We start from the raw sequence: 72089 nt of genomic DNA on the forward strand, positions 1-72089 counted from the left end.
GTCACCCAGTGTCTCTTACCCAGTCCTCTTGCCAGACTCTGACTGCTCTTCTGTGAACAACCTGCCCATTTCCTCCTACTCCTGAGACTTTGCTTATGCGTTGTGTCCCCCTGGACGGCGCCCCCTCGAGGCCCCTCATCCATCCTCTGTGAAGAATGGATCCTCCTCAGAGAGCCTGGGTGGCTCAGTCACTTAAGCGTCCGCCTCTTGATTTTGGCTCAGGTCATGATCTCACGGTTCGGTTTGTGAGTTCGAGCCCTGCGTCGGGCTCTCCACTGACAGCATGGAGGCTGCTTGGGATTCTCTCTCTCTCTCTCTCTGCCCATCTCTGCTCACATACTTGCTCTCTCTCAAAATAAATAGACTTAAAAAATATTAAAAAAAAAAAGAGTGGATCCTCCCCATGTTCCTATACCTCGCTCGAGTGCTGCCAGAGTTAACAGTTCACCCCATTTTCTTCGCGGCCCAGATGCTTTTACACATGTCACACCCCTGCACCAGATTGTCAACTCACTGGAGAAGGGAACAGCCTCATCCATCTCTCCATCCCCTGGCACACAGTAGGCCCCAACAAACATTGGTTGAACCAATGGTTGCTTTGGAAAAGAGATTCCTCTTTTCCTGTGGTCCTAAAGCTGGATCTGCTCTTTCAAAGTGGCTGGCTTAGTATGTCCACTCATATAGAAAGAAGAGAGAGAAATCGGATTTAAGGAGATGGTTAGGAGTTCTGTGCGGTGATTGATATGTTTGATTAAAGGAGGACAGATTGGTTGGGTCTGGTGAGTGGAATAGAAGAAAGGGGTAGAGTGAAGCAACGTTTTGGAGGAAGAAGCAGGAGAGTTGGGGTTCGTGGCTAGACTGGTCACCAGACCGACAGAGGCAGGGCGGGGGGTGAATCTAAGATGTTGCTAAGCTTTCGCACTTCGGTGGCTGGAGGGAGCTTGGAGGGGGTTTGACGTCATGACATCTTCTGATTGTTTGTCTCCACAGAAGGGCTCTTGACTCGGTTTGCACCAGCGGGCTCAAGCAGGTGTCGTGTATTTTCAGACAAAGAAGGAAATCAAGACACACGTAGTTAAAGGTCATTTCCCAAGCACACATGATTAAACTCGGTGAATTTTTCAAAAAGGATTGAGAAATTAGATGAATAGGCTCAGGAGAGGGAAAGGATCCTATTGAACAATCGCTGGGTACTGCAGAGTGTAGTAGGCACCCCTTTTGTTTTCTCTCGCTTAGATCTTGATGTAGATATTATTAACCCATTTTACAGATACAAAAGCTGTGATGAAGGGGCTCTCCAAGCCCCTTGACTGTAGCACCTCACTGTCATTTTACCTTGCCATTAGGGTTATATCTCTACACTTTTTTAAACCAGATTTTGCTTTGAAAATTGTTTCTTCCAACTTCGTTGCAGTCATACATATGTATATACATGGGTGCATACACACACGCGCGCACACACACACACACACACACACACACACACACACATATATATATACTCCATAGCAGGATTGGCTTTGTGACACCTTACAGGTGTTTGCTTGTTTGGGAACTATGTCCATATTATTCATCACATCAGCACTACAAGCCACCCCACCCTCCCCAAGGTCGGTCAAAGGCTGTAATGAGGCTGAGCAGCATTAGAAGAATTCTCCTCTGCTCTAGTGATCCGAGCTCTGAGGTGCTGCCAGCGTGGGCAGGGCTGTGGACACATGGATGCTCACGCATCCGGTGAGGATGCAGGGCCTGGAGCTCTTTCCAGATGAGCTGAAATGCTTAGTCTTCAGCCTAAGCTGCTGCGCCTTTGGAGCCCGAGGTAGCAGCAGATACAAGTTGATCTGCCTCCTGACAGCTCCCTCCCGGAAGGCCTGCCTGTCTTCCTGGCATCAGTGGAGGGGGTGGTAACCAAGTGCTCCACGGATGGACACCCAAGACCTACCACAGCACATTTCACGTGTCATTGAAGAAGGATGGAAAAAGACAGTAGCCAGACATAACTCGGTTCAGTAAGTTTTGGGGCCCTATTCAGGTATAGGAGGAGAGGGGACAGCCAAGGGGTCAGGCCAACGCCCTGCCTTCATTTCAAAGGAGAGAATGTGACAGAATACGAGATCAGTCTCATTCATTCATTCATTCATTCATTCATCCATCCCACGTGTGTTATTTACTATTTATTGAGTATCTACTATATGCCAAGTCAGCCACAGCATGGAGCCCTGAAGTCATAATGATGAGCTTAGATACTGTCCCCAATCTCTTAGCACTTTCAGTATCTTGGAGGAGTCAGTTCAACCAGCAGTGACATTTGGGACATCTGGTTTGAAGAGGTCAGGGGAGGCTTCCCTAGTGAGAAGCAGACTGGAGGAAGGACTATATAAGCAGGTCCCATGGTGGACTGAGTTGTGTCACCCCCAAGTTCATAGGTGAAGCCCTAACCCCGCCATGTGGCTGTATTTGGAGACATGGCCTTTAAGGAGGTAATTAAGGCTAAATGAGGTCATAAGGGTGGAGCCCTAATCCACTGTGACTGGTGTCCTTATAAGAGGAAGAGACGGCAGGGGTGCCTGTGCACGGAGGAAGGGCCACGTGAGGGTGTAGCAAGAAGGCAACTGTCTGCAGACCAAGGGGAGAGGCCACAGGAGAAACCAACCTGCTGATACCTTGACCTTGACTTCCAGCCTCCAGAACTGTGAGATAGTAAACTTCTGTTTCAGCCACCCAGTTAGTGGTATCTTATTATGGTTGCCCTAGCAAAGTAACACGCTGGTGTACAGAGGGAGGGAGGGAGGGAGAGAGAGAGAGAGAGAGAGAGAGAGAGTTGGCTAAAGGTATTTTGCCTACAACAACCCTGACTGTAAGCTCCCTGAGGGCAGATACTAAATCTGTTCCCTAGCATCTGACACACTGCCTGAAGCCTGGTGCGTATTTTGTAAATATTTGTTTAATGAGCAATTGCATGAGTGAAAAGGTCGAGGAAGGAGAATGGCGAGATGGGACAGCCCACGGAAACAGTGGGGATTTTATCCTGTAGGCACTGAGAAATCACTCCAGGCTTCAGAACTGGGGATTGGGTGAAAGGGGTACTTGGGAAGGTTTTAGGATAAACTGGGGCAGATCAGAAGGAGTGTGGGTAGCAGTGTAGCTGAGAGAGCCTGGGATCAAAGAGACTGGTTAGGAGGCCACAGGAGTAATGTAGGCACTCGGTGATATGCTTCTACTCTGGGGCTGGGACACAGGGAAGGGGAAATTGAGCACAGATACAGGGGGTCAGAACTGGAGGAATAGAATTTGGCCAGCAACTAGATATGGTTCCCTCCTGTCCTAGGTGTATGGATCCCGAGGCTTTAGAGCCTCCCTTCTGTGTCTGGTAGGACGGTATCTAGTAGCCCAGTGGCTCTTTGGATCATGACTCTCTAATGCATCCTGGATGCCCTGTGATCTCCTGCACTGTCGTAAGTGAGGCACGAACAAGTGACCTGACCTGTCCAAGGTCACACACCAGGTAAAGGCGAAGATCTCTTGTCCTTTTCTCCTCCAGTTTAGGGTCACTTTCCAGGGAATAACACTGCCTTCTTCAGTCAGCAGAAATGACTGCTGACGTTTAATTTTTCATTGGGAAAGAAGACTTGGCATTTTGGGGGCTCAATTTTAAAGATGCTGGTAAAGTTATTTTTTGGGCCTTTCGGTGCTAGATGTTGAATGATAACCCAGGAACCTCATAGGTGGCCATTCCCATTTATCTGCAAGATTCATGTAGCCAACTCTCCAGCTGGTACCCTTATGTAGGTACCTGGGGTTGGCATATCTGTGAAAGCCCTTTTACGGATCTGATCTCTTTAAACTTCACTTTTTACCATTGGTCTGTACCGTGTCACATTCATGCCTTTCTTAAACTTTCGAAAGTGTGGTTTTAAACGGGAGGGGACGAGTGGCAGTGTCACCTAGGTTGTTTGGTATTTGTTAACAACACAACCTTGGGACCTTATTACCTTGGCTAATGTATTTATCCTTTCAGCCTGTGCCGCTTCACCTTGAAAATTAGGGTGATAATAATAAAACCTTTGGTGAGGATTATGAGATATAATACACTTGAAGTATTTAGCGCAGCACTTAGCACACATTTAAGTATTAAATGATAGCTCTTAGAATTCTCCTTATATGTTTCTCTTTGCTCATTTGGCAAAACCCTTTAAGTGGCGCATTTGGAGAATAAGTTGGGGGGGTGGGGGAGATTGGGTGACTGCTGCTAGTTCATTCGAGTTTACTTTTCTGGCTGACTGAAGGTCACATAGCATTCCTTCTAGTTCAAACTTTTGTTACTACACATCTTCCTAAAGGAAAGTCTGCTGTTTTGCTTTAGAGTACAAGCAGTGAAAACATCAAAATCTTCCTTTGTGTAGCAATCCTGTAGGAACTACCTTGGCCTCATCATTCCACACATTAAATTACAGTTTACAGGAATCTGGCGTATTTGAGTTAGGCTAAACCTTTTGTGTGATTCCAAGACACCCCCCCGCGCCCGTAAATTGCATCTTTTCCTTGAATATATTTTATGAATTTCATTCTTTCCACTTTGTGGCATCCTTTAAAACCTCAGTGACAGGAAAGATAAAAATCTGGTTACGTAGAGGTGAGTTCCAATTAATCAAGGTTTTCCCAATCCTGTCCTCTGTTACTTTGCTCCTAAAGCTTAGATCAGACTTTTCCATGCCTGCAGTGTGAATCAAAATAATGACATCTCTGACTCCCATCCTCAGGGCATTAATTTTTAATCTTCCTTCTCTTTGGGATAATTAGAGAGGGACGTGGGGGTTGGGAAGAGAATGGGACGAGATGCGGTTGGCAGAGCAAGAGTGGATGTTTGTATAATGCAGCCTGTTCCAAGGAGAGGCGGGAGCGACGGAAGCTGTGTGTGCACTTTCCCAGGTGGCGTGGGGAGGAGGGGGGGAAGCAGAGGCAAGGATTAGGATGGGGGCAGGTGGCTGGTGGGGCCAGAGCAAGGTGGTGCCACAGGGTCATTTGGGGGAATGAGCCCGGGCTGTGTAACTGGATGCATTGGAGGGGGAGGTCGAGAAATATGTTGGGGTGTATGTGGGGATTTCTCCCTTGGCTAAGCTGAGGAATGCAGACAAGGTTACTCAAAGCCTTGTCCATTTCCTACGTCCATGCTCCCTTGCACCTTTGGGATCACAGTGGCACTTCAGGGACGGGAGTCGCCATCTCAGTTACAACTGGCAGGGTCCTACGTCTTTCATCTTTTGTGAGGGTTTCACAGAAGTACCAATCTGGACGTCCGGGAACATAGTGCCTTTATGTTCAGAAACTAGGCGTTTGCTAGTTTCTTAGGTAGGGGAGTGAGGTTCCTCTGGTATCCCCCATGCCCACTGACGGGTGGGTTTTTTAGAGGCTACCTTGGAGCATATGAATCTAAGTTTAAGTTAAAAGATTTCTATTTTTCCACTGATATAATTAAAAACGCAAGCAGCAAAAATGCTTAAGGACATGGGAGAATCTTCATGAGGGTAAAAGGTACAACAAAGAATTACAGTTCGTACATCGCATGCGTCTCACTTGTATAAACCTGAATTTAATCAATTGCATGAAGTCTTTCTTCTTCCCCAGCCACTCAGTTTCATCTCCATATTCCTAACACATGCTACATTGTTTGGCACGAGGTAGGCGGTCAGTAAATAGTTGTTGAATGAATGAATGAACAAATGAATGAGAGCCAACCTTCTGAATGGGTTGGAGGGCAGGTAAAGAGAGAAAGTTAGGGCCGTCCTCTGATTCTCTATTGGACTCGGTGACATAGAGCATGTTAGAAAGGAGAAGGTTTTCCTTATCTTTGGTTTTGTGATTGGAGAGTGTCTGGAAGGAGTGCTTAGAGGTAAATGTCCTGTAATTGTATGTTTTTATGTGTATGGGGTGTCTTAACTGGGAAGACCTAGTTTTATTATTGTGAATCTATTATCCACCCCCCGAAGCTGCCCCCGGCAGAGATGTGTCTTTTTTCCTTTGATTTTCCATGGGTCCATGGTGATGGGTGACCTGGAAGTTCACTTCATTGGTGTCTGCATGAGTTGATCATTTAGAGGTGAGATGAGAGGCAAGGATGCCCTCAAAAGGGGATGTCTTGAATACGTCAGTGCAAAATATGCCCTTACATATTGCGGCACGATGGGACAAATTCTGAGAGCAAGTAACGAGGGGTTAAGGAGGGAGACAGTGTCCTGTTGAAGCCCATGGAATGTTCTCAAATGGAGACTGATGAAACAGTCATTGATTAGAAATACTTGAGCCTACCTGGGCCTTTTTTGTCCAGAAGAGAGGGCATAGAGCAGTAGGTTTATGGTGTTATTCCTCAGGTGATTCTTACAGAGCAATGGGAGGATGTTAAAGAGGCACAGCTCCGTGCGAGAGGCGCTGATTACGGTTGGTCCTTTGAATGTCAGCCAGGGCCGTTTGATCCTAGTATGACCCAATGACCTCTCTGATCAAAGTGCCATCACTAGACTGCATATTCCTTGTTGTGAATTAGATGATTATTCTACAAATAGTCATTTCCCCCCCACCTACACCCTTGTGAGAGGAAGGTACTTTCCTGCCCCACTGATGTTCGACGTAGCCGGTGACCTGCTTGACTAGTGGAGCGTGGATGGCAGCTCAGTGGGCCAGATCCAAGTATAGGCCTTGAGAGACATAGCGTGTTTCCACCTGCCCTTCTGGGAGCTTCTGACTTCCATTGTGAAAAGAACATGTCCCAGTTAGCTGCTGCCATTCCATTCTGGGGCTCTGAAACACATGAACAGACCTGAGGCAGAGTTGCCCTAGGAAACATGCTTATTTGTGGACACCACTGAGACTTTCTTTTTCGTTGTTTGTTATGCAGCAAAAGCTGACTAATACACCCTGGAATCACATAGACCTTTACTGGGCACAAAGTGTGTCATCATGTGTGATGGTTAATAGTTACCCCACTTGCCAGAAAACAATAATACAATTGACAGGGGCATCTGGGTGGCTCAGTCAGTTAAGCGTCTGATTTCGGCTCAGGTCATGATCTCACAGTTCATGAGTTGGAGCTCCGTGTTGGGCTCTGTGCTGATAGCTCGGAGCCTGGATCCTCTTCAGATTCTGTGTCTCTCTCTCTCTCTCTGCCCCTTCCCTGCTCTGTCTCTGTCTCTCAAAAATAAATAAACAACAGAAATATTTCTTCCTTAAGAAGAAATAATACAATTGACAAAAAGTCATTAGATGCAAGGTTTGTTAAAATTTGGTTCCCGAGCATTTGCATCAGAATGACCTGAAACAGCAGCTCAGATCCATACCCACCAAATTAGAATATCTGGGGTTAGGGCTAAGGAAGCTGCATTTTAAAAAAATGCATTCTAGTGATTCTAATGTACACTGAAGTTTGAGAAGTTTGCTTTCACAAATGGATTAAAACCTGTGACCACCCCCATCAACACCAACATCAGAGTCTGTAGGAATGGGTTGGAGGAAAAGGATTTTTATGTAATTGCATAGGTTTCACTCAAGTTCCCTTAGGCAAAAAAAAGAAATTTATTGTTTGTTGGTAGAAAGGACACATGTGCTTAGGAACCCAGAGAAATGTCAAGAACCAGTCTTCAAGGAAGGGCAGGGAATAAGGCAGCTCCAGGTCCTGGCCATTCATTCCTCCTTCCGGTCATGTCACTTTTCTGCCTCTCTTGGCACATCCATTCTTTTCTCTTCTTCCTGACCCCTTTCCTCCATTGCTCTCCATAGTTTCTCTCTCTTCCCTCTTAACTTCAAGGCTGACCCTGATCACCTCTACCCATCATCACCACCTATCTCTCTCAATATCATTTTCCACTGAGAACTTCCCTCTGTGTTTTTTAGTTCAGAGTCATGAGATAATCTGATGAACCCATCTCAACTTGTCCAGCTTAGAAGCAAACCCAGAGAAGTAGATTAGCCTCTAGAATGGCTACTCACGAGTTCTGTGTCTGTTCCTGGGCCAATCAACTATGGCTTTGGTGAGGCAGGGTCACATGGTACACAGCCTTTGAGGGTAGAGTTCTCCAGGAGGAGGCAAGCACGGACAGGCAGTGGGTCACATCTCTGAGCTATTGGATACAATCTGACAGAAAGAGGAGGCTGAAGAGGAGAAGGCACTCTCTGGGGTGGGTGGTCAGGGGAGTGATGTAATCATCTGTTGAATGTTTGTCTTTCTCACTGGATTGTCTCTGCCTTCACAAAGCACACGGCCCAACAGAGCAGCCAGGCGTTAAATGAATAGTGAAACAAATATCTACGTAGGTCCTAAAATTGACAAATGGGATATACCAGGGAAGATAGAGCTTTCCACAGTGGAAAACGGGAAGCTGGATGGTACAGTGGGAAGAACTTGTGGCAATTAGGAAAATGGCGATTAGAACAACCTGGGTTTTAATCCCTGCCTCAGAAAGTACTGACTTTTTGATCCTGGGCCAGTTTCTCAACATCTCTGAGCCTCACTACCTTGTCTATAAAAAGTGGATACTAATAGTTTCTACCTTGTAGGGTTATATTAAATGAGATAATGTGTATAAAATACTTAGCATAGCACCTGCTACATTGCATTGGTGCTGACCAAAAGTGAATTCTCCTTCATCTGTCTCTGAGCTCATGCTAAGCCATGAGAAATTGCACTTTGTTGTTGAGGTCAGTGGGTCTGCTCTGGGACCACCATTCCTGGTCTACAGAAGTCTGAAGAAAAGCCACACTTTGAGAGCTCTTGGGTTCCAATCCCAGCCTGTCACTTGGAGTAATGGCTATGACTGCATGAGTCCTGCCTTTCCCTGGCCCTCCGTTCCTGCTGGACTGGTGTGAGATTCTTTGACTCCGTAGTCCAATGTTTTGCTGATATTTGGTATGTGGGTCACTTTGGGGGATCCTTCTGTCTGTAAGGCAAGGCAAAGATCCCAGCTGTAATGTGACTCCCTCCCTGGCCGCCTTCCACAATACTGAGGCTATTACACCAAGCCCAGGGAAGCAACTCATTCTGCTGATTGAGATCAAGGGTGCTTAAAAATGGGAGTGCTGGATGCATGCTCTCTCTTTTCTCATGGCCATCAATCACTGGCAGGACCAGGGTAGGACTGTAAAGAGGGAAACAGCAAATAAGCAGTTTGCATTACTAGAACAACATGAAGCGCTTTGGCTACAGTAATTGAGAAAAATCTAATTTCTGCCCATGTCCCTGGAGTATCTTCCCATTTGGATTCCTATGGAGTCTCCAAATCTTATTATCAACACAACTGAGGAGGCAGAAGGGATTCACCCCCTGGAGTCGAGTTGTGAGGAGAATCCCGGGGCCCGCAGAATGGTGCCCGACGATAGGTCACGGATCTCAGCTAGATTAAGGAGGATGAGGTATAGATGACGGAGACATGACTGAGGGCAATGCAAATGGGAGGGTGAGGGAGGGCTGGAGAGGCCATTGCTGAGGCATTGGGGTGCAAGGTGCTTTCAGGACACTATTACCTTGAATCCTCACTTCGTCAACATGTGAGAGGTGATGCCTGTGCCCATTTTACAGATAGGGAAATAAAGGCTCAGAGAAGTTAGGGAACTTTCCCATGGTTCAACAGCGGCAAGTGGCAGACCTGGGTGTTGAAGCCAGCTCTGTCTGCATGACTTCAAAGCCTCTGCCCCTTTCCAACAAATACCAGTCATAATCGGACATTAATAGACCACTGACCCGATTTCTGTCATATTATTACCCCATATCTGCCTTTAAATTGACGCACTTAAAAAACATTTAGCCTCGTCACAAGGATAATATTGGTGAAATCCTGGATTTGATGGGCTGCTTATTTTTCCTTTCTAATATACATTAAAATAAAATCATGGCCATGACATTTTTTAAAAGTTCACTAATGCTCTTAAAATACTGTTGTATACCACCAGGGATATGCAGACCTCAGTTCGGGAAACACTACCCTGTACATAAATAGCAATGTAACAACAATGACACCTCCTAATTGTTGAACACTCAGCATGTACCAAACACTGTGTAAAACCTCCGAGTGGGATAGAACACAGCCTTTGTAGTCAGACCTGGGGTTGAAACTCAAACTTGCCACTTCCTTGAAGTGGCCTAGTTAACTTTAGCAACCTGGTTAACTTCTCTGTGCCTCAGTTTCTTCATCTGTAAAATGGGGACAATAACAACCTTCTAAGGCTCTTTTGAAAACTAAACAAGTTAATAACACTCAGAAAAGTGCATTGCACTTATTAAATGCTATGGAAGTATTAGCCATCATTCATTCATTCATTCATTCATTCATCCGGACATTCGACAATTAATGTTTGAGCATGTTCTGTGTACCAGAGACCATTCTCTGGTTTAATCTTCTCAACAGTCTGAATGATGTGAGTATTATTATTGCTGTCAGCCACATTTACAGATGAGAACACTTAGATGGGGCAATTTCCCCCAGCCAATATGATGAAGCAGAAATTCAAACCCAGGTGCATCTGTGATCTGTTTCTACCCACAGAACACTTCTTTTTTATTAAAAAAATTTTTTTTAATGTTTACTTATTTTTGAGAGAGAGACAGAGAGCGAGTGGGAGAGGAGCAGAGAGAGGGCGAGACACGGAATCTGAAGGAGGCTCCAGGTCCTGAGCTGTCAGCACAGAGCCTGATGTGGGGCTTGAACTCACAGACTGTGAGATCATGACCTGAGCCAAAGTCAGATGCTCAACTGACTGAGCCACCCAGGCGCCCCATACCCACAGAACACTTCTGACACCAAATGTGGTGTTTGTTTTTTGACATCAGGTTTCACACACCACCCCCCCCCCCACCAATTCTCTGACACCAGCTGGGTGCCCTACAATTCAATTGAATTCTGACACCATCTACCTGGAGTTAGCGTCAGACCTTGCAAATTTAGGGCTCCATCCCGTAAGACTGCCCCGCTTCAGATGCTGTTTGCAAGTGAAGACCACTCATACTTCTGAGCACCCAGCTATAAACTGTAGGTTCCCATGACCCTCCCCATGGGTTCAGTAATTTGCTGGAATAGCTTGAAAAATTCAGGAAGACAGTTTACTATTATTGGTTTATTATAAAGGATACAACAGCCAGACAGAAGGGATGCATAAGGCAAGGTATGTGAAAGGGGGGTGGACCCTCCCATCACCTCAATGTGTTCGCCAGATCTGAAGCTCCCCAACCCCTGTTGTTTAGGGGTTTTTATGGAGGTTCTGTGAAATAGGCATAGTTGACTAAATCACTGACTGTTGGGGATGAACACAATCTCCAGCCCCCTCTCTCCTTCCTGGAGGTTGGAGGGGCAGGGAGCTCAAAGTTCCAACCCTCTAATCACAGGGTTGGTTTCTCTGGCAACCAGTCCCATCCTAAAGCTACCTAGGCCTCCCCACGCCGAGTCATCTCATTAGCATCTCATTAGCTGATACCCACATTTACCAAAGGACAAGACACTTCTCTCACGCCTGTCAGGAAATTCCAAGGGTTTTTGAAGCTCTGCACCAGGAGCCCCAAATACGCATTTCTTAGTATATCACAGTATCATAGAAATGATAGCTTTTTAAAAAAAAAATTTACTCTGCCATCACTACCCTACTTCCTGAAAGAGGGCTGCCTACCAACTTATTTCTCAGACGCATGGCCAGACTTCGTCTTCTTGGGCCAACTGAACCTCCTTGCCTAGTTTCCTGCGAGCAACCAGTGGTACCCTGTGTGTCTCTAACAGCTTTGATTCTAGTGGTGTGTGAGTGGGTCTTCAGCTCCTGTTAGCCTGTGGTGACCACGCATCTTTGTGTCCCCCACAGTGTGCACCCAGAGCCCTAGAGCTCCTGCACGTAGTGGGCGGTCAACATGTGTTGACACGGGACTACGGGCCCAGGGACCTGGAACAGACAGATGCTTCCATGGCAGTAACTACACAGCGTTCGTACACAAACATCTTGCTTTCCGAGGTACAGATGTTAAGGATCTGTTTTCCATTGTAGAAAACAGTGGTTTGCTTTACAGATGCCATCGTAGAGTTCTCTGAGAACTTCAGGAAATTGTGATCTCTTACTGCTTTTCGTGAATTTGTTTAATATGCAAAGCGAGGTTTACCCACACAACAATATTTCGACTTTTTGCCACCTGTCATAGGAAGATCTCTGGGCAAAATTTTATCATGAAGCACACCCGAGCTTCCTTCCTTTTGAGGGCAAGAAATTCACCTTTCTCCCACTTTTGGAAAGAATGAACTAGAAATGATCCTACCTGAGGCACCTTTTCAGGTGTGTTTAGAGTGCAGGTTCCATGGATATGGGAGACATAGGATGTAGAGACATAGCTTGTGTCCGAGCCTTCTTGGACAGGACTGGCTTTGCTCGTGGAAATAGAGGTGCTGTCTGTCCACTTTTACCTTTTCCTGCCCTTTTTCTCCAACCAGCCACCCATGGCCACTCTCCCAACATTCACCTTATGTTTCTGGCCACTTGAAACTCTCCCTACATCTCTTCTCTCTTGCTCTTTCCTCTCTGACTCTATTCAACTCTCTCCCCTTTTCCTACCTGATACATTATTCATTGAATCACATGTGGGTTAAGAGCATGAGCTGTGGAGTCAATGAAAACCCAGGCTCTGCGGCCTTCGCAAAGTGACTTCACGTCTCTGCCTTAGCTTCCTTCTTTGTTCAGGGGGAAAAACAATAGCTGCTGTATCCTGGCCTTGTTGTGAGGATCAAATGAGATAACACAGATATTTAGCAGGTGCCCAGTAGACGGAAACTATTCGGGAAATGCTGACCAGGAGCAGGGATAGTGGGAATAACGGTAGTTGTGTTCCCAATTAGAGCGTAAGATGCTGGAGAGCAGAGGTTGAGTCTCGTATTTGTTTTTACCCTCCGGAGTTGATCATAGGCTAACCTTAGAGCAGCACTCCATGAATACCCGATGGATTTAAAGAAGTTGTAAATTTCATGCTTTCCCTTAATGTCTTCCCAATTAGAATTGTATTTAAATGAATTTAGTGTTGGGCTGGTACTTAGACCTGTCTTACAGTGATTAAATCAAGGGTTTAGTCATAAGTGTTTATCTTCTGAGAGTAAAACGCACCTGACCAAACCTGCTTCCGCTCTTGGCCGGCTAATGCAGCGTGTAAGCCCAAAGGGAGAGCCACCCTTGTTCTCTTAGTGTGAAGTGAAGCGGGTCTTAGTCTCGAGGCAGCCAGAGAAGACTTAGGAGCAGCTCTGAGAATGGGGACGTCCTGTGGGAGATGTCAGGAACCAAAATTATCTCTCCTTTCAGCAGCCACTGAAAGGATCCCCACCTGGCCCCTTCCCCCGGGAGCTGACCTCTCCCCTGTGCCGGCATGATGGGCCCAGAAGGGGCGAGAAGGGAGCAGCCATCAGCGGTCGGGTTACCAGTGGGCATGACGTCAGGAGACTCTGGCTGCTCAGAGCCCAGTGCTGGCCTCACGGAGAGGCAGCAGCTGCACTGAGGACTGAGCACGCTCCGTGGTGCCCTTCTAGGTCTGAAGCTCTGGGTGGTCAGGGGAAGGGAGGGCTGTAAACGGCCTCCCCTCACTTGTGGGGGAGCCGAGGCTGCTCCTTCTGCTCAGTTCTCCTAGCAAGGCTGCCTTTCTGCCACTTTCCCTGTGGGGCCGGTTTGCAGAGGCGAGCTAGGAGTCCCTGCGCCGGCAAGAACGTGGGTACTGAGTCGAGGAAAGGCTTCAGGTCCCAGGTCTGCTGATGGCGGATGGGAGGCAGAAGGATGTTCTGGGGAGAGGTGGAGACCCCCGTATGAATCCAGCCCTTAGGATGGGACCATATGCAACCTGCTTCTCGTCTCTGAGCCTGTGCCCTCATCTGTAAAATGGGGAGAATAACAACTTTTCAGAGAACATTGAGACTGTCCAGTGCATAGTAAGAGCTCTGTACACGGCAGATTGTATTAAACTTACATCAGCTATGCACTTTTTGTTTGGGGCACTATCTACAGCAGGTTTCTTACATCTGGTTGCATCCTGCCTTTGATAGTTGGCTCTTTAAATCTAGAGCTGTCATTGTGCACACAAGGACACTGAGGCCCAGGATTGTCACGCCCAGCGTGGCCCAGGACCATCAATCCTTGTCACACAGCACCGTTTGTAATTTCCTGACCCGTCGGGATCTTCTCACAGCCTCTGAGCATTTGCACATGCTTTTCCCTCTGTCGAGCACAACCACCTGCTGACTGTGCTAGACTGTCCTCCTTGAAAATTCAGATCAGGAGTCACCTCTGGGAAGCCTTCCCTGACCACCTTCTCCCTGGCTGGCTTGGGGACCCCTCCTCTGTGCTTCCAGGACCCCTGGAGATGACCTCTATGGTGGGCTTCTCACACTTCATTGTGGACGGCTGTTTCCCTGTCTGAATCCCTGCCTAGCGATGAGCTTTTCAAGGATTTAGGCCAAGTCTTACTTGTTCTTGTATTTCTGGCTTCATGTCTGGCACATTGTAGATTCTCTAAGAACTATTCAGACAGTGAATGAATTAGTGAATGAACAAATAGCAAGGATATAGGGTATTGATTATGATGGCAGCTTTTTTAGAAAGGCTTCCCCAGGTGCTGTTAAGCAAGATGGCAGACCTTCAGCCCATCTGCCCTTGGACACTTCTCTGCCTCCCTCTGGGCTGGCCTCCCACCGAGTAACCCATACTGCCTGAGCTCTGTGCCTACCCCTGCTGGCTCTAAGGACTGGAAGCCCTGATATTTAGGAAAGCCTGATACTTAGGGTCTGTGTTTAAGACAGCCCCTGCAGCTTTCTCGTGGCTTTGTCCTTGGCTAACATCCTTACAGGGGCTGATTTCCCAGAAGATGCAGTAATGGAGACATCACTATATTCCACTCCAGAGCTTAGCATAAATAACCCTGACGAGCATTCATTCATTCACTCATGCATTCATTCAATGCATTTCTCCTTCCATTAGGACACATAATCACAAAGTGACTGTACATAACTTTATCACTCACATGACTCTGGTGTCACTCAGGGTAGGCAATTAGATTTTTCCCAAAGGCCAGATTTAGGGGTCAGGAGGGCAGGCTGATGGAGCTTTGACAAGTACCCTGATGTCAGCTTTAAAATATGCAGTAGAATCCTGAAGACTATGCCCCTCCCAGAATACACACGTCCCCCACACCCAGTAGCAGGTTTGGAGATACAACTGCTCTCTTCCCTTCCCCGGGGCAGGGAATAACAGGCCAGACCCGGAGTCCCTGCAGGATTTGAAACCCTAAGAATGGCAGCCATGATAATTTACTCTCAGAGACACAAACAAGCAAGCTTCCTCCTTCCAAGGCAAGCCTCCTTGTTCATCTCTGAAAACTGGCGGGACACCGAATGGGGCCAGGCTCCCCCCGTGTACTTCAGCAGGACTGTAAGGACCTGGACCAGGGGCGTGTGTGATCTTGGAAGAGTCGTTTTACTGCTGTGAGCCTCAGTTTTCTTACCTATAGGATGAGGCTGGTCATTCCAGTTATTTCCCCCCTCATAAGATGGTGCAGAGGATTAAATAAGGTCATGTTGGTGAAAGTGAAAAGGATACTAGCAGCGAATGTTCCTTGGGTGCTTACTACATCCCAGGCACTGTTACAGTTTCCATTTTATACATGAAGGACCTGAGACTTGGGGAGGTGAAGCGCTGTGTTCCAAGTCCCACAGCAAATGAATATTAGTGCGTGGATTCGTTGTCTGTCTTACCCTGGACCCTGATCTTTTCATTGCTCTGCCGTGTACTGTTACTGTTTCATATTTGAGCTGTGTGACATTGGGGCCGTCACTTCCCTCTCTGGTCTTCAGGGGGTACCCTCTGAAAATGAGAGACTTGGCCCGGATTAGAACTAAGGGCCCTTGGGGCGCCTGGGTGGCGCAGTCGGTTAAGCGTCCGACTTCAGCCAGGTCACGATCTCGCGGTCCGTGAGTTCGAGCCCCGCGTCAGGCTCTGGGCTGATGGCTCAGAGCCTGGAGCCTGCTTCCGATTCTGTGTCTCCCTCTCTCTCTGCCCCTCCCCCGTTCATGCTCTGTCTCTCTCTGTCCCAAAAATAAATAAACATTGAAAAAAAAAATTAAAAAAAAAAAAAGAACTAAGGGCCCTTGTAGCTTGAGAGTCCTGCTTTCATTTTAACAAAGGATGCGGACACACACTGCCCTACAACCCTTGCTTCTTCCGGGTCTGGTCTTCTGAACATGGAAGAACTTGACCACGTGTAGCCTCTGGCCAAGAAAGTGTGGTAGAGGCTCAAGGCAGATTGCAACGCACATCTAAATAGCAGAGCTGAGTCTGCCTAAGTGGGAAATGGATGTTGTAATACAAAGGCAGTTAGCTGGGTCCTTGGAGGTTTCAGCAGGATGTAATTATGGTTCTTTAAAAAAAGGCTCGCATATGTTTTTGAGCAAACTTAACAGATGCCCGGATGTCATGTCTGTATTCTTCAGGGAGTCTAGGATGACTAATTTAATACAGCAAGTTTGCATAGCACATTGGAACGGCCCATTGCAAATCAATTCCTAGGGTGCAACTTAATGAAAGCTTTCATTGATGATTCAGATTAATAATCTAAAAACCTTTATAAAATGACCACGACTTCATTTCTGCCTGGTCTACTCTGTGTTTGATAAACTCGATGGGTAATCCTCTCCGTAGTTCTAGTTTAATGTGATGCCTTTTTCCATAGCCACGCCTATTTACAGGGATTGAGGGTTTTAATGCCGTGTGGCTCATTTCTGGTGCAACATCCTTTGCAAACTTTTGGGACTTCCTCAGAGATTTTCTTTGAGCCGTGCCCGAGGGAGATCTTCTGGATGGTTCACTACCATTTTATTGTAGAATTAAATGCACATCGATTCTAAAGAATCAATGCCCAGTTAAGGCAGTTTGGAGGCCATTTCCATACCCCAGCGTACTTTATCTGGAAAAGTCTTTTGGAAACCTGTGTCCCCCCGAGGCTGTTGAGAATATTGAGCAGCTGCATGAGGAAATCGAAAGATAACAAGCCTCGTTTCCTTCGGTGGGCACCTTGACATCTTTTTCCTTGTTGGAGCTCTCACCAGTCTGATACGTTTCCAACTGAATTTTTTGCATCGAGTGATTCTTGTTCCCAAGACCAGGTTGTAGCCTTCTGGGTTCACTGCTCCGTACTGGTGGCCTTGGAGCCAAGAAGTTTTCCCCGTAATAATAATAAACAGTTGAAAACAGTTGAAGATAGAAGCCTTGCACGTGTCCAGTTGGGGCAGAATGTCAGCCTTTCAGTTGCCTCCCACTACTCATAACCCTCCATAATTTCATTGCTATCGATTTCCCCTCCTCCCTGACACGCTCTCTCATTGGCCTGTTGCCCATATCCTGTAATTGTGCCAGTAACCCTCCTGACCTTTCCTTTGCTGAGCCTGATTAATAATGTACTCGACACATTTCCCTGTTGCATCAAATACCAATTTGGCCTGAATGGGCGAAAGAATGGCTAATGAGGAAATGGTTAAGTCTTCTTATTGGACAAGTCTTTTCATTGAGCTGGTCTTGGGAGATGGGGGCGGGAAGAGAGGAAGCTGCATGATAACATTTTGTTCAGCAAGTTTTTCTCCAACTCTGCAGCAGAGTCTGATTCTAATTACCCAGATGCCGCTTTTGTACAGGAGAGAGTATGTCATGTGATATCAGGGGACTCTGAGCCGTAAAGGCCTCGTGTGACACCGCTTTGTGGCAGGTGCTTGTCTGCCTTTCAAATGTTTCTGCTAAATATTTTGGGCCGAAAGGAGAGTAATTGCAACATGGAGTAGAATATATATTTAGGAAGGGAGGGGGAGAACTGTCCTCTCTTTCCTCTGAAACTTTCTTTGTGTCCTGAAACGACCCAGGAGTGTGCTAAGTCAGAGGATGGAGTTGGGTAACCAGAGGGGAGAACGTGGCACCCGCACTTGCTGACTCTCCGTCCTACACGGATACATCATTTGCAGTTGCTTCAAAGGCCGGGTTTGCTGACGGTTAGTGTGAAGGGGACATGTGCCAGGAGATGTGGCTTCCAAGCTGTGTAACAGCAGCCAGCTGGGCTCTCCACCTCTGAGTTTTGGGTGGATTCCACAGGTCCCTGGCAAGAGGCATTGCCTTGAGATACCTGTAGCCCCAGAGAGTGTCAAAGGTGGAGGTTCTTTGAGTCCATATAGTCCGGGTCCCCATTGTACAGATGGGAAAACCGGGGGGGGGGTCTTGGCACGCTTTCCTGAATTGCAGAAAAGTGGAAATTACTGCATTAGTCAAGTTTTATTGAGCACGTATTATGTACTCTCCTGTATTATTCTGTACTAAGAATTCTAGATGCATTATTTCATTTAGCCTTCAGAAAAATCCCAGCAGGCACTGTTCATCATCTCCATTTTACTGCTGGGACAACGCGGTTTTGAGACAGTAACTTTCAGAGGAGCCGGCACTCGGATCCTCACCACCTGACGCCAGTCTTCATTCTGAATCACCATGTTCTTACCTCCTTTTGACTGAGCCTAGTTTAACTGCCCCTCATTTTACAGGTAAGAAGAACACCTGTAACTCCAACAAGAAAAACACTTGCCCAAGGCCACTCACAGAGGAAAATACTGTTATTGCTATTGAAAGTAGTGGACATTTATTGAGCACTTACTGTGCACCAGAGATTGTGCTGTGTGCTTTACATTTTTTTCTTTCATTTTCCCCACAATCCTAGAAGAAGACAGGTGCCGTTAGGTGAGGTAATTAAGGTCTGGAGGGGTTAAGAGTAACTTGTCCGGTGGTTGATAGGATTCCAGTGGAAACTCCAAAATTTGGCTAACCTCATTCTAGTTTGTGAGGCCTGGCATCTCAGAATCTTACACACACCCATTTCCGTATCTCATTTAATCCTCATGGTGACCGCAGGCAAGGACTCAGGAAACCTAGGTATAATCTTAGCTTTGCTACTAAATGCATCACGTGCTCTCATGCAAGCCACTTCCCCCACTGTGGGTCTCAGTTTCCTTATTCGTGGAAGAGGGGTAGCTCCCTTATTTATGCCCTACGGGCTTGTGAGACAGCGCATGTGCATGTGCTTCCCCAGCTAAGAAGTGCTCAATGGGGATTATTTTGGTTCTTTCCATCAGGTCCCTTTATCCTTTGAGGTCTGGCAGCTTTCTCCGCAGCTCCATCCATTCAGATCACCACTGGAGGGCCCACATTTGTTGTGAGTTAGATGACAGCTGGGTTTGTTATTTTCTTCGGATGGAGCGTGGCCTGGATCTTAAATGGCTGTCAGCGAGACCTCTTTTCTAGCTGCTCAGAGGGACGACAGAGCTGGGCTGGCAGTGCTCCCTCCGGATGTGTGGGGTTGACCGCAGAAGAGAGCAATGGGACCTCCAGCACCAAGTCCCTGTGTCTTTGTGCCTGAAGGATAGTGCACAAAAAATAATGGCCCCGCACCGAGACAGGATGAACCCTGCTTCAGGATCCTGCTCTACTTCCACGAGCTGGGGGAAGAAGGACCGGGCCCTCAGGGTTTTTGGTAATGAGTAATGCTGAGAAATGGCGGTAGAAACCAGGTTTCAGGGCCTCCCGGCGGCATCAGTGATGTATTGTAAACATTTCACAACGTTTGGCCATTTGGGCCCTTGGGGTTTCTAGAAAAAATTCATTTTAACCTTAACCAGGCTTATTGTGTTCTTTTTTTTTTCTTTTTTTTTTTTAATCGGGATGAGGAATATTGTTTCTTTCTCTAGTCTACACTGATTTCTTCCTTCTCTGAAGTCCTGCACTACCTAATTCTCTCTGAAACCTAGGGGAGGCAGGTAACATCGTTGAGAGCCCTCTCTTTGCTGGGCAGTATGCTAAAACTTTTACATACATTATCCTGCATTGTTCCCACAAAACCAGATCACTCTCTTCTTGTAACGTTCACATTCTCTTGCTTTTTCTCCCATACGTACGGTTTCACTTTTTCAGTCTCTTTCGTTGGTTCCTTCTCTGAACCTCAGGTGCCCCTAGCTCAATCCTTAGTCCTTTTTCTTCTCTAGGACTTCGTCGCTGAGCTCGTCCAGCCCTTTGGCTTTATCATGCATCTTTGTGCTGAGAATGTCTAAGTTGAGGTCTCCAGACTCTAGCGTGCTCCTGTGCCCCAGACTCCCATGCCCCACTTAGAAGTCTGCAAGAAAGCTTGGCTTCTGCTTGTCTCTTCAGCCTCTTCCTCTCTCCGTGAGGCACAGTGGCCTTTGTGCTGCTCCTTGAACCTGTCCGTGTGTTTCTCCCTTAAGGTCTTTGCATCTGCTCTTCCCTGTGCCTGGAAATGGTTCCTCTGGTGTCTGCCTGGCCGCCTCGCCCTTCCCCCAGGGCACCTCCTCTGAAAGATGTGCTTTGATCACATCATCTAAACAAGCCTCTCCTGAATCCCACCTCCTGCTCTGTGCCCTTCTCCTGCCCTTGTTTTGGTCACAGCCCTTATCCTACCTGCACTGGCGTTGCATGCTTATTTGTTTGCTATTGGTCCCTCCCCCTCTGGGATGTAAAATCCACAAAGGCAAACACATTGTCATATTCGCCTCCTGAGCACCAGCACCTGGAATGTCGCGACATGTGGCCGGGGACTGATGAATGTTTGCTAGATGTTGAATGAAAGAATAATGTGAGAGATAGGTACCATTTTCCCAGTTTTATAGGTGAGGAAGTAGAGGCTGAAAGATAGAAGATTCCCTGTACCAGACTTTTTTCCCCCTCAGAAAAGGTGTAATAGTTTTAATTGAGATGACCTACATGAAAACACTGCATTGAGTTATTTTGATAATAATTTTTTTTCAATTTTTAGATGTTTATTTATTTTGAGAGGAAGAGACAGAGCGTGAAGGGGAGAGGGACAGAGAGTGGGAGACACAGAATTGGAAGCAGGCTCCAGGCTCTGAGCTGTCTGTACAGAGCCTGATGTGGGGCTCGAGCTCACGAACCATGAGATCATGACCGGGGCTGAAGTCAGATGCCTAACTGAATGAGCCACCAGGCTCTCATCGCAAAGATCTTTCTTTGCTGTCCAGACAGCAAAACTCAGTATGTGCATTGCATAACAATTACAGTAATGGATTAGGACCATAATTTACCTCATGTATGACCAGTCTGTTTTTTCCTCTGAAACACATGCTTTTCTGACTTCACAAATAATCTTGTTGTCTTGTTATTTACTATGTGGACAGTAATTGGCACCCATAATTCTTTGTCACTTCCAGCAGATGACCATTTATCTAGGAATCTAAATACCCGACGCATTCAAAGAGAATTTTTCTTAAAAGGTTTAAAAAGTAAGTATCCATTTAAAAAACTCCTCACATGTTTCCGATTCTGTGTCTCCCTCTCTCTCTGCCCCTCCCCCGTTCATGCTCTGTCTCTCTCTGTCCCAAAAATAAATAAACGTTGAAAAAAAAAATTAAAAAAAAAAAAAAAAAGGGGAGCCTGGGTGGCGCAGTCAGTTAAGCGTCCGACTTCAGCCAGGTCACGATCTCGCGGTCCGTGAGTTCGAGCCCCGCGTCAGGCTCTGGGCTGATGGCTCGGAGCCTGGAGCCTGTTTCCGATTCTGTGTCTCCCTCTCTCTCTGCCCCTCCCCCGTTCATGCTGTGTCTCTCTCTGTCCCAAAAATAAATAAACATTGAAAAAAAAAATTAAAAAAAAAAAATAAAAAACTCCTCATCCTGGGGTGCCTGGGTGGCTCAGCCCGTTGAGCGTCCGACTTCGGCTCGGGTCATGATCTCGAGGTCCGTGAGTTTGAGCCCTGCGTCGGGCTCTGTGCTGACAGCTCAGAGCCTGGAGCCTGTTTCGGATTCTGTGTCTCCCTCTCTCTCTGCTCCTCCCCTGCTCACATTCTCTCTCTCTCTCTCAAAAATAAATAAACATTAAATAAATAAATAAATAAATAAATAAATAAAACACTCATCACCGTCCTCTCTGAAAAATTATTTGCCATAATGCCTGGTGCAGGATAATGGGGTGACCTAGGGTCAACTGAATGGTCGCGGGGCCCCATGGTCTAGTCTCTGGTTGCACATAGTTGGGGGGGGTGCTCAGTCACTCCTGTGCTTCAGCAGAAGCCAGTTGTTTTGAACTTTTGTGTTGCAATTATGCAAGTGTATTTTATGTATCCATTCTCAATCTGCACAATGGGAGGAAACAGCAAGAGAATCCCACCTGAAGCTTCTGAGCCAGGTCAACAACTTTTTTTCTTTTTCCTTTCCTTTCCTTTCCTTTCCTTTCCTTTCCTTTCCTTTCCTTTCCTTTCCTTTTCTTTCTCCTCCCTTTCCTTCTTTCCTTCCTTCCTTCCTTCCTTCCATCCATCCTTCTTTCCTTCCTTCCTTCCTTCCTCTTTCCTTTTAATTTTGAGAAGGCTACACTATGGAAATATCCTAAATCCAGGACGTTCAGAATCTGGATATTCAGGGTATATAGTCTTTCGTCCACTTGGTTCCCTAACTGTGCATCCCACCTGGCCGTTGGGCGTCCTTGATCTCACTCAATTGCCCTGCAAGGCTTTTTCTTCTCTTTGGATTTGATGCCTGTCCCAGTCTATCTAGACCTTGCTCCACCTCCCTTCTGACTGGCTGTTCTCTGGAGGCACACAAAGACGGACTTTGATTGTATCTGTTCCTCCTGGCTGGATGCTGCCTGAATCACCCAAGCCTTTGGATCAGGACGAGGACCCTGATGTGAGCCTCTCTGGCCACATTGAAAGCTCCTCCTCGACAATGACAATTCCACGTTTTAGCCCAAGCCTGGCTTCTTGGAGCCACTCGGTAAAGATCCATTTGTCCAACTTCTTGGCCGGTGGCAGCTAGTTGTTGCTGTCCACGATCCCCTCTACACATCTGGGTAGATTCTTCACGACATTATGGCAGACGATGCCTGCAGGAGCACTGTTTCCTCGCTGCAGCTGCTCAAAATCAGACATGTCAGAATCCATCCTGGAGGAGGGTGGGCACAGACCAGAGGCCATGCATCGAGAAAGCTGGCGGTGCGTTGCTGTTTGCTTTCCTTCCACTGCAGCAAAATTCTTCGGGGTTGTTCTTTTCCTAGTGCTCGCATTTCAATAGCTACTCCCTCTGCTCCCCTCCAATCTCAGCTCTTGCTGTGCATCAGTCTGAATTTACTGTTCTCCCAGCCTTGCCTTCCTATTAAATGAGATATTAGAAGTTTCCATCAACCGGTGCTGTTCTGGGGGTACAGTTGGCAGTCTCTGTGCACGACCTGTCGGATGCTGTGGCGTGACTGGATCTGCATTAATCTACACAATTACACGAAAGCCCCGTGCCTTCATCTGTGTGGGCGTTCAGGTCCTGTCATCCTTACCTAGTAAAACACTAAGATCCCCTGGAAGGTCTCAACAAAAGAATCCGGTGTTATTATCTCTGGGCATTCCCGTAGCTCCTTATTTTTTAATCTGCAAGTGCTGATGGTGGGTGCGTGTGTGCTTACGAATATTTTATCAGCCTTTCCCCAGAAGATTCATTTTTATTAAAAACACAAATATCACTGTAACTATCTTGACAGGGGAGTTGAAGGGGATTCCAGGAGAGACTAGGCCAAAGGACTGAAGGTCTCTAGGCTTGACCTGTTGCTTAAGCAGATGGCTACAGTACAGCCACAGACTTTTCTTACAGGAAGCCTTAGTTCTCATTCAGATAGGGTGCGATGCTAAAAGCTTGGTGTTTTGAAGCCAGGCATATCATGGAGGAAAAGGGCAAGTTTGTGGAGATGATTTTAAGAAAAATCACGTTTTCCACTTTCTGTAGTCATTTACTGCTCCAAATGTTTCCGAGTTGTGCATTTCTGGTTATGTGAGCCAACACGTTTCCTTGTTTAAGCTAGGTTAAAATGGATTTTCTTTTGCTTGCTGTCTTGGGCGTCCTAATTGGCAAATGCAGGTGACATGTATGCAACACTCAGGAGTTTACAAAGCACCTTCATATTTATGATCACATTCAGATCTCGTGACAACCCTAGGTTGGGTACATTCAGATTCCCCTAGCACAGAAGAGGAGCCTGAGGTTCTGAGGGGTGGGAGACTCATCCAGAGCCATATTGCCCACAAGTGGTGGAGCTGCACTTGAACCCAGGTCCTTTCGTTTCTGCTTCAAATTCTTTCTATAATCTCACACTGTCCTACAAAGAAAGAGGTTGTTCGATTGCCCATCCATGTGCCTGCCTGGCATCCATCCATCCATCCATCCATCCACCATCCATCCATCCATCCATCATCCATCCATCACGCATCATCCATCACCCATCCATCCATCTATCCATCCATCATCCATCCCAAACCATTCATTAAGCACCCATTGTATACCTGATACTGTCTGGAACTCCAGTTTGGCAGGGAAGACAGTGAGTGAATGGAAGGATAATTATAGTCAAGTATGACAGGTGCTCAGGCATTAGCATCAGGGTTCTGGAAAAGCAGAGGAAGGATTCCTGGCCTGGGCTGGTAGTCAGGGAGAGCTAACTCAGTGTATTTAACAAGCATTTATTTCCCGGAGTGGTATGTTTCCTATGCACCGCTTTTCTGCCTTCCCATTGTATCGCTCTTAGTGGAGCTCAGTTGTGAAGAAAGTAGTGGGGTGGAGATAGTTCAGGAAGGAAGAGCATTCCCAGCGAGGGAACTTGGAGTGACAAGGTGGCCCAGAGAAGCCTGTCAACACATGGGATGGAGAAAATCCACCAGCCAAGAATTGGGAGATCTGGTTCTGTGGTCTTGCTTTCTTACCAGTGGTATATAGGAGTTGGATCTTTAAAAAAACTGACACGTGATGTCCCAAGCAGGCAACGAGAACAGGGCGGATAGGAGTGTTGTCAGGGAACTTGGCAGGATAGGCTCATGCCTACACTGGCTCTTCCTCATTTGGCCTGCCTGGAATGCCTTTGCCCATCTTGTCCATCCGCTAACCTCTAACTCACCCCCTGCCCTGTTCTGCCTGTTCCCAGGCAGATACAGAAACCCTTCTCAGTTCCCACGGAGCCCCAGGCTACAGCATGTTCGTCCCACAAACCATGTTTGGATGTTTGCATGCTTGATTCTCCACTAGGCATGGGCTCTATGGAAGAGGGACCATACGTGTTCCCTCTGTGTTCCTAGCATGTAGAATGTGTGAATGAACAATGGGGTGCTATGGGCTTGGTTTGATGCTAGACCTTTGAATTGGAAGAGGTTTCCAAAAACAGTTTGGGTATTCAGAATAAAGTATTTTCATGCCCACCATACAGACAAAACTCTCAAGGCCCAGAGAGGTTAAAGGACTTACTGAAAATGACAAGCCAGGTTTCCTGCTTCCCAGGACAAGGGTTGTCATTCCATTAAGAGTGCCGGGATTTCAACTGCATTTCATTCCTTTGGGAAAATGGAAGAGGCATTTTTTGCTGGTGTAAGCTTTTTGTTTTTAAAATTTTTTTTTAATGTTTATTTTTGACAGAGAGAGAGAGAGACTAGAGCCCGAGTGGGGGAGGGGCAGAGAAAGAGAGAGACACAGGCAGAGAGAGAAAGAGAGAGAGAGACGGAATCTGAAGCAGGCTCCAGGCTCTGAGCTGTCAGCACAGAGCCCGACGCGGGGCTCGAACCCATGGACCGTGAGATCGTGACCTGAGCCGAAGTCGGACGTTCAACTGACTGAGCCACCCAGGCGCCCCTTTGCTGGTGTAAGTTGAAGGAGCCAGGAGCTGGGGTATAACAGCTTGAGGAGAGGAATGATGGGAAGTGTGTGAAGGTTCATTTGGGTAACAGCCTTTTGAATAGATTAAGATGGTGAGGCTGTGGGGGCAGGTGGAAGATCAGAGGAGGCATCATTTGACAAGGCGGAGCTGTCTGGGCCCGGAACAAACAGCCCATCTCTGGGGAGGGAGGGGAGGGTTTCAGAGAGCGTGTGTGTGAGACAAGCTCCATGTGCAGTGAAGTGATGTGTACCACAAACACGTTTCTCCCCCCCGCCTCGGCTGTCACAGACCTGGCCCGTCTGCACATGTCATTTTTATTTCCATTTCCAAGTTGCAGCGGACTCTTTCAGGCCATCGGAAAACAGGGGCTGGGCTTCCTGGGGGTGCCTGCTTCGTTCTCACGTCCGGTCTTCATTGCTTTGGGGTTTTGCTTTGGTCTTTGTTCCTCTACCCCTGAGTTTATTCCTTGGCAACGTGCCTCTGGCTCTGTGGGGCCCCTGGCGTGGCTTCCCAAGCTGCTGCTTGTCAAAACCCAACGAGAGGCACCTTATCAGTTCCCTGGCAGGCGCAGGGTGGTGGCGCCGTGTGCACGCACTGAATCGCTGATAGACGCCACTCGCGGGATCAGCACGCGCCTTTAATGAAGAGCCCCGTCTCGCTATTTGCTATGATAGGGCTGGTCGTGATAAAAGCATCTCGTTCGGATTGACTTTTTAAACGGCAGATGGAGAGCTGGGCGGGGGTGGGCAGGAGGGGTCCCTGGCAGAGGAGACGCTCCCTTTTGTAAAAGCTGACTTCGTCCCTGCCAGAGCCTCAAGGTGCCTGGCTCAGAGCAGGCTGGACACTCCCTTTGATTGTGCATTTCTGCTCCTAAAGAGTAGATGATCAATCCACACACTCCAGGCACTGCTAAGACGGTTCTCCCAGGATGCTGGCCAGACCAGCCTCTGAACTCCTTGAGGGCAGGGCCTTTGTTGTATTTTCCTGGTTTCTCAACCCAGGCCCAGTGCCAGGCACATGTCTCTGTGGATGCCCATGGGCCTGAGTTCAGCCCTGACTTCACCCTTTGTTAGCTGCATGATCTAAGGCAAATTGCTCAACCTCTCTTGAGTTCTTTTCCCAGTGTGTGCAGAGATGGGGGGCAGAGATGTTTCCTGGATAGGCTGCCACCCAAACTGAGTCTTGATGAAGGAGGAGAGGTGGGGCTCCGTGGTGGGCAAGTGAGGTTGGCTGCATAGACTCATGCAGCCAGTAGTGAAAAGGACTGGAAACTTGCAGTGTGGTTCAAGGTCAGGCAGGCTAGTTGGAGGGGGAGCAGGGAGCAAGGGCACTGAAGTCCTGGGAACAGGGTGGAGAAGCCAAGAGGGTTGGAGAGAGACCTATTTAGAGAGTGAGAACAAAGTCTATTACCGGAGAGGAAGACAGGTAGTTGGGATGGGGTGCTACGGAGCCGTGACAGTGATAGGGAAAATTCCTAGTGAGATCTGGACGAAATTTGTACCTCACACTCGACTCACTAGAAAATGTCCATCTTCTTTCTGGTTCCCTGTTACGTCCTGAAGCAGACTTCTGAGTGGCTACTATGGAGGAAAGGGGAGAGATAGGTCAGTGAGAACCACCTTGGACCCCAACACCTGCTGGGCATGGCCTCCTCCACTGCCCTGAGGCCTCTCTCCCCCAGCATCGTTCTGACCTGGCCATGTCCTCCTCCACTGCCCTGAGGCCTCTCTCCCCCAGCATTGCTCTGACCTGGCCATGTCCCCGGGGTGCTGACCTCAGCCCCGTGTGTGCTTCTCAAGGGCTTTTTCTCTGTCTCACTTCAGACTGCCTGAACTTTGCCGGGCCCTCCCCCGAGTCCCACGTATCTTCCTTATGGCTTTGCCTTCTGCATGCAGACCCCTTCACAGGAGCTCTCTGCTCGCCTGCCCGCAGCGCTTTCCCAGGGAGCACTTCCTGCCTCCACCAGCACCAAGAATTGAACAAGCCCTTCCAAATCACCAACAGAACATCTTAAAAGACAGATTTAATTAATATCTTGGGTAGCTACCGTGTCTATAATTATAGACATTTATAATAAAGTTATATAATTAATATCTTATACGATAGTTGCACAAGGGATAAATACTGCCGTGAGGGTTTTTACCTTCCAGACATCCCTTTTGTCTAATCCTCCTCACCCCCTCGTTGTTGTATTACTTGCAATTAACCATGCAAGTGGAATCTTTTTATGCAAACAAATAAAACTAATAAATAATAGAGTACGACTTGTCTTCACTCTGGCAACAATCCACTTGGCCTTAATGAGATTTGAACCAACACAGCGATATTGATATCCATCAAGCTTGTTATAGTGGGATCCTCTCTATATTGGATTTCCTGAGGCTGTTGGTATCCCCTTGCATTAGAGACATTATCCCCGTGGCTCTGCAAGTCTGGAAGACACTAGCTAGGAATTGTGCTGGTTTGGGAAAACCATGGCATGCCTGAACTGTCTCTGGAATTTCCACGTTCTGTCATCTAACGGGCTGCCCCAGGAGCAGAGTGCTTCTGAGCAGGTTGCTGGAGATGTGTATGTGTGTGTGTGTTGGGGGGGGGGGGGTGAGAGGGAAGGGCTTCCATTCCCAGCAATCCTCTGTGATGTCCTCTGTGACAGCAGGCCGTCAGGAAGTGGCAGAGCCTTCAGGTTCATGGCAAAGTATCAGTAGTCAATGTGCTCTGATGTTGTGATGCCGTTGTTGATGTGCCCCGTGTGCCTGACTGCAGAAGCCATTGGAGTAGGCTCTCTACACGTTGTAAATACAGATCTGATCATGTCACTTGCCCGCTCATGATCCTCCATGGGGTCCTCGTCACCTTTGCAAACTGTCCAAGCTCTTTAACTCGACAAAGAGCTCTTTGACTAGGGTGACTAGCTGCCCTACTTTGCCCGAGCTTGAGAGGAGTTCCTGGGATGTGGAACTCTCAGCACTGAAACTAGAAAGTTGGGGCAAACGAGACTGAGTTGGACATCCTATAACCACCACTTAGGCCCACCCATCTGCAACCCCAATCTCCACACCTCTCTATCTACTGGTTCAAACTGGGTTATAATGGTTACCTGCTATTTCCTGCCTCTTTGCCTATACCCTTGCCTGGAAGTCTGCCCTGCTCCCCCGTTTGCCTGATTCTCTTCCTCCTTTAAGACTCAGCTAGGGACGGCCTCATCTGGGAAGCCTTTGCTGACCCCCTGAGCTGGGGAGTTTCTCCCCTCTGTGCTTGTCCCCATTGTTAGAGTCATCGCTCTGTCCCTTCATTATGTATTTTGGCCGAGGCAGGAATATGACCTATTACACTTGATACTCCTGGCACCTAGCACAGCGCCTGGACATAGGCATTCATTAAATATTTAATTAAAAGATTTATTCAGCTAGTTAAATATTTAAGTGAATGGATGAATTAAGTTACAGTCCAGGCATTGGTGAACTTCCGAAACTGTGCACCTGCATTCTACTGATAAGCATGTGGAACAGTTCATGAAAGACAGGGAGGGACAGGGTGACTCAGGGCCCAGGGAAAGTGGGGCTGGAAGTAGGGAGGGGATTATGGGATGAGGGTGGTGGCAGTCTGGGGCTCTAGAGCATGCTGGTGTCCTGGGAGCTGTGGTGGGGGGGGGGTGGGGGGGTGGAGAGAGAGGACAATCTGGGTATAAGTGACCCAAATATAACATCAGGGAAAATGGAAGGTCATTGGTCAGGTGGCTCTTTGGTGCCAAAGAGATATGCTTAAGTAAGATGTCTACCCAAATAGGGGTTGGGGGCCAGAGAGAAAGAGAGAGGTGGGAGATCCAAGAAGATGGCCAGGACAGAGGTTCCTTTCAGAGAGGCCCTGCCTGGGCTTCTAAGGGCGGAGTGGAGCTGTGAAGGCACCAAGCCGAACCTGGTAGAGTCAAGGCTCGGATGGGCAGTGTGTCCGGGGCCAGCCTGCTGGGTGGTGGCCAAGACTAGTCCACAGGCCGTTCCCTGGGCTCATCACCACCTGGCCCCCTGGTGGGCACGCTGCCGGGAAAAGAAGTCCCCCCGGGGCTTCCGAGGGGGCTGGCTTGTGCGCTGGAATTCTGTCTGCAGGATGAATATTTCAGAAAGGCAGCTGGGAAAGGCAGTGCCTTTTTAATCTAAGCTGAATAGGAGCCTGAGGGGGAAGGGCACGGCGTCCTCAGGAGTGGAATAATGTGCTGGCAACACCATGTTCCCCGCGTACAATGGGACGGGAGGCGAATGCGGGAGAGGGCTGTGATTATAGAATTCTTTTCCTCTCTGCCAATACTGAATGAGAGCCTGGAATTGTCGCCAGTGACCTTCGACAGCAGCGCAGGGTGAGGCAGTTGTGCCGACCCTGATGAATTGGAACATGTGGGGGAATCTAGCGGTGCCTGCTGTTCGCGGAGCCGCTCACTCCGACCGGAGGCTGGCTTGCGCTTTACGTAAATGACTTCACCGTGTCACAGCAACAGCCTGGGGGCAAGACATGATCTCTCCCGCCTTACAGAGGAGGAAACTGGGGCCCAAAGAAGTCTAAGAACTTCAAAGCCCCTAGCACGATGCCTGCCACACCATCTCAACGGTAGTAGCTTAGTTTTAGATAAGGTTTGCTCTTTGCCAGCCATTGTGCCAAGTACTTTTATAAGGACAGCACATTGAACCCTTCTAACCACCTGGGACAGAGGTTCCATTATTGGCTCCATTTTCCATATAAGGAAACTGAAGACCGAGAGGTTAAGGACCTTGCCCAAGGCCACACAGCTAGTAAGTAACAGTGCCAGATTTTGAACCTAGGTACTCTGACTCTGAATTGTGAGCGCTCAACCATTTACAATACTATGTTGTATATAGAGAATGCTCCAGGACGCCTGGGTGGCTCAGCCGGCTAAGCGTCTGACTTCAGCTCAGGTCATGATGTCACAGCTAGTGAGTTTGAGCCCCACATCGGGCTCTGGGCTGACAGCTCAGAGCCTGGAGCCTGCTTTGGATTGTGTGTCTCCCTCTCTGTCTCTGCCCCTCCCCCACTAGCACTCTGTGTCTCTCTCTGTCTCAAAAATGAATAAATATTTATACAGAGACTGATCCATAACTGTTAGCTGCTGTTACTCTTATCACCTTCCCCTGCCCCCAAAGCATACAGCTTGTGAGGGCAGAGTTGGAATTGAACGCAGGATGTCTCCTGACTCTAAGATATCTGCGTTGAATGTCTATATGAGGCTGAATGAGGGATTTGTGGACTTTCCTAATTAACTGGGGGTTAGTAAGAAAGCCCCGTTGCTGTCAACACTGTGACAGGCCCTGCTAGAGCTCACTAGTATCTGCGTTTTCTTCCTGGGCTCACAGCCCCATTACATGTCCCTGCTTCCTGTGCAGTGAAATGGGGCCATGCCAATGAATTCTAGCCAACAGAATAGGAGCGAATGGATGTGCACTACACATTTGCCCCCATCCCCAAATAATCTTTGCATCCGTGATCCTCTAGGACTTGAAGGAGGGTCACAGATGGCAGGAGTCTGGGAGCCTGAATGACTACACGGAGCAACCTCCCCCCCCCATCCCGCCCCGCCCCCCTCATTGGACTATAATGCAAGCAAGGGGACATCTTTATTGGGTTAAATCACTGAGATACTGATATTATTATAGCAGTCAGCTTCCCCCACCCCTAATAACGTAGAGCTTTTTAAAAAGCCCTTGAGCAGTGCCTTCATCCATTTCTCCACCACGGTAAACAGAGGCTGTGAAGGGGGGGGGGGGACGGTTGGAAAGAGCACAGGCTTTAGGTCAGACACAAGGGAGTTCCAGGCTTGTGACTCAGCAGCCCTGTGCCTCAACCTCCCGAGCTGCACAGGCCGGCTCTGTGACATCGGGGCGATACCACCCATGCTGGGTTGTTGTGAGGAGTTAGCCATAATATGGCTAAAGCCTCTAGCTCAGGGCCTGACGCTCACTAGCTCTGTAAATGTTAAAGTTTTTTCCCTTTGGTGAGAGAGCAGTTGTCCAGTATGTGTCTGAACCTAAAACGTTTGCATGGCTGTTAACTGAGCAATTCCACTTCCAGGAGTTTATTCTAAGAAAATGATCTTGGATGCTCAAAGATTTCGCTATTGAAATGTTTATCCCAGTGTTGCATTTAAGTGAAAAATTGGAAACAAGCTAAATTTTAAGCAGTAGGAAATTGGTTAAATAAACCGTGGTTCATCTATTCAATTGAGAACCACCCAGCCATTAAAGATAGTGGGATTGAAGGACATGCAATGGTATGAAAAAATACTCACAGTAAAAAAGTAAAAAAAGCAGATTATAAGACAGTATGTATTGCACGGACCCATTTTTTAAAATAAAAATAAAAGCATATAGAAATATATACAGAGGAAAGAGACTAAAGGATTATACCCTAAAATAGTAAAGTGTTTACCTTTGGGGAGTGGGGTTGTGAGTTGTTTTCTTTCCTTTCCTTATCTGTACTTTCTAGATTTTCTATCGTAAATAGGCATTACGTTGGTAAAAGGAAAAAAAAAAAACTAAGTAATAAAAATTCTTTTTTGGCCTCGTCTGCATTTGCCATGACATTGGACATCTGTTATCACTTTGTGTGGATGTTGACTTGGATGGTGTGAAAGGCAAAGACAAATGTGAATTGACACAGGGTGTCTCAGGAAATATCTAGCATGGGGTTGTATTGCTGTCATTGGTGGTTTGGTTGGGTGCTCGTTGTTGGATGTTTAATATTATGGGTATTATTTGCATGGACGCACCTGCTCATGAATCTTTCTACTCCTTCCTGTGCCTGAAAAAGTGCTGCTGCTAAGGCGAACCTTGTCCTTGATCCTACCCCATGTGCCCTGAGACACTCTCCAGGTGCCCAGTGACCATGAGACCCTCTGGACAGACTAATGACCACAAGATGAAAAGTGGAAACTCCCAGCCTTCATATAACAAGGCGTCTGGCATGGAAACATGTGGTGGAGCAGACTTCTCTGGGCTGATAGGCTCACCACCGGCTCTCTTCCCACCTGCCCCCACTCCAAGCTGGGGACTGATGGATGTATAGGACTTTCTTTTAAGCTTGTCCACAACATGCTTTTTCAGGAATAAGTGAACCACAGACTGGGAGAAAGTGTTCACAATGCATACCTCTGGCAAAGGACTCCCTTTTAGACGTCCAGAATATATAAAGATGTCCTACAAACTGACAATAAAAAGACACCTCAACAAAAAAGGGCAAAAACTTGAATAAGCTCTTCAAAAAGGAAGTTACAAGAATGGCTAATAAGCACCTAAAAGGAGTTCCACATTATTAGTGATCAGAAAATGTAATTTAAAGCCGTGATGAAATACCATTTCATACCTATTACAATGGCCAAAATGTAAAAAGTCTGATAATTCTCAAAGTTGGTAAGGATATGGAGAACTGGATATGGATCTCAGTTTAGGGCTGTTTGTAAATTTCTGTCCACGTACATTCTGTTCAAAATCATTTGATTTATGTGATAAGGTACTTTCAGGATAAATATGTTTACTCATGCATTGATCTAACAGTCATGTAGAGTTCATGATAGATAAAACAGAGTTGATGTCTTCAAGGGGCATATAGATAGTTTGCAAAGTGAAGCCTTGTTAAGTCAGCTACCGTATAGCTAGTGTTATTAACTATATTTTCTTGAGTCTCAGATACGCGTATTAGTTTACAACCAATCTCAAAACTAACCTGACAACTGAAGAAAAAAAAAAACACGTGTTTTTGCACCAGAAAATGAGAGTCTCCAGGTGCCTTTGTCTGCATGTCATTCTTTTTCACCCTTGGGCCTGGCTTCCTCAGAAAAGAGACCATTTTCATCCTCTTGCCCTTTGCCTCCAACATTTAAGTTTTTTGAAAAGAAGTGAATGGGAATGCATGGCATTAAAATGATATTGTTTCATCTGTTCTTGCTTTTTCCTCTCTCAGTCTCTTCTTAAATATAGCTGCATTTTGACCTTTCAGTATAAGAAAATTATCCTGGATGCATACAGTCTTAAGCTGTAAGTCAGCATGGCTTTATTTACTTGATTCTGATATGAGAAACTGATATCGCTTTACAATGAGAAGGGCTCTGAGCTCAGGGGAGTGTGCTGCACTGTCTTCTCTATATGATCTTGGGCAAGTCATTTTAATTTTCTGAGCCTTTGTTTTCTCCTGGTTGGAAGGAGTACAGTATTACCTATCTCATGTGGTTGGTTTAATGGATCATGTAAAACAAAAACCTTGCATTGTGATAGGTGCTCAATGAATGCATGTTGAATCTGAATCTCAACAGAGACGCCAGATGTCCCTGAACAGATTCTGTGAGACAACACGAGACAGTGCAGGGCCTGTAGTATGAAGTTCAAGACTGGGACGGCACGCCTTTTAGAGTGACTTCTATCCAAGGATGTTTCTGCAGTTTCCAGTGAGTCATAGGACAGCATTTGGAAATGTGTCCCTAACTTTGACCTTGGTTTGGTAGAGAGGAGTTGTGACTTGGCAAAACTGAAGTGAGTTTTGAAAGAAGCCTCAAACTATTGTCTCCATGATGCAGAAGGGCGGCAGGTGAAGGGTTCAAAAAGGCGATGGCAGAAGCATGGTAGTTAGAAATAATTTTCTGGAAAAGAAGCAGGCTTGTGGGGCATCTGGCTGGCTCAGTCGGTGGAGCACACGACTCTTGATCTCAGGGTTGTGAGTTTGAGCCCCATGTTGGGTATAGGGGTTACTCAAAAGTAAAATCTGAAAAAAAAAAGAATCAGGCATGAAAAGGGCCGGTGGTAAAAATGGGGAGAGGGAGAGGTGAGGGAGGCCACCCATTCAGTGGGAGGACAGGCGGCCTTTGTTTTGCCTGAGGTATAGGCAAGAGGTGGTGGGAGTGGGTTCTCAAGGTTACACAGGTGGTTAATTCAGGATGAGAAACTCACATTTTGTCCCCAAATATCCTTTTTTGTCTCCTTTTGAATTTTTCTTCAGTAACACTTTCTCAGTCTCTCATGTGCTGAGTGGGTGCGCGTGCGCGCGCGCACACACACACACACACACACACACACACACCACCCTGCATATGCATATACAAGTTGGCAAGCCCTATCTGTGGGAAACAAGTTTGGCTCATCAGTTCACATTTCTGACTTAAAATCTTCCTTATCCTGGGGCACCTGGGTGGCTTAGTCAGTGAAGCGTCTGCCTCTTGATTTTGGCCCAGGTCGTGATCTGGCGGTTTGTGAGTTCGAGCCCTGCATCAGGCTCTGCGCTGACAGTGTGGAGCCTGCTTGGGATTCTCTCTCTCATCCCCCTGTCTCTGCCCCTAACCCGCTCACACTCTGTCTCTAAATAAATACATAAATAAATAAACTTTTTTTTTTTAAATTTTTTTTTCAACGTTTTTATTTATTTTTGGGACAGAGAGAGACAGAGCATGAACGGGGGAGGGGCAGAGAGAGAGGGAGACACAGAATCGGAAACAGGCTCCAGGCTCTGAGCCATCAGCCCAGAGCCCGATGCGGGGCTCGAACTCACGGACCGCGAGATCGTGACCTGGCTGAAGTCGGACGCTTAACCGACTGCGCCACCCAGGCGCCCCTCTTTAAATTTTTTAAGTTTATTTATTTATGGGGGCGCCTGGGTGCCCCTCTTTCAATTTTTTAAGTTTATTTATTTATGGGGGCGCCTGGGTGGCGCAGTCGGTTAAGCGTCCGACTTCAGCCAGGTCACGATCTCGCGGTCCGTGAGTTCGAGCCCCGCGTCGGGCTCTGGGCTGATGGCTCAGAGCCTGGAGCCTGTTTCCGATTCTGTGTCTCCCTCTCTCTCTGCCCCTCCCCCGTTCATGCTCTGTCTCTCTCTGTCCCAAAAATAAATAAAAACGTTGAAAAAAAAAATTAAAAAAAAAAATTGAAAGAAAATCTCCCTTATCCTGTTCGATGTGCTTTAAACGTGTGTGACGCAGGCCAGCCTGGTGCCATGGGACATGGAGGCTGCTGAAGGAGGAGCAGCAAAGGGGAAGGTGCTGGCTGAGACCCAGGGTACCGGGAGCTTCCCTGAGCTGAGCTTAAGGATGGGTGAGGGCACCAGGCTGCATAAACAGGGAGGGGCTCAGGGTAGAAAGGCCCTTCACAGCAGGTGCAGCGACCCAGGGCCAAGAAGCGGGGAACATTGGAGAAAGCGCCTGTGGCCGAGGCGGGAGTATGGACTGTGAGGGGGGACGTGGGGCCGAGTAGCTGCTGAGGCTCTCGCATCTCCTCCTCCGTGGGACATGTTCTTTCTCTTCCCAATGTGGCCAACCAAGTGAACCAGAAAAGTATTTTCTTCCTCTGGTGAAGTGCCAGGGGGATTGGGTAGATGGCGGGTGTTGAGTGAGGCTGCCGGGTGGCGGGAAATGCAGGGGCTCTGGCTGTCCAGGGAAGGGTGGACTTCAGGACCCTTGACCCACAGAGTCCTGGAGATGGTGAAGAGAGGGCAGGGAACTTTGTGATGTCAGTGAAGGTGGCTGAGGGCGGTTCAGAGTAACAACCTTGGACAAGTCATGCATTTTCTTTAAATCTTGCTCTTTGCTGTAATTCAACTTGAGTTCAAAGCCTCACCGAAGAGCTCTGTTCTTAGGAGAAAAGCTCAGTGAGAGGAAAAACCTGCTGATGTCAGGCCTCCTCTGATGAACCCCGGGCATTAGGTACCCACTATATTCCTCCCATCTCCCCACTCGTATGTGACCAGTGGCAAGGGCATCGGCCAGGGACTCACTGGAAATGCAGAATCTCAGGCCCCTGCCAGCCTTACTGGATGGGAATCTGCATTTTAGCAAGAGCCTTAGGTGATTTGAATGCACATGACAGGCATGGAAAAAAATAAATAAATGCCGATGATAGAAGGCATGGCCAGCTTTCCAAGAGGTGAGACCTTGAGAAGGCCATGCTAAAAACCTCACACTTTGGAATGGAAGGAAAGGGAGTTAAGGGGTTTTAGAAACAATGTGTAAATCTTTGTTTGGGAATACTTTGTAAAACAGCGGATTATAAATTGCATGTTGGAGTTTCTCCGGATAACGGGACATGTGTGACTCCCCTGGCGAGCGCATCGCTCTTCTCTGACAGACCTTGCAAGAGGATGGCTTTCTCCAGCTGTTCCCAGTCCCAGAAAGACCAGCTTTACATCTGATGTGCCGGGTCTGGCTTCTCCGAGGTCGAGCCTCCCTGGAGACGTTGAAAGTTTCCCCGCTGATCCTCTTTCTCGTTCTGAAGATTTTAACTGCCGGGCATTATAAAACACCCATGTGATACCATATTCCGTCTGAGAATCTGTTTTTTGAAACGCCTTGTAATGGAATCTGTACAGAAAGATTGAGTTGTAGATGAGAGGCGGCTTTGCGGCCGGGAGGAAATCTGAGGGGGAGTGGCCGTGGTGGTGAATTTGGGTGGATTTGGAGAATGGCTGCGATTCTAGCGATGGATCATAAAATAAACATCAACAGTGTCAGCACACTGCGCCCAGCAAAGTCTGTGAGATCTTATTCTGTCATGGACATCAGCCCTAAAATTCGTAATAGCCCTAGTGTATCAAACACCTCACGTCGCAGATTTTACATGCATTATCTACAGCAGCCGCACCACGCAGGTGGCATTCTCTCCATGTAGAGGTGGGGGAGCCAGGGTTCCGAACAATTAAATACCTTGTCTGAAGCCATAGCACTGGCAGGGATGCCGGGATCGGAATCCAGGCCCTTGTAACTCCAGAGCGACGCTCTCTTTGCTCTGCCCTCAGTAGTCCGTTATGAGCCAGATTCATTTTGGGCATAGCATGCCGCAGAACCTACCAGATTTCTTTCTCGACTGGTGGAAGCAAGTCTCATGAACGTGTTCTTCCATGAACAGTGGAGGGTGCCCTGGCCTGTGGCCCATCCCGTCTGGTAACAAGTCAGTCTACCGGCTAGTCAATTCCACCAACATTGGGTAAATAGCTACTGTGCACAGGCAGGGTTCTAGGTCCCAGAGGGAGGTAGGAGTTGTTAAGACAGGGTCTTTAGTCTTATGGGGCTGGGGAAATAAATGCACTCACCACGCACCTGTACACGCTAAGAAGCATATTGACGGCACAGTGTGCTTTTGCAAAGTCTCTTGCATTTCAGAGACTGCCGCAGCCTATCAGAGAGGGCACAGAATTTGGACTCCGGATGTCTGGATTTGAGCCTTGCTCTCCTATCCACTGGACTGGTGATGCTGAACAGGTCCGTTTTCCTCTCTGAGTCTCAGGTTCCTCCTGTGGATCATGAGAAACTAGGAACGGGCATCTCCAAGAGCTGTTATAAGGGTCAAAGGCCATACAATGTATGGGAGGGAGCCAACACAATGCGCGGCACACAGTAGTTGCTTTAAACATGTTTATGGACTTCTGGGTATTTAGTCTTTATTGTTTTCAAAGCTTTGCTGTTCCCAAACGTCTCATCTGTGCTTCTGTGGGATAGATAGGTTGGCCTAAGCCTCTTGAACTTCCCTGAAAGCCTTCAGCCCAGCCCCCAGGCCTAAGCTCTACGCAGTGAGGGAATGGCTGTGTTCCTGTATCACTTCTCACCTGTGAGCTGCTCAGACCAGGAAAACCGAGGCCTAGGGTCTGAGGTAGAACCCCATCTTCTATTCAGTGGCCCAGGCTGCTCTCTGTCCCTGGCCACATGTGATTTTTTTATCCTTTGGCCAGAGTTTTGTAATCACCATTTGTACAAACATTCCAGGAAACAATTGTTTGTACAGGCTCATAAATTTGTAGGACAGTTTACATATGGAGTCTAATTAAATGATAATCTTCTGGGGGCTCAGGGCCCATTGCAGGGTCCTCCCTGTAGCTCTCCCTTTCTCCTGGGCCCAGTTGTGCGGGCCCTGGTGGCCTGAGGCTGTAATGATTCTGTTCTGGCCCTCTTGACGCTTTCCCTCAGCCCCCCGGTGGCCTTTCATGACGGCTGGTCCCTGACCCACAGTTTTCTGCCTCCTGCATCTTCCCAAGCAAGAGCTCACTGTCTCCCCACCTCAGCGTTCATTCGGTCTTTGGTGGAGAACTTCCAGATCTGTCCTGCTCCCTTGCCTGCGAACAATAATCAATGTGAATTCCATCCTTCTGCAAACACTCACTGAGCTCCCACTATGTGCCAGTCCCGGGGATTCTGGGTGAATGTGACAGATAGCCCTACTATCATAAACAAGCAAAACAAAGAAATGCATCATAAAGTTTCAGTTGGGTGGTGGGCAGAAATGAAGCATCGGACCAAATGGTCAGGGAGGGGAGAGACTGGGTTGACGGCCTGTCTCATAACCGAGAACAAATAAATGAGCAACGCCTCTGGTGTGCCTACTCTGAGGAAAGTAAGGGGAGCTGGGCGGTCTGGGGAAAAGGAGGCAGAATGTACAAGAGGCCCTGAGGTGGGAGAAGTGTGGTGGGTTTGAGGAACAGTGACCATTTATCGTGCAGTGAGTAAGTGCCAGGCACTGTGCCTGGTTCTTCATCCATCCTACGAAGAGATGCTAACATTACCTCTTCCAGTGACTCAAGATGTGGGAGCGGCTCCGGTCTCATTCCTCCTCTAAGGATGAAGGTGCTGGGGGGTGGGAGGCTAAGTGGCTTGTCCGCAGGTGTCCCAGACCAAGTGAGTGGTTTCACCAGTTTCTCCCTGGCCTCTGTCCTCTGGTGCTCACTGCCTCCTTTCTGATGGAACTTCGCCTCCTGTCTTCACTACACTTGCCTCCAAGGGGGCTCCCCTCCCACGTCTTACCCATCCGAGCCCCTCCGTGCCATCTCTGGCCCATCCCGTGCCTTGCGCCCAGTGCCTAGTCAGTTCCTTTTCCGTATTTCACCTCTGTCCCTTCCCAGTTGCATTTCACCTGTTCCCAACTCTCTCAGCCTGGCTTCTGCCTGTCCTGTCCATTCACCTTTGCTGGAAGAATTGCCCTTGTCTGTGACTTCCTCACCACCCTCGAGTTAAACCTTCGGTGACTCTGAATGCTCTGAATTTCAAAGGAGATCAGATAGTTTAAACCTTATTAGCGACATTAAGGAGGACCCTTTGAATTTGAGGAGGACACTGGAGCGAACAAGACGTTGACTGTTAATGTGTGTCCTGAAAAGAGTCCTGTGCCTTTAAGTAGCAGAAAGAGTGGACGATGACTTTGAATTTGGGTGTTGCGAATGGCATCACAGTAAGAAAGTAATAGGGATTTTAGCACCTATCCTTGGGGGGTGGGCAGTGAGAGAGGAGCAAGAATGGGTAGAGGAGGAGGATTTTATATGTGCATATAAGCAAACACTGGAGTTCAATCTTTAAAAGAAATTTTTTGATGTTTATTCATCTTTGAGAGAGAAAGAGAGACAGAGTATGAGCGGGGGAGGGGCAGAGAGAGGGAGACACAGAATCCAAAGCAGGCTCCAGACTCTGAGCTGTCAGCACAGAGCCTGACGTGGGGCTCGAACTCATGAACCGTGAGATCACGACTTCAGATGCTCAACCGACTGAGCCATACAGGCGCCCCATGGAGTTCAATCTTAACTAACTGTAACTTAAAAAAAAATCTATGTGTCTAGAATAATGAATGACAAATCCTTAGCACAGTGCTGTGCACATAGATGCTATTAAATGTTACTTTCCCACCCCCACCCCACCCCAGGAGCTCAGCCCACAGCAAATTAACCAGATATCCTGGATATGTGTTTATTTTAAAGTTGTTCTCCTAGAGAAAATAATATTTAAATAAAGCTAAAAAATAAATAATGATTACAAATAATAGCTAAGGAGGGAATACATTAAACTCTTGACCAGAATGCCCAGGGAATGGAGAATCTAGGTTAGTGTTTTCTGAAAAGTGAGAATTAGTCAGATTCTGTTTTAGGCAATGATTTGATGATGAAGAATCAGGCTACGAAGGTACTGTGTAGTCGTTGTGGGTACAAACTTTGCCAGCTGGGTTCAAGTCCTTACAGGTGCCAGTTGCTAGCTGTGTGAAGCAACTTCATCTCTCCAAGCCTCAGTCTTCCCATCTGTAAAACGGGTGTGACAATAATTTGTTGCAGAAATCTTTTGCTCTGTAAAAAAAAAATCCCAACGGTGATTTAAAGCAATGACAACATTTATCTTGCTCACAATCTACGATTTGGGCAGAATTCAGCAAGGACAGTTTTCTTTGCTCCGTTCAGCCTCAACTGGGACAGAAGCTGGAATCATCCAGAGGTTCACTCAGTCAGTGAGTCAGTCAGTCAGTCACTCACTCACTCACTGACTCACTCACATATTGAGTCGTTGGTGCTGATAGTTAGCTAGGGATCTACCTGGGCCACATGTGGCCTCTGTATGTAGCTGGGTTACCTTGCCACATGGTGGCTGGATCCAAAGGAGAGCATCCTGAGAGAGAGTGAGGGATGCTAGACAGAAGACCGATTGTCTTTAGTGACCTAGCCTCAGAATTGGTCCCATCTCACTTCTGCTATATTCTATTCATTAGAGGTGAGTCTTGAAGTCTGGCCTAAATGGGGGCGGTGGGGTGGGAATTAGTTTCCACCTTTTGCTGGGAGGAGAGGGAAATGATTTGAAGCCCTGCTGACAACCACCACAGAATTCCCACCTCCTTAGGCTGTCGTGAGGATTTGAATGTCATGTGGCAGTAAAGCCAGGCACCCTGGCACAGATATGTAACGGCAACAGCAATGTGACGTACGTCAGACTTCCAGCTTGCGGTTGAAGAAACTGAGGCTCTGCATGGTTAAATGACTTGCGCGGATTCCCGGGGAGTACCGGAGCTGAGGCTGGGACCATCGCTTGCAGGCTGTGCGCGGCTCCATCAGAGGCCGGCAGGCAGCACTGACTGACGTCACTGAGCACGTCTGCACGTCGGGCCAGGTTGAAATACGCCGTCCCCGTAGTTACGGGAAAAGCATCTGTGAACTGAACGATCTAGCTCTGCAGCCTGAGGTCGTTCTTCCCCTTTCCCAGAATGTCCGTCCTTCCGTCTTCTTTGAAAAGGGCCTTGGTGGTCGATTAGGTGAGGACTGTGCTGTTTTCTTTTGCCCCGTTTCCCCAGCTGAGGGAATGACACCATAGGGCTGTGATTCCATCTTTCTTAGGTGGTCATCCAGAAGGTCCGGGCCGAAGGTGCTGGAGGGACTTGGACGGCACGTTCCCCCACTGCGCCCAGACCCCCTTGGACCTTGTCCCCACGTACGGCCTGCCGGCTTGCCCCGGAAGCTCCTGTCTTCCACTGCGGCCTTTCACTCAGTTGGGCTGATCTGTATCTTTAAGGCATTTTCCAGTGTGCTCCACTCCGCTCGCTGTGCTCCGCTGATTTAGAGGGAGGGTGTGGATCCCTTTGTCTGTTTACAGGGCTTGTAAAATATGAGCTCTGGCTGCAGCATGAAATTCTATGTGTCAATAAAATAGTTTTTGAAAAAAATTTGACAAAACGTGTTTTAATTTTACAATGGGAATCATATCAGCTGTCAAATTAAAATGTATTCCTCTTCCTTGAAATGAAAAGTACCTTTTGTAGATAAACGTGAGGAAGAAGACAATGTAATTGGGCCACCACCGCAGGCTTTTGCGTTTGGATTTTCTTTCTTTTTGTCTCCCCTATACACCTGGCTATTCTTCTCTCCTAGTAGCAATTTGCCTGTTTTATATTTAAGATGTGCTGAATTTAGAGCCATTTTGCTCCATGTTATTTGTTATGTTTAAAAGGAGAATTTATGACTTAAGATGGGTTTTTTTTTTTTAAGTCAAATCTCACTTACGAAAGTGTGAAACTTACATAGACTCTGGTCTCAGGAACTTCTCTTTCCATTTGGACTGTGAACACTTAGCTCTTTCAGGAGCAGCATCGTCGAAGACCTGCTTTGTGGGAGGTGGGGAGTGCAGTGGGAGGTGGAAGGACACATCCTAGGTCTCTTCTGGAAACTAAAATGCAAACTACCCTGCATGGTTCCCCTCCCAGTGACCGCGTCACAGCCAGGAGAGTAGTTGGGTCCTCTCAGCCTTCTGGGTGCTTCATGCACCGGCATCTGGTGATTTTACTGTTTGGGGGACAGCTTTGGGTGGTGGGAAAGAAGATATTTTTCACTTCTGAATTTTCTTTATGGTATAGATACTACTTTTATTAGGGAAAAGAAAACCTTTTATTTGCAAACAAAACCACAACACCCAAGGAATTGCAGTTTGTAGTGACTGTTTCCAGGGTTGTTGGGCGGTCAGTCATTTATACCTTTAGGCAGTATTTTCTGAAGCACCTCCTATGTTCCAGGCACTGTGCTCGACCCTGCAGACATGATGGTAAACGTAAGTAGCCGTGGCTCCTGTCCTTATAGCATTTGGGAGTCTGTACAAATGACAACAGTCATCATGGGAGCTCACAGAAATGGAGCATCCAGGCAGGGATGTGGTGCCATTGGGGGGTAGGAAGGGGAGAGTCAACCAGGCAGGAAGGTGAGATAAGCTCTCCTGAGCTGCAATCTGCAGGCAGAAAAGGAGTTGGTGAGTACAAGGGGAGGGAAGGGTGTCCCAGGCAGAGGAAATAGCATGAATGAAAAGCCTAGTGTCAAGAGGAAATGGAGGCAGGAGGGCTTGAAAAAGGCTCAGTGTGGCTGCGATTGAGCCCTTGGAGGAGGAAGTAGGAGAGGTGGCAGGGACACTCCACCTAGCGCTGCAGACCGCATGCAGGAAGGCCGTCTTTGTCTGGGAATATGGCGAAGGGCCTGGTGTGATCTGCTGTGTGTTAATGAGCAGTACGAACCCTGTAAGGGCAGAGGTGCAGGAAGCTGCTAAACCCCTCTTGTGAGCGGCAAGCCTTTCTCAGGCGGCAAAGTGGGAGAAGGAGCCAGTTCCCATGACCTTCGGGTGTGGGCAGCTGTTGTGTCTTTGGGTTCACACAGTATCTTGGAATCTTCTGGTGCTGTGCTTTGGGGTCAGTGAGGGAGAAGGAGGCCCGTGAGCATGTATGTCCCATGTGTCTGTGTGTGCGTCAGTCCGTGTCTGCACCCGAGGGGGGCACATGCCTGATTGTCGGCCCTGCGAGGGGAGAGGAAGCCCCCACCATAGGCCCACCCGCTGCTACCTTGGACAGCGGTTGCTTTACCGTCCTTCATTCATTCAGTGTGCATTCGTTCAGTGAGGGGCTCCTCTGTGCCAGCCGCCTGGGATGGAGAAAGGATTCTTGCTTCTGACAAAACCACCCCAGAAGAACATCCAGACAGGGTTCAGGCCACTGCTCTGCAGGGGCGGCTGCCTCCAGCTCCCCTTGGCTCAGAGGCAGGTGTGTCTGCTCACGTTCTGGCCGAGGAGGCACCATCTTCGCGGGAGGGTGGAGGAACCCGTGACTCCTTGTAACTCCTGTCACAGTCCACGCTGTGCTCAGGGCAGGGGGCACCTCCAAGGAGAGGAGGGGCTGAGCCTGCCATGGGTTCCTGGGTGTCCTTTGGAGGCCACTGCCGCGCACTGGTTGCTCGGTTTTTATTTCAGCCTCATCCTTGACAACGTCTTTCTTCCCACTTTTCTCCTTTTGGTCTCTGCTTTTGTTCCCGCCCCTTCTCTGTCCCTTCACCCCAGAGTGCTTGTGACAGAACCGTGTCTTATTTCCTACCCCATCCCAGCCTTGGAAGACTGATCCCAGCCTTGCAGTCCCCCCCACAAAGGCTTAAGTTGGGAGAATTTTCCATTGGCCTCAGGCAGGAATTGAGAGTTTCCTCCTCTGTGCTATGGGTAAAAATACCCACCTCCTGCGGGGCCCCTGGGTGGCTCAGTCAGGTGGCTTAAGTACCAGACTCTTGATCTTGGCTCAGGTCGTGATCTTATGGTTCGTGATTTCGAGCCCTGCGTCGGGCTCTGTGATGATGGCGCGGAGCCTGCTTGGGATTCTGTCTCACGGACCAGGCCTCGGCCCCACGATATCTGTATTAGGTTGGTGCACGATGTACAACCGTTGACCTACAACCCGTGAGGATGGCTAAACACCGATTCTCTGTGAAGAGTTACGGCGTTATTCAGAACGCCCTAATACTGCCATTCCTCTCACGTCCACGGCTCACCTAGGGCCACGCCGTGAGATCCATGAAGTCTGCAGGGTTTCCAGAAGGAATCTCGTGCTCCTTCCTTCTGGGGGCACCGTGCCTGATGAGGGAGTCTCCGCTGTGAGCTACTTCTCAGGCTCTCTGCCGGCATCCCTTCTGAGGTGCTCACCTTCTGAGGTGAGGAGGAGTTGGGTAATATTAGGTGAAGGGGTGGCCCGTGGGGCATGCGTTTCATGGGTGGGGTGGGGCCCTCTGCAGCAGCATGGCTGGGTCGTGCAGTGGGGCTCTCCGTTGAAGCAGATCTTCCCTCTTCCAAAGAATTCAAACCATCCAAGCACATCATCCTTCCATAGTGGTTAGGCTGCTGTGTGTGGACTTAGGGACACTGGATTCTCCTAAAGTGGGTTTCATGAGTCTTCACTGGAGACTGTTGCCTTGTTTTAAGAGGAACATGGAGGGGTGAGGGAGCAACAAATGTGCAGTTCTCCGTGGTCGGGGCCCTGGTGATATTTGTGGGGACAGGTAATCCGGACCATGTCCTGCAGGTACCACTGACAGAACCGGTGAGGGCTGCCTGGTGAGAAGATTCCGATGGCTTTGGGTAGTATTCTTCGATTCTTGAAGGCCTCCTTTTTTTTTAAAAAATTTTTTTTTTCAACGTTTATTTATTTTTGGGACAGAGAGAGACAGAGCATGAACAGGGGAGGGGCAGAGAGAGAGGGAGACACAGAATCGGAAACAGGCTCCAGGCTCCGAGCCATCAGCCCAGAGCCTGACGCGGGGCTCGAACTCACGGACCGCGAGATCGTGACCTGGCTGAAGTCGGACGCTTAACTGACTGCGCCACCCAGGCGCCCCTTGAAGGCCTCCTTAAAAGAGGAAGCAGTGTGTTTGCGGTTGTCAAAATGTCTAAACTAGGGCTGTGGGTAGTCAAGGTTCTGTTCAGTTAGAGGAGGTCCTCCCGGACCACCAGAGCTATCGATCAGTGGATGGGATGCTTCCAGAAGCAGTGATCTATCTCTCTTGGTGTTGGAAGTACACAAGTCAGGACTGAGGGACCACTTGGCAGGCCTGTTGGAGAGAGGATTGGATTCTCTGAGGGGTGTGTGTGTGTGTGTGTGTGTGTGTGTTGGGGGCACTGTTCTTGTGTCTGTTGGGGGCTGTAGACTCCTGACCCCTGATGTCCCAAACTGTTATAGTGACTACCAGTGGTGTGTGTTTGGGGGTAGGTGGGAAAGTGTATCATCTCAATATTTTATTTTTATTTATGCGTATTTGTTACAACAAGCAAGCATGGGTTTTATAATAAAAATATATCAAAGTCATACCCTGAATTAAAATTGCCCCTGAATTCCATGTCACAGAAAGAAGACTGGTAGACTCCAAGTCAGGAGACCTGGGGTCTAGCCTCAGCCTCACTGCACCCTCGCCCTGTGACTGGGCAGGGTACAATTCCACTCTGGGCTCAGTTTGCCCATCTGTAGAAGGGGAGGACGGGACTGTATATGATAAGCATGGACTTGTACGGCTCTGATACTCAGGTTGGCTGCTGTGGGGGGTCAGAGAGGGACAAAAGGAGAAAGGACAATATCAGTGTCTCTATAGGATCAGGGTAGGGCTAGTGACAGCAAAGGGACACATGTCCTTGGACTGCATGCACTTTGTCAATACTGCTCTGTTTCCCGATTCTCCTAGGCAGCCTCTGCCTGGGAGATGTGCGGGAGGTGTTGGCACATCCCTGGTGTCCCAGAAACTCCATGATGCCTGGAGGGCTGGTCTCTGGAGAAGCTGGCCTGGGGGCTAGCACTGCTGGCGTCCCCTTTTGTCGGCCAGTCTCTGTCCCTTCAAATGCAGCTGGCTTTCCTGTACATCGTGCTTCTGCCCCCATGGGGAAGCAGGGCTTCTGGCCGTACTCACGCACGGGCTCGTCATTCCTGAGTCCCCTCTGTGTTCCACCCACCCCTCTGCACTCCCATCCCCGAACTCCTCACCCCTGCTTCCATTCTCCCACCTACTGGAGGTCCTCCCTCCCTTGCCACTGAACCTCAGTTTCCCTTCGGACTCTCAGCTCCGCCCAGCCCCTCAATCCTGGTTAGACCCACAGCTGGGGACTAAGAATTGCCCTGCGAGTGTCAGCTGCGTGCAGCTTCCCCTCCTCAGCAACAGCCTGCCCTGTCCCCCTCTGACACCCCTGACCTTCCAGGAGAGGAGGATTTGGGCCCTTTCCTTCACCCGTAGACATGCGCATAGTTGGTGGGTGAGCAGTGCTTTTGGACACCATCTCAGCCCCTGGCAAACACCTTTCCTGAACCCTGGGTCACTATTGCTTAAGTCACAGCTGGAGGCTGACTTCAGAGCACACTGATTTCTCCCAGGACTTTAATAACCCTGAGCTTCGGTTTGCCTATTGGCTCCTTTGTAATGTATCAGTCTCATAAAATGGTCACTTTTGGTTAAAAGATCTTATTACTGCAAAAAGAGATGTTGAATCACACTTCCAAGGTCGCTGGTGAAATGTGATCTTTGAGACTCATTGGCTCTGGTCCAGGGCACGGGGAAGTGGATATTAAGAAGATAAATTAGAAGTCAAAACACAGTGCTGTTTTCCCCTGTGTCTTAAGCTGAGTGTCTGTGATGAATTTTGCAAGGAAAAAAAAAAATTAGAACTCCCTCTCCCCGAGCTGTACTCCCTGCCACCTTCAGAAGTCAGATTCCAACCTGGAAAGATCGTCAGCAGCTCTTTATTTCAGCCTCGACATTACCAGAATGGTAATTTCTCTGGGTAGCCACACGGGCGGCTCTCTTCTCTCCTACAAGTCTCCAAGGTTGGATCTACCCCTCAGCCCAGGTATTTTCAGTTCTGGGCAGTTCAGCAAGCCCTTGTGGATAGCCTTGCTGTGTGCCAGGCACAGTGTGCATGGACAGGGGACACAGAGGAATAGGACAGGGCTCCTGACCTCAGAGTCTCCAGGCCTCCAGGAGAGAGATGGGGAGATGTGGTCAGAGCCCCCTTCTGCCCTCAGTGCTTCTGGGAGAGATGGCAGGCCCTGCTCTAAGTATTCTATGTACATTCTCTACTCTATCCTAAGCTCTAGGTACTTGGGGCAACTCCAGATATGGTGAGGAAACTGAGGCGTAGAGAGATTCACCTGCCCCGGGCCGGTGGTGGAGCCAAGGCTGGAACCGGATCTGCTGGCCTCCAAAGTCAGCCAGTTCATTACCCCACTTATGGGACTGCCCCTCAGCACCCAGAGAAGCCCCAGGCCCCGATCCAGATGCTGGAGAAGCATCTTTAGCTTGTGAAGCCAACCCCCTTGAATGCCATTTTCACATTAATAAACATCCCATGAATGGTTCTCAGTAGCAGGTTAATGCTCTCAAATGACAGATTCCTGCGTCTGGAGATGAGAGACCAGTCTGCCTTGAGGCACTGTTTTGAGGCCAGGGCAAAAGGGACCATGCCTGTTATCCAAAGGGTGTGTTTAAAGAAAATTGGGGTGGGTGCTAGAGTGAGTCGAGGGACAGCTGTGGACTCAGGTAAAACCAGCCTCAAGGAGGGTGGGAAAGTACGCCAAAAAGCCACCTCTTCCTGTATCCCTACCCTAGCCTCGCTTCTCCCCGTTCAACTCTGCAGTAAACACGGGTGCCAGCACCCACCTGGAGACGGTGCTCCTAAGGTTGACTCGCTCTTTGGTGTGGCTGGGCTCTCTCGTAGAGGGAGTGGCAAAGAAATGGGGACAAGAGGTTATTTCTTCCCCTATCTGCTACTAACTAAATCTTTGTGTCTCTAGGGTACTAGTATCCCAAAAGATCCACCATTGTAGCGTTTCATCTTTTTGCAAAGATAACTCCAGATAAGAGCTCTGTAAAAAACCTGGAGATTCCTCAGGGTAAATACTCCACTACCTAAGGACAATCTCCAGGGAAGGTCCCAGAGCCTTCCTACTCATCACTGGAGGAAGGCACAGCAGGGACTGGGCCATGAGTCTGGCCTGTTGGGCATTTCTAAAGCTCTTAGGACTACTTTGGACTGGCAGATATTTTTGGTTAGTTTCTTGGGCCTCTGAGCACTTTCCTGTCTACCATTCATTCATTCATTCATTCATCCATTGGAAAATGACTCTCTGTGTTTCTAATGTGTACCAGGCACTGTCCTAGGCACTAGGGATGCAAACAGATGAGTCCTGTTCTGAGCTTATACTCTAGTGAGGAGAAGGGATAGTAACTAATCAAGATAAAATGAATAAAACATATAACATGTTAGATGGTTATAAGCGCTGGGAACAAAAACGAAGGCGGGTATAAAGCCTAGAAACGTGGTGACAGAATGCTGGCGGTATGTTACCCAGGCTGGTTGGGGAGGGCCTCGTGGGCATGGCTCACATTTCAGCAGAGTCCTGAGGTGACAGACTGAGGCATGAGGGTGTGTAGAAAAGAGAGAAGAGCAAACACAAAGGCCTTGCAATGGCAGTGTGTTTGGTGTTCCAGGATGAACAGGGAGCCGCTGTGACTGGAGCCGGGAGAGCGGTGGGTGCTTGGGGTCTTATAGGCAATAATAAGGACTTTGGTTTTTACATGGAGGGATATGAAAACCCAGGAGAGGGTTTTGAGCAGAGGAAAGACAACATCTGGCTTACTTTTTCAAGGATTCACTTGAGCTGCTGTGTGGACGGTGCCTGGAAGGGGTGTGAGGGCACGAGGAGAGCAGTTAGAAGGTGTTGCGGTGATCCTCATGGGCGGTGAGGCTGACCCAAACAGTGGCTGTAGCCATGGAGGTGTAGAGAAGTGGACTGAATCTGGATATGTTTTTAAGTTTATTTATTTTGAGAGAGATTGAGAATATGAATGAACGAATATCCCAAGCAGGCTCCTTGCTGTCAGGACAGAGCCCAGTGCAGGGCTCGATCTTGCATTTTGTGGGATCATGACCTGAGCTGAGATCAAGAGTCAGACGCTTAACCGACTGAGCCACACCAGTGCCCGTGGGTATGTTTTGAATATGTGACAAACCATACTTGCTGATGGATTAGTTCTGGATTGTGAGAGAAAGTGAGGAGTTAAGGAAGGCTGAAATTGTGGGCCTGAGCCAGTGGAAAAATGGAGTTGTTCTTCAATGAACCTGGAAATGCACTTGAAGAAGCAGGTGTGGGGAGAAGAAAATGTGGAAGGTTAAACTTTGGACACACTAAGGGTGAGATGTCTCTACTAGGGACCTCCAAGTGGAGGTGCTGCGTAGGCGGCTGTGTAGGAGTCTGAGGTTCAGAGGAGAAGACTAGTCCTGATATATACCTTTGGAAGTCATCAGACTATAAATAAATGGTATTTAAAACCATGACACTGGGAATAAGTATAGATAGAAAAGAGATCTGAGGACTGATCTCTGGGTGCTCACTCCAACATTAAAATATCAGGAAGACAAAGAGCATCAGTGCAGGAGAAAGAAGGAACAGCCAACGAAATGGGAAGAGAAGCAAATGATGCGTCGCATTGTGACCCTCATCAGAAAAATACGGTTCCTTGCCATTCTCTGCTTCTTCCATCCACTTCGGGTCTCTAACTTTGGGCTCCTCCTGCAGAGGGAGCAGGGTTCACCCTAAGAGTATATCACAGTAGACTCAGAGATGCAGACTCCTCATTCTATTATATGTCCTGTGTATGTTTCTAGGGAGATCTGCTGGTCTTTGGCCAGGAGGACTCAGGACTACATTTCAGGTGGCAAGTAGTCTTAGGCCATCCCAGTAGTCAGGATGGATGAAGTTTGCTTATGGATGGAAGAAGGGATGAGAATCTTTAGACTTTGAATTACAAAGCAAGAACACACAGACATCTTCCAGTGCGAAATCTGAGTTGGAAGTCTGGTCTTGGTATAAAGAGACCATAAAACCTGGTGACGTTTCTGGGGAGTAATTATGGAACCACTCCTGAGCAGGCGTTGGCTGCTAGAAACTGAACTGCCGTGGCTTCCACAGAAAATGGCAGAAGGAAGAGACCATTATTTCACTTCAATCAGAATGTAGCCTGGTGTCTTGGAAAGAACAAGAGACCCCATCTTAATTCAAATTCCAGATCTGCTCCTGATGAGTCATCTGTCTGACTACTTAAGAACTTGGATCTCAGTTTTTTTCATTTTCAGAAATATGTATTCAATACTGTATTTTGTTTTTTGTTTTTTGTTTTTTTAGTTTTTATTTAAATGCCAGTTAATTGACATAAAGTGTAATATTAGTTTCAGGAGAGTCAGTTGCTTTTCTTTGCTTTCCTCTAGGAAGGGCTGGGGCTTTTTAGGAAGGTTAAACACACATATATATGTGCCTCCAATTCTGAAAATAGCCCTCTCTCACAAGCACTCCTCAGTCATTTGGAGACACAAAGCTGCTTGCTTGAGAGCATATAGAAGAGTCCTGTGGAGGAGACAGTCTGAGGGGAGAGAGGAGGCTTCAAACATGGCTGAGCCAAGAAGAATGGACAGAGTACGGATGGGTGACCTGGAGAGAGCATCTCTACATGTAGTTCTGGATGGTCCAAAGGTGAGACAGGTAAATGAAAATCCACTTTATTTGAACTCATTCATTCATTCAGCAGAAATTTTCAGCAACTGTGGCACAGAAAATAACAGAAGTTTTTGTCCTCAAGCACTCCCAGGCTTGTAGGGTGTTTGAGATGCAAGAGAGTATAAGAGAATATAAGAATAAGAGATCACGTTGATGATCCGGTGTGGTGAGTTCTCTGATGGGATGGGCAAAGGGGCTGTGGCAGCATTGAAGAGAGGCCTCTCATAGTAGACACAAACCTGAGAAGCAAGGGTTTAATTCAGTAAGAGCTGTGGAAAATCTGGTAGATCGCGAGTCAAGAAGGAGCTGGATTGTCTTCATCAAAGGAGTAGAGATGTCCTCATTGTGTTCCAGATGGAGGCTCTGGTGAGGGGCTTTGCTAGCTCTAGCTAGCCGCCTGCATCACGGGGAAGGAAGGCCCTGGCTTTCCCATCTGTTCCGGCTGGTATCTTCCTTCAGTCTCCTGGAGTTATGTTGGTCCCTCCGACTGGCCAGCTCATATGTTGTTCAGGCTTGTGCTGCGGGGGAAACAACCCACAGGATTTGAAGCCCGGGGGACTGAGTTTGAATCTCAGCATCAGTCTTGGCCAGCTGTGGGGCTGCCTAAGTCCGTCTCTCCAAGTGTAGAATGTGGATAATGATCTCTGATTTGCAGGCCGTTCATTAGAAGATGACTAGCTTATATAGTGCCTTTGTGAGAGTTTGAATTAGAAAAAGATATCCCTTCCTCACAACACCTTTGCTGTCATCTTCTGGCCTATGACATGAATGGTGCCCCCTAGGGTTATATAGGATGACACATTATCCTTTCCATAAATGATGGCTGCTCCTGTTATAATCATTGTTTTCACCTTGATGGAAAATAGCTCCAACCTGACCTTTGGGTGGGTTAGTTGGATCAGCCTGATGCCTGATTAATCTAATTTCATCACAGAAGAGCAGTTCTCTTCTGACCAGCTAATATATAATCATGACAACAGCAGGGGTGTGACAGGAGCTGTGTCTTCTTATTAGAGCTTCTTTAACACTTGGAGTCAAAAACTGAAGGTCACCAAAACATTGGCCATCTCCAAATTATTGTGTTGCCAAAATAACTCCTACCACAGAGCAGACTGTCTCCAGCCATTGGAGATCAAAATAGAACCTAATGGATTTAGGAAGCAATCAATGCTTCTAAAGACATTTGTGGGTTGTAGCCCATAAAATATTAATTCTCTCTGTTTGTCTTTAAGTATATATTTTATATTTCAATGCATTATTAAAAAGTGCTTATAATGTTAAGTGACTCAAGGCCTGAACATTGAATGACCAAATTTATTTTTCTCTGTGATATAAATGTAAACTATAACGACAAAAACCACACCCCACTAACCGTGCTGTCAACCAGGCGTTGACAGCCATGGGATCCATCCATACCCTTATGCCATGAAGTTGTTTTATTTGCGTCTGGATGGGCAAATAAATAACTTATGTATGACATTTCCCACCCAATAAAATGTTTCACTGTTGGATTTACTGGGCATGTTTATGAAATCACAACGGTACAGCTCAGCTTTATTTGGCCTTAATGACATCAGGGCTGGGGAGGGTTGTATCTGGATTTTCAACGTACACAATGTTGCAGTTGAAGGAGGAGTGATTGCAAATCAAAGGAAGCTATCTGGAATACTGTTTAAGATCGACCCAGAATTCACCTTCTAGACAGAAGGTACTGTAGACATTTATTTGGACTCTCCTGTGAGTGGGCTCGGCATAAACTATACAAAAGTACCCATGGGATGTTCCTTGGTATATTTCATGGAACACTAACTACGTTCTGGAAGGAGTGATTTACTGCGCTTTTTAGGGGGCCACGGACCACAGTGAAAATTTAAACCATAGTGCTGCACTTAAGAAGTGTGGTCGTTGGGGCGCCCGGGTGGCTCAGTCAGTTGGGTGTCCAATGGGGACTCTCAGCTCTGATCTAGTCCAGCAGCCCTGTTTTTCACCCCAGAATGCTGAAGCTCAAAGAGGGGGTGGTCTGTCCTGGATCACACAGTTCCTGGTGCCTTGTCTCAATACCACCACTCTAGATGGTAGAGGAACGTGTTAGCTTGGCATGGAGGAGTATAGACTCTAGAGCAAGACTTCTTTGGTTGATACAGTAGGTTTGCTACTTATTGGTGGTTTGACCTTGCGCAAGTCATTTATCTTTCTGTGCCTAAAATGTCCTCACGTGTAAAATGAAAACAACAATGGTACCCACTACACAGACGTGTTGGTGTGAATGATAAATGGACTGATGTATGGAGAGCTTGGTACTTGAAACACAGTAAGCACTTTGTATATATTGGTTTCTGTCATTGTATATCTAGATCAAGGTCCCCTGCGATGTGCTTTCCTAGTTCCTTGTATGTTTTCTTCTCAGTCTGGTGCTTTCCCCTTCATTGTGCCTGTAATGTAATTGATATCTATCGGAAATTATCTTGACTATATGTTTGCTTATTTGTTTTCGGTTTATTTGAGTGTAAACAGATATGGCTTCATCCCCAATATTTAGAATGGCCCTTGGCACATAGTAAGCCAACAATAGACATTTATTGGGTGAATGAATGAATGAATGAATGGCCCTTAGTATAATCTGTCCCCGGGTACTCATGTGATTAAATAGCATCTGTCTCCCTCCTACTTGGAACCTCCCAATAGGAAGTTCCATGAGAGTATCACAGAAGTTCTCTCTAGCCTTCAGTGCTGTGCCTGGCACATTGGGGGTTCTCAATAAATATGTGTTAACTGAATGTATGAATGTTTATATGGAGGCAGGACTGACTAAGAATGACAGAGGGAGAATAGAGAGAAGAGGGAAAGAGAGAGAGAAAGGATAATATTTAAGGTCCAACATGTATGGCACTTACCCATTCATTCATTACTAAGGCAATAGGGGGTGGTGTTTAAGAGCCCAGAATCCAGAGCTGGTGTCAAACCAGCTCACTGAGTGGCTCATTTCAGCCACTTACACTGTATGAATTTGGGGCAACTTAGTTAACCTCTCTGTGCCTCTATCTATCTATCTGAAATATGGGGTTATATTAGCACCTGCCTTCTAAGGTTGTTAAAAGGATGGCCAATTAACCTCTGCAAAGTGCTTGGGGTACTGCCAGGCAAATACTAAATGCTCCATGGGTGACAGCTGTAATTATCATGTATTTGCTAATTCGGCAAACGTTTATGGAGTGTTTACTATCCTCCAGGCCCTTGCTCCGTGCTCAAGATATACAGAACAAACAATACATTCCTCCCTGGGGAGCTCAGAATCTCCTAGGGGAGAAAGAGAAGCACATCAACAGTTATGTTCTGGTGCAACGGAGTCAGCAATGGAGTCAGCAATAGAGTCAGGATAGAGCTGGCACCTTGCCAGGCCTGGGTCCAAGGCACAGGGACATGGAAGGTCCCAGAGAAGGAGGGGGCGGGGGTAAAGAAAAGCTGGGGTTAGCCTAGTGATAGAAATGGGAGGAAGGGCACCCCCCACAAAGGAACGTGTTCAGAGATAAGGAGGCACTCAGCAGCACACTATGAGAACAGCAGACAGAACTGGATGCCGTTCATCCATTTCATTCATTCTGTCGGTATTCATGAGCACCAACAATGTGAGGGGAAGGCACTGTTCTGTGCCCTGAGGATAGTGCAGAGAACAAAATGGGGTGAAGTCCCTGGTGCCATGAAGCCTCTATTCTAGCATGGGAAGAAGGTAAACCGATGTGGGTATCTTGTGATGAACCATGAACACTCTGGGAAAGGATAAAGGAAAGTAGGGGCCATAGGGCATGTAGATAAGGGAAGGGGTGTTATTTTAGATGGGGTGGTAGGGGAGGCCTCTTTGACAAGCGACGTTTGTACAGAGCCTGATGGAAGTGAAGGAGGGAGCCATGTGACTCTCCAAGTGGACACTGGTCTGAGTAGAGAGACAGTCCCTGAGGTAGGAATGGGCTGGATCTGTTTGAAAAATAGCAAAGAAGCCGGTGTGGAGAGTGCTCAAGGGGAGAGGGAGGAGGCATGGCAGTGTGCTCTTGGGCCTTGTGATGACGAGTTGGAAACCTTGAGTCCAGAGTGGAAAGGAATACAGAGCACTTGGGGGTTCTGACTGCTCAGGGCCCCTGGGACAAGTCTGCCAGGTGATTGGATTTTCTTCATGAGAGCCAGGGGAGCCACGGAAAGATTTTCATCATGAGCGTTGTGATGATGTTGTGTTTGACAATGATAACTCTGTACTGAGAGTTTATGGGAGAGGGTGGGAGTCAGGTGAGGAGCTCGTGGGGTCACCTAGGTGAGAGAGGAGGGAGGCTTGAACTTGGTGGGGGGAGCAGACCTGATTTCACCTGCGTCTGTCTCGTTCACTATTGGCAACCTCCTTTCCCCCCAAGGCCTTCCCCCCCCACCCCAGTGCCTCACCTGGAGTAAGCATTGCCTCCTAATTGAATTGTGGGCGGGAAAGGCCAAGACAGCAACAGTCAGAAGGCACCTTGCGCGTCTCTGTGTATCTTTCATAGATACAATTTCTGCAGCTCCAAGCCTGGGTTTACAACACGGAGACATTTTTATACTGCATACTGCAATATAAATCAGATTATTTAAAAATAATGTCATCTGTCATTAAAAAATTTTTTTAATGTGTCTTTGTTCTTGGAAAACACTCTTAATTTTTATGCTAAAGTGAGTGATCACAGCCCAAGAGCTCAGCAAGTTTGCACTTTAAACATTGACTCCGTGATTTATTTCCTTCCGATGAATTCATGATTAAATTTTAAGCCCACACTCCTATTCAGCAGGGATTCACAGCACAGAGGGTAAAATGACTTTTTTTTTCCTTTTTCTATTTTTAAGTTTTAATCTGGGAGTGCTGTCTGTCTGGTCTTCACAGTCCCCATTGCTGAACATCTGCCTTCTCAGCTCCCTCTCTGCACCATCCGCCTGGATCTCCAGTTCCCCAAGGCAGTGGACAAGGAGTGTGGACCAAGGACAGAGGCAAATGTGGCTGGCCTGTCCATCCTAGATATTTTGTCTCTAGCCCCTGGAAGATAAGAATTGGTATTCACTGTCCTAGGAGAGCCCAGAGTCCTGATGCCTCTCTGAACGTTCACGAATAAGAAGAGAAATACTCACTGACAGGATTGTTGAAGGCTGCTGGCTTTAGACCACTAGGTACCCCCCCCCCCCCCAACCAAACAGGGAAGCAGATGTTTGCGAAGTGCCTGCCAGGATATTGATAGTTTTTCACCCAGGTTTTGACACCGGACTGACTCCCCTCCCCTTCTCCTTTCCCACCTGGGTCTCCCTCCCCCACCCCTTCTTTTCAGTAGTGGTTGGTTCTGTTCTCCACGGAATTCTTTCTGTAGTCAGGGCTGTTTTTACCCTTATGTGAAGGACTGACGTGGAGGCTACCAAAAGGTGTGTTTGTTCTAAGACCGTCACCCTTTGCACGCTGCAAGCAAACCACCCCTGACCGCCCCCACCCCTGCCACGTACCCACAGGTGCTTGAAAACACCACCCCACTGAAAGCCAGCTTGGCACAGTGGAATAAGCCACGTTCAAGGTTCAGAGAGGCCTAGGTTGGAAGTTTTACTCTGCCCCTCCCAGCTGTGGCATTGGATGAACTATTGAGTTTTGCCAGGCCTCAGTCCCCTCATCTGTAAAATGGGATTGGCAGTACTTTCTTTGTGATACTTGAGCACATGCCCATCACAGAGCAGGGGTATTAGGGAACAGTGACTGTTCTCGTTTTCGCGACTTTTATTAGGCCTTTGGGTGAAGGCATTGGGCCTCCAGACACAGCCCTGTGAAGCCGCAAAAGGGTTATGTAGGATGGTTGCTGTATGATGCTGTCACCTGGATGGATCGCCCTGGAATGGATTGCTTACCGGATAGGCAAGACAGGGCTATGGTGAGTAGGAGAAGCATGGCGTTGTGTGCGCATGTGTGTGTGTGTGCGTGTGTGTGTGTGTGAGTTTGGGGGGGTATGCAATTTGATGCTGGGTGCAAATAAACAAATATACAGGAAGAGCTCCTGGGTGCCTGGTGAGGCAGGCACAGGTGGAACACGTTTTGCTGACTTCCGGTGGTCGGCCCAGGCTGGCTTGGCTTCCGTGTTCTCACTTGGCAGCTTGGGCTGCCTGGCAGCCTGCCGGGCTCGAGGGAGTGCACAGTTTGGACTTAACCCGGTTTGAGTCGGGGCGTGGCCACTGACTAGCTGGTGAGCCTGGACAGGTGACTCTATTGTTCTGATTCCCTGCTTCCTTACCTGCTAACAGAGGGACTTAACTGCTAGGGTGTGGGAGATTAAAAGGTGTACATGGGAAAGCACATGAAAGAACGACAGGGTGCGAAGCAAACCATGGAGGGGGAAGTTTTCAAGGAGAGGAAAAGGGAACACAGACAGTGGGCAACTTGCTGAAAGCCACGGCTCCCTCTTCTCCAGGCTGGCCGGCTCAGATGCTTCCTGGTACTTTTCCTGGGTGTCTCCCTGGGACGGTTCATTCCCTTGGGATGGGCTCATGGCCAATAGGAGCCCATTGCTCATGGCTCATGGACTCTAATAGGAGTCTTCTCCTATTTCCCCTCACCCTGGCTTCTCTTTGCAATTAACCAAACTTCTTTTCTTTCGGAACCCCTACTGTTACCACTGCCTTGTAGGGAACGTGGGCCTCACGGCCTGAGCATCCTCCAGCCAAGAGGGTCTCATTTGCTCCTGGCCTTTAAAACACACCCATAAAGGCAGCACGTACTCGTGACTGTTTTAGGAAACTCCCTGGAATCACCTTCTTCCCCATCTGCTCCTAATTCTCCAGCACCATCTCTTATCTTTCTGGCCCCAGGCTTCTCCTTCACGTGCCAAATATCTCTACCTCTGCTCCCCTATTTGGGGTAACTTCCAAGCTCCCTCTTGGAGGTTTTGTTTCTGGTGTCCTGTATGGCTTTCAGCTTTGTTAACTCTTGATCTCTGTCTTCCAGTGCCAGATGGAGCCTCCTTCGGATGAGGGCAGAGGAGGGGGCGGGGATCCCGACCTCACCCTGGCAGGACGTGCGGCCCACTTAGGACTGCTGCATCCTGCCGGTGTGAAGGTTCTTTTGTGTGCATATTTACTTATTCATCTTACAGACAGTTTCAAGCATTTACTCTGTGCCTGGCATGGGGCAGGTACTGAAAATGCTACAAATAAGGCAGACCTTGCCCCAGTGGATCGTACAGTCTGGGGAAAAGTAACGAGGCCTCAACAATACAGCTGAATGGGGCGGTCCTGGGAGAGGCTGACATGGGAGCACTAAATCCCAGTTTAATGGTGGTCAGGGAAGACTTCCGGGAGGAAGCCAGTCACAGATGACACATAAAGGACGACTAGGAGTTAGCCACATGAAAGAGTGGAGAAAAGAGTGTTGCAAGGGCCCACATCCAAGGGCATCTGAATGAGTGAAGTGTGGTGGGAGTGTGGGAGAGACTAGAAGTGGTACAGGCAGGGTCCAGAACGTGGAACGGTGTCTAAGTGTGCTAAGGAGTTTGGACTGTCTCCTGTGAACAATGGGGAGCCCCGGGATGGCTGTAAACAACAGATTTGCATTGTGGAGAGACCCCTGCTGCTGCATTGTGGAGGATGGAACCAGCTTCCAGGCTGTGGTGGTGATAGATGACCTCAGCCCTTAGAACTTGTGCTCTGTAGAGAACGCCCCACCCCCACAGCCCCCATGCGCAACCCCCCCCCCCCCGCCCCGCCCGCCAACTTGCCCCTTAAAAACGAAATGCCAGCCTTCCTTCCCTTCCACACTTGGCTTTTAGTGTGTCCCAGGCTTTGTCCAATCAGCACCGGCTGGCTCAGTGCCGCTCCGTTCCCTGGCTGGGGCCTGATAATGCGTGTCCTCCTTTGTTTCATTGTTCAAATATGTGTCTGCGATGTGGTTGGGACTGATAAGTAAAGAAAATTGTGTAGCTTAACAGCAGACATTTCATGACCTCCGGAGTCCCCCAAGATGCACGCTCCCAGCAAATTGTCGGCAAGCCCATTTATCACCGCTCTGACCTGGGACTTCGTGCACATTTCCCTATGAAAACAAGCCAGCACTGTCAGTTCCCATCTGCCCCGATGCCACCGTAATGAAGCGAGCTTTAACTAACCCTGGTACCCACTGAGCGGCCCCATCACAAATGGCTCTTGGGCTGCAGACACCTGCACGTGGAATGCATCATCTTCCTAATGGTGGATTCATGTGGAAATCCAATACACCCTTGAAGCTTTATTTATTTTTGGCTTAGGTAATTGGATAGCATTAATTATTTATATTTCATGTTGCAAGCGGGCAGAGAAAGGGCAGGAAGCGGGGGGGGGGGGGGGCGGGGAGGTTGGGAGAGGGACAGCTGACCAATTGGGACCATAGCAAGCAGCTAAAATATTCTGAACTTGATTAAGTATGGGTAATTGTGTGCGGTATTCCAGATAATTTTTGTTAGGCATTTTTTATGTGGCTTCTCAGAAACTCTTTGGTGACTCCATAAGGCGAAATAACAATTTGTCATTCTTTGGGAAGTCCCTTGGCCGTCCAGTTCCTGCTACCCCAAAACTCATTGCCCTCCGCAGTTGTGACTTCAGTGATAAGCGCAAACTGCAAACCTTTGTTGGACATTCACCGCATGCCAGGCGCAGTGCTGAGTCGCTACAAATGTTCTGCTCATTTGAACCTCACAACTCCATGAATTATCTGTTTAATTATTATCTCCATTTTACAGATGAGGAAACTGAGGCCAAAGAGATTAAATACCTTGCCAAGATCACAGCTAGTGAATGACAGAGCTGGGATTTGAACTTGAGCCTGGCTGACTCGGAGTCCAGCTTCTTTTTTTCTGAGGATGTTAGTACTCCAGACGGAAGATAGGCACCCCCCTACCCCACCCCAGAACCTGTGAGTCCCACTGGGGTTTTAAGCTGCCTGGTCGGATCAGGAGGGAGAAGTGGATAGAGCTCCGTCTTTTATACTTGGCTTTCTTTATGAGTTGTGAAGCTAAAGGTTACTCTGTTAATTAAATGGGGAAGAAACGGGGCTGTTGGAGGATCAGTGGCAAAGTGACTCCAATTAAACCTTTAATGAGTATATTAAGCCATGTAAATCACACGCCTTTTTTCCCCCCTTTGGGAACATCAGCATCCCTTGGTGAGCAAATCACTGGCCTACCTCGTGTCAGCTGGGGCCTCCGGGAAGCTAGAAACATGGTTCATTCTGCAAGGAAAAAAGCTGAATGGTGTGTGAGGGTTTAAGAAAGAGAAAGTAAGAAAGAATCCCCTTTCGGTTGCTGGGGTTTTACTAAATGGGACTTCCAGACTTAACAAAGCATGGAGACTAATTTAGGTGTCACCTCGTCCTGAGCTTTCATGAACAGAACTTGGTTTTCTGGGAAGCTGCGAACCTCTGCCAGTCATCCCCTAAGCTCTCAGCCGCGTTCTGGGGTGGTGGGTGGCACCTGGAAGCTGCCTTCCTGTTCCCGTCATTTAGGCAGTCCCCTGGGCTGCCTGGGGGGGGGGGGCTTTGGCAAGGATGAAGGGACAAGTGATTTGGTGCTCTTCTCTAAATGGAGTGGGGGAGGCCATGAGCTAGAGTCCAAGACTCTGGTCTGTGTAATCATTCATTCATTCATTCAGCAAATCTTCACAGAACGCCCAGGACACTCCAGGCTCCATACCCCAGAATTTACCATTGCTATTGAATTACATTTTCTCAAAAACCCTTGGTGGTAGACTTTATTACCTCATCCCTGTTCTAAAGATGAAGAAACAGACCCAGAGAGGGTAGTTACTTACCCAAGGTCACAGACCTAATCTGTTGCAGAGCTGGGACTTGAACCAAAGTCTAATTGACTTCAAAGTTTGGGATTTTTACTTGACCTGGAGTTGGAGAGTAATGACTGAATGTTCTAGTCTGGGCCAGGATTCAGGATTCCATGGGGGAGGGGCCGGGACCTGGGCACAGGAGACCAGACCCTACAGAGAGAGCCCCAGGATATCCACAGCACCTCTGTGCCCCAGCGTCCTCTGTGGAAATGTTTCTCTTCCTTCTAACCCATGTCTCCTGCTTGACTTCCGGGGGCACTGATGGAAGGGGCACCTTCCTGAGAGCTTGGGAACAGGCAGGGCAGTCCTGGGTGTGTTCTAAGGTTATCAAACTTTTTGTATCAGACAACTCCTGCCCCCCTTCATTGGGGCCCTTCCCTCCCTTTCCTCTATTATGTGGAACTTGATTCTGACTGTCCACTGGTTTTCATCTAATCCCTGCTGATTGATTTACGTATTCAGCGCACACTTAAATGGTTTTAAGTGTGCCGAGCACTATTTTAAGCACGTTACAAACACTAACTCACTTAATATCCACAACTACTCTACTAAGTAGATACTACCACCCCTGTTTTACAAATAAGGATACTGAGGCATGGAGAAGTTCATGAACTTCTGCAAGACCACAGTTAGGACATAGCTAAGCTGGAATTTAAACCCAACGAATATGACTCCAGCCTCTGGACTCCTGACCACTACATTGTGCCGATGCTTCTGACAGCTCTTTGATGGGATGTTTTCATTCCAAAGAAAAATTTAAAAAGCAAACAAACAAACAAACAAAAAAACCCTTTCAGGTATGAATAATGAAGGTTTAATGGGATGGACTGCTGCATAGTAGGGTCGTCTGTCTTAACATCACACTTCGGACTGGGCGGGGAGGCCAGATCTCCCCTAGAGCCAGGCTTCCTTGACACAAGAAGGGCTCTTTCCCTTAATTAATTGCTGAACAGATGTTTCCTGAGCGCCTAGTATATACCAGGCACTGTGTTGGGTGGTGAGGACTTACATGAAACCTCTTCACTTGGGAACATCGTAATAGAGTGCAGGGGACAGAGAAAGGGACAACGTATGACAAGGCTTAGGGTGGAGGGTCAGGAGAGCTTAATGGGTAAGACAACAGACTTTGGCACCAACTCTACGTGGGGTCAGTCTGGCTCCATCACAGACCAGCAGTGCCTCAGTTTTCTGTAGTCCCACTCTGGAAAGCGGGAATAACATTATATTATGATGTAGCTCTCAGTTCTCTTTTAAACCTGGCCAGCTGTCAGCAAATGAGAAGTGAATGCTGCTGCCACCATTAAAAATGATCACTGATGGAACGTGATGATTTTCCGAAGATCCAGATGGCGGGAGCACACAGTTCGATTTCTAGACAAGGGTTATATTCTTTTTTTTTTTTAATTTTTTTTTTTTGCATTTATCCATTTTTGAGAGACAGAGAGAGACAGCGTGAGCAGGGGAGGGGGAGAGAGAGAGGGAGACACAGAATCAGAAGGAGGTTCAAGGCTCCAAGCTGTCAGCACAGAGCCTGACACGGGGTTCGAACCCACGAACCGTGAGATCGTGACCCGAGCCGAAGTCGGACGCTCAACTGACTGAGCCACTCAGGCACCCTGACAAGGGTTATATTCTTAAGTGGAGTGGCAAAGGGTAAGAAGAGGTGACTCGGCACTGGAAAACTCCATTTAATAGTGGTTCCAGGCATCTGGAGATGTCTGGTCCTCTAGTCATAAATTCTCCCCATACAATTCAGGCGAATGCCATTTGTCCAAAGAGTACCTGGCTGTGCTTTTTGTTACCCACAATATTTGGAACGATCGCTCGCTCTTTAGTTGAGGGCTGTGGGTCTTTTCTGCACCAAATGGCTCTTTGGAAAGACAGGTCCTGGGGCGCCTGAGTGGCTCAGTCGGTTAAGTGTCCAATTTCAGCTCAGGTCATGATCTACGGTTTGTGGGTTCAAGCCCTGTGTCGGGCTCTGTGCTGACATCTCGGAGCCTGGAGCCTGCTTCGGATTCTGTGTCTCCCTCTCTCTGCGCCTCCACCACCCCTCCCCCCCTCAAATGAATAAATACTTAAAAAATGTAAAAAATTAGAAATACAGATCATCTATCATTTGATCAGTTGCCCTTCATTGCCTGACTGACCTCCGTTCATTCTTTCAGACCCACTGTTAATATCTCTAGAGAGAAACCATCCCTGCCTGGCTTGGGCAGAGTGCTCTGTGCACAGCATGCTGTCCCTACAGCTGTCCCTACAGCTCTGTAGTGGTGCTGCGATTGTCAGGGTGCACGAGTAACCACAGGAAGACGAGGCAAGCACATGATCCAGTTTTGGAGCATTGTATCCAAGGATTAACAATCAAAATTAAAATTTTAAAGTAATTAAATTCAAATTAAAAAGTAACTGAAATCCATTACTTACATGTCCCGGAGACACCAAATATACTCATCATCATCTACCACAATCCTTGGCAAAGCTCCCTTTTCTCTCCTCTCTCGTTAGAGCCGACCCCTCTCTCTGCCTCAAACCCCAAATCTCATAACACATGATGTGCGAGAATTTTCTGTCTCTTTCTTCCCTCTGCATGTTCTCTATTCCTTGTCTGTGGATATAGTTCCTTTCTTAGCAAGTAAAAATCTTTCCTTTTTAAGAGAAGGAAGCAGGAAAACCAAGATGGCAATACGGGATCTTCCTTAGTAGGTGAAGGTAAATATAAACACTGAAACACTTAAAGTCAACCAATTTTTGTCCCATCACCCATAGGCTTTCTGTCCTCTCCATTGTGAGACTTTCTAGACTCACTAGGGATTGAGCAATTCATCCCTGTCCTGCCTGTAGCCAGTGTTTCCCGAGGTAACGGGGGAGGAAGGGCAGGAGGCATAAATATTTGTTTGCTTGTTGAGCCCCTATATTTAAGACTTTATTTGAGTTCCGGGATCATTTTTTTTGACCACGAAGAGAATCAAGGACATGTGCACAGAGCAAATTGGCATCAGGTCTGCCTTTAGCTGGTCTGGAATACAGGGAAACAGGTGTTGGTGGTGCTGGAGGGCATATGCCCACAACTGTGGAAGCTTCCATGCCACCTCCAGCTCTCTCTCATGTTCTTCTGGCCAGTTAGCTCGGAAGGTCTCCACCTGAATGTGTCGTAGAGTCACCTGGAGGACTTTCAGGTGGTTCAGGCACCATTCCCTGAGTTTCCGATGTATCAAGGCGAAGTGAGTCCTGAGAGTCTGAAAATCTGAATTTTAACAAGTTCCCAAGTGGTGCTTTTGCTGCTCTGGGATCTGCACTTTGAATATCACTGCATTAGCGGCAAAAGGTACTTCCTATTCCGGACCATCTTATGAATTCATTTGAACTCCTGAAGAATTGAAAGTCCCTGGGTTATGGGGCGTTTAAAGGACCTTATAGGAGCCAGAACACATTTTCTACCCACATGCCATCAATAGCATTTCCTTCCCCTTCCCAAATGTATCCAGAGTCTTTCTCCTTCATTACAAGACCCCAGATACATGGACGACTAGGAGCCATTTTGTGTGTGTGCGTGTGTGTGTGTGTGTGTGTGTGTGTGTGTGTGTGTGTGTGTTTGGCCAGGGTGTCTTTATTCTGTCAGTCTCTTCTGGCTTTCCTCCTTCTCATTGTGTCCTATTTATTATTTATTAAGAGGCTTTTAGCCCAATCCCAAGGTGCCCTGGGAATATACTAAGGGATGGGGAATGGGGAGAGGTTATGTGGAGAGACTGTTCCCTTCCATCTGGCGAGAAGAGGACCGGAGATCGTACTTACTCTAGAGCACAGCCCTGCTATGGGGTCTGCCCTGCTTGGCACGTCTTCGTTTTGTGAAGCATCTTCACAGCTGGTGTCTCACTTTTTGTCACAGCATCCATGAGGCAGAAAGGGGAGGTATTACTGTCATGAATGTAGAGGTGAAGAAATTAAGGCTCAGGGGGGTGAAGTCATCTGACCAAGGTAACACGGCTTGTGGCTATGGGAGTTTGGAAAGAACTCCCTCTCTCTGGGCTCCGATAAGGGCCCGCTGACAAACTGTTGTCCAAGCTGAAACTCTTATTCAAGGATGAATATTGACGGTTGAGGAGATGAGGGACAGAGAAAGGACATTCCAAGCAGAGCCCAGCATGTGTAAAAAGGTCTGCTGGCAGGAGAGAGTAGAGTATACTTAGGAAAGACCTCTGGGTCTGGAGCAAAATAAGTCAAGAGGAGAAAAGCTTGGAAGGAAGGAGAAAAGCTGGAAAGGGAGGCAGCAGCCAGATCATCAAAAGGATTTGAGCGTTTTTCTGAGGGCCATTCAAAGCCATTGGAGCGTTGATGGCAACAGAGTATTGTGATCAGATTCCCGTCTCTAATGTGGCTGGAGCACCACGGTGGGGGTGAGGAGAGCAGTCGGTCAGGAGGTTGTTGCGGGAGTCCGGGTAGGAAGAGGGTGGTGGGCTGGCCTCAGGTGGTGGCAGGAAGGAGTGAAAGCTGGGGACGGATTCTGGAGAGACGGTTTGTAGGATGCAGTGTTTAGTGGCATTTGGGAGGCAAGGGAGGGGAGAGGGCAAGGGTGACACCCGGCCACTGGTTGTACATAACAGTTCAGAGAATGTTTACGGACCTGAACACATCTGATGGCAGACACATGCCTTGAACGCTGAGCACTGAGCCCTGGAGGTGTGGGGGTCAGTGGTCCTGGGGGACTGGCTCTATGTTGGAGTTTGGAGTGCTTTTCTCTGTCTTTCATGGCCCCTTCCTGCAAGCTGCCTGTCTCCTCTGAACTATATTCTACGCATGTATTTGTTGTTGAAACGCTATGTCTGACAATTATTTACTTTTTAGGGAGCATGTAGCTTTCCTGCCGTCTTCAGAGCAAACGTGCTGCAGACGAGTCTCTTCCAAACCACTGGAGAAATCCATCACAAGCACTTAGAAAACTGGGGCAACGGGTCTGATGTGGATGGGCCTCATGAATAAGGTTCTCCAGGGAATGTGGGCAGAACGTGTTTCCCAGCAGTTTGCACCCATCGGGACAGCTGAGAACGGATGTTGGTGCAACAGTCCCCTGCTTCTTCCTTTCTGCACTTTGGCTGGTATGAGGAAGGGGCCGCAGCAGGTGAGGCCTGAACACCTGGCTGTTAGTCCAGAGAGAGGAAATGGGAGTGAGAGAAATGAACATTCCAAGTTCTTTTTCAGAATTCTTCGGGACTAATAGTTCTCTCTTCTTTACTGGCTTCTTTTTTTAATGTTTTAGTTTGTTTTTGGGAGAGAGAGAGAGTGATGCATGAGTGGCGGAGGGGCAGAGGGAGAGGGAGACAGAGGATCTGAAGTGGGTTCTGGGCTGACGGCAGAGAGCCTGATGCGGGGCTTGAACTCACGAACCCTGAGATCATGGCCTGAGCCGAAGTAAGATGCTTAACCGACTGAACCACCAAGGCACCCCTCTCATTAATGGCTTCTTAGTAATACCTTATACCAGGCTTAGTAATAGATGATTTGGGAATGAAAGATGTGAGATAAGGCCCTTGCCTTCTAGCAACTGACAGTATAGAGAGGTGATAATAGGATGAGACTCTTGCCTAAATGGAGAATTTCTTGAGAGCAGGAATTGTTTCTGATTCATTTCTGTCGTCTCAGAAGCTAGCGTGTGGGCTGGCAGAGCAGGTGCTCCAAAAATGCTTGTTGAATAGAAGGATGGATGGATTGTTGAGTGGATGGATGGAGGCGGTTTATTGGTTGGATGTGTGGATGAGTAGATGGTTGGATACTCTTTAGTTGCAAGAAATCCTGAACCATAAAATGTGTGTACAGAATATATTTCGTCATTTCCGTGACCAGGCTGTAGTCTTTATTCACTCAGTCTTGCTGACACTCTGTCCTTTCCAACAGCTTATACTCACAAAGACCTGCTTCATTTGGCATTTGATTTACCAGATGAGTTTGGCTCAGTTTCCTCTTAGGATTGACGAAGGATCTTCTGCTTGTTTCTACATGTAGTGAGTAAACCACTCAAACGTTTAGAAACAAATCAGTCTACCATATTTAAATTGGAAGGAACGTCAGAGATCATGCAGTTCAACACCTTCTTAGAAATGGGGAGGAAGTGAGTTGAGTCAGTATAAGCTCAGTGAAAGCATGTTGGACTGGAATCAGAAGAAAATAGGCCTGGGGCGCCTGGGTGACTCAGGCAGTCAAGCGTCTGACTTTGGCTTAGGTCATGATCTTGCAGTTCGTGAGTTTGAGCCCTGCGTTGGGCTCTGTGCTGACAGCTCAGAGCCTGGAGGCTGCTTCGGATTCCGTGCCTCCCTCTTTCTCTGCTCCTCCTCTGCTCTCTCTCTCTCTCTCTCCCTCACAAAAAATAAACATTAAAAAATGTTTCACAATAAAATAAAGATGAAAATAGGCCTGAAGTTTGTGTCTGCTACTCATTTCACATGCTCTCGAGAATAATTTCTTCCTTGCCTGCCTTCATCAGTGTGTCGTAAGGGGCAGATGAATGAGCGAGGGCTCAAGTAGGGGTTTGCGCTTTGTAAAGACGAGTAGCAGTTGTTGCCTAATGGCGTCAAGCTAGTAGCTGGAGAGCAGACACTAGGCTAGGTCTTCTGAGTCGGCATTTAGGCACTCTCTGCTAGACCACGTTGCTTCTGAGAAATGACATCAGCCGACGGGCTAGTCGTGCAGATTGGACAAAACCGAAATATGGGTGATTTATAATCTACCAGAATGGCTGAAATTAAAAAGACAAAAAATCCCGAGTGTTGGCAAGGACAACTGAAATGCTCACGTACTATTGGTGGGAGTGGAAATCGGCGCACCTGTTTTGGAAAACTGGCAAGAACCACTAAACCTGAACACGTACACGTACCATGACTGAGCTGTTGCATTTCAGTGTATACACCCAAGAGAACTGAGGGCAAATATTGTGCTAGAAGGTTCACAGCAACATTATTCATAACAACAAAGACCTGAGTACTATACAGATGCCCCGTAAGAGTAGAATGAATGAACTGGAGCAGGAAGTTCTGCTCCCAAGAATGGACAATTAGCCACCAATGAGAACAAACCAGCTAAAGCTACGTGCAACTAAAGGGTGCATTCCACGGTGTGCATGGCGGGGTGCTTGGGGGGCCTCCCCTTCAATCCCCTGACTCCAGCCATAATCAGACCCCTGAGGATACCACTGCCCTTGAAGGCGCTGGCCATTTGCTCACCTTAGTGACACAGCTTGGGCAGTCAGAGCTTGGGTTTGATGTGTGGCTGGGGGCCCTGCCCCTTTCCACCCTCCCCCTCTTCATGCTCACCAGTCTCCTGCACCGGATCATACCCCACAGCCCTCGCTGGCTGCATCCCCGCTGGAAACTGTTCTCTGGGTTCTCAGGGATCAACTTCTGCCTCCTTTGCCTGCCTGCTGTGGTCCCGGTTCCCATCCCACAGCTGCCTCCACGCCAGCCAGCATCCACCATGGAAGACCAGACCACACGTCTGGGGAATGACCCAGACCCAAGCATACACACGCACGGCCCCCCAGGCAGACAGGGGTAGAGACTCAGCAAGAGCTGAATGGAAGCTCAGAGGTCACCGAGTTCAGCACTTTCCCCAGGCAAGGCTCACTTGCCTCTGATGGCGTGCTTCTAAGTGTTACCTGGAGTTTGTAATTTAATTGTCAATTTCTTTTGTTGTGGATTAGGAAAGAATATAACCAGGGCATTTACATTCTTGATTTCATGTATAGTATTACCTAGGACGGTGTTAAACATTTTATTTCATTTATTTATTTTTTTAATTTTTAATGTTTTTATTTATTTTTGAGACAGAGAGAGACAGAGCATGAGCAGGGGAGGGGCAGGGAGAGAGGGAGACACAGAATCCGAAGCAGGCTCCAGGCTCTGAGCCGTCAGCCCAGAGCCCGACGCGGGGCTCGAACTCACGGACCGTGAGATCGTGACCTGAGCTGAAGTCGGACGCTTAACCGACTGAGCCACCCAGGCGCCCCGGTGTTAAACATTTTAAAACAACCTGATTTGAATTTGATTTAAAGACAAACGTTAAATATTAGTATATGCGATATAAGCATATGGTAAAAGTCATGAAGTGGAGGCTTGGGAAACACTAATCTAGTTTCCTCAGTTTACAATGGGGAAACTGAGGCCTGAGACGGGAGGAAAAGCATAATGATTCTGACTCCTAACATTGATCCTACACTTGGTGCCTAGTAAGTGCCTTTAACAGAGAGGTTTTCTTATTAGATAGATTTGGCCCAGCATGAGAGGTTAAGATAATGACCATCGTTCCTTACTACAAATGAAGGGGCAGGATTTCTGATGGGGCAGTGATGAGAATGTAGGCTTCAAAGCCAGATCAGCCTGGAGTCATACCCCAACTCCCCATTTTCTTGCTGTGTGGCATTGTATGTGTCACTTAACCTCTCTGAGCTGCAGGTTCCTTATCTGTAATAAAAAACCTTATGCACGCATCATGGTGGTGTTGTAAGGCTTAAAAGAGATGATCAAGTCCCAGGCCCACAGCTGGCCCATCTCTGTCCCTAGAGAGAGGAGGGATTCCCCCAGGGCAGTGTTCAGAGGCAGAGACAGACCTGGAACCCAGGGGCAATCCCTCCTCATTTCAGTTCTGCAAGTCATTGCCCCAGTGGGGCGGTGCCAGCTGGGAGGAGGGCAGGAGTGTGGTTTACCCCGATCTCTGCTGGGCCGGCCCAACTGCTGGTGGCACGAGTATCAGTGATTTTAAGAAGCCTCCATGACTGAGGCTGTGGAGCATTGGGCTGGGTCTGCCCAGCCACATGGGCTGCTGGCTGGAGGGGGAGGCCCCCCGTTGCCCTGGGGAGCAATCTGAGTTTCTGCAAGGGGAAGCAATGCACCTGTGATGCCAGCCCCAGTGGCCACCTGTGTAGGGTTCTGGGCTGGGCAGGTGCTGGAGGGTCCCATCCCCATCCAGCAGGAAACCATCCCCATGGGCCTTCTGGGGCCAAGTGCAAATGAGAGGGCCGCCCTTTGGTGTTTTATACGCTGGCCGGGCATTGCAGGTTTGGAGACCAGCAGGTCCCCATGGCAGCAATTATGCAGAAGATCGAATGGGAACGATCTGGCCTTATAGGAGCTGCTCAGATTAATTAGAGCATTTGTGAGCATCCTCCTTCTCGTTCTTACTCCTCTCTTCTGCCTCTTCTTTTCCTCCTTCCCCCTCATCTGGCATTCGCTGATTCATTTATTCAAGAGGTACAGCGGCACCTCAGGGGCCCACAGGCAGAGAGACCCGAGTTTGAGTCCTGGCTTTCCCTTTTAGTATCAGGTCGATCCATCTGAAATGGCCATGTTGTAAGTCTAAAATGGTCGAGAACTGTGGGCCAGTTGCTTAACCCCTCTGGGCCTCAGTTTCCCCACCTGCAACTTCACTTGTCTCACAAGGTGTAAATACTCATTTGTATTTTCTTAAAGGTGGGGTATAGGCAATTTCATATGGTTTATCTCTGGCTCACGTAGCCTCTGGGAAGTTGCCACGGCAAGTCTCTTTGAACTTTTGTGTCCGTAACTGTAAAACAGTATCTACCTCAGAGGGTTGTTGTATAGATCAAATGAGCTAATGTGTGTGAAGCGCTGGTGGTAAGCATCCAACAACTGCTGGCTATTCTTTTTCTTCCTTCCTTCCTTCCTTCCTTCCTTCCTTCCTTCCTTCCTTTCATTCATTCATTCATTCTACAGACATTTCTCAGCTAACAGCTGTTCCAGGCTCAGTGCAAGGTGCGGGAAACACAGAGATGAAGGAGACATGGCTGTTTCCTTTAAGAATTTGCCTTCCAGGAGGGACGCCTGGATGGCTCAGTTGGTTAAGCGTCTGACTCTTGGTTTCAGCCCAGGTCCTGATCTCACAGGTTGTGGGATCAAGCTCCGCATTGAGCCCTGTGTTGAGCTGCACGTTGGGCTCTGTGCTCACAGCATAGAGCCTGCTTGGGCTTCTCTCTTCATCTCTGTCTGTCTTGACCCCACCTGTGCTCTCTCTCAGATAGATAGATAGATAGATAGATAGATAGATAAACTTAAAAAAATAAGGGTTTGCCATCCAGTAGACTTGACAGGCAAAGGGCTCGTGAATGTTTTATGTTGTGGGAAATAAATGGAGCTGTCAGACTGCTGAACTCAGACTGAGTTTTGTCTTAAGTGGGAGGAGCATTTATTGAGCATCTATTCTGTGCTGGATGCAACATACACATGATCCCATTTAGCTTGGACGCAAGCCTAGGAGGTAGGTATTATGTGAGGATCTGTAGTTCAGAGACAGAAGTTGCTTACTAATGTCTGTCTACCTCCAGTGTTCATTATCTTCTTACTTTATGTGGCTGCCCCCCAGGGAACAGAGGTGGGGAACAGAAGTGACTGAGGACCTGAATGTAGCAGTCAGCTTGATCTGACTTGCTATGGGTTTCCTTCCTCTGAGTTACTCATGAGTCTGCAGAGATGTCTGGGGTCAGGGGAGACTTCTGACAGGCTTTTCCATCTTGCCTGGGGTGGGATCTTTGTGGCTCAGAAATAACTGGGCACTTCCTTAGGGTTGAAGCTTGAGCTGGGAGTCCTAAAATAGCATCAAGTCCCTTTAGACAGAACTCCCCTTTACAAAGATGCCACATTAACACAGGACCTCTAGAGCCCCAAAGCTCCCATATCCTGTGAAAGGAGTGATCTGGAATGGAAGTTGTAGGCTGCTCTGTGATAAACTAATGCTCTTAGAATTTTAGCTATTCATTGTATGAGCTGCTTTGGCAGGGAAATTAGACATGCAAAATTTTAAGCTCTGGCCTTATTCATTTTTAATTAATTTTTGTGTAATAAGCTGTAAGCACATTAATATCAATGAGATACTTTCATCAGTGTGGCTAATATACAGCTTTAAGGAGCCATGGGTATTGTTTCCCCCTCTATTTGTGTTGAACAAAGA

This window comes from Lynx rufus, unplaced genomic scaffold (genome assembly GCF_022079265.1).
Source record: "Lynx rufus isolate CCGP_SWC_20201006 ecotype Redwood Valley unplaced genomic scaffold, mLynRuf1.p SCAF_9, whole genome shotgun sequence".
NCBI lineage: Eukaryota > Metazoa > Chordata > Mammalia > Carnivora > Felidae > Lynx > Lynx rufus.